This window comes from Eleutherodactylus coqui, chromosome 8 (genome assembly GCF_035609145.1).
Source record: "Eleutherodactylus coqui strain aEleCoq1 chromosome 8, aEleCoq1.hap1, whole genome shotgun sequence".
Taxonomy (NCBI): domain Eukaryota; kingdom Metazoa; phylum Chordata; class Amphibia; order Anura; family Eleutherodactylidae; genus Eleutherodactylus; species Eleutherodactylus coqui.
This window is the reverse complement of record NC_089844.1, coordinates 134,646,110-134,708,678: the sequence shown is the minus strand read 5'-3', so window position 1 is coordinate 134,708,678 and position 62,569 is coordinate 134,646,110. Positions and strand designations below refer to the sequence as shown.

Sequence of the window (62,569 nt, the reverse complement as noted above, 5' to 3'; positions counted from 1 at the left end):
TTGCCCAGCGACAGCCCAAAACATCACTGCTCTTGAGGAGATCTGCATGGAGGAATGGGCCAACATACCAGCAACAGTGTGTGCAAACCTTGTGAGGACTTACAGAAAACGTGTGACCTCTGTCATTGCCAATAAAGGATATGTAACAAAGTATTGAGATGAACTTTTGTTATTGACCAAATACTTATTTTCCACCATAATTTGCAAATAAATTCGTTAAAAATCAGACAATGTGATTTTCTGGATGTGTTTTCTCATGCTGCCTCTCATAGTTGAGGTCTACCTATGATGTCAATTACAGGCCTCTCATCTTTTTAAGTGGGAGAACTTGTACAATTGGTATCTGACTAAATACTTTTTTCCCCACTGCATGAGAAAGAAAGAAATAGCGCTAGAAAGAAATCAAGAGAAATAAAAGGCAGAGATTGAAAGAAAGGAATTGCCAAAGAGAGATATTGCCAATCTTAAAGTTCTAAAAACATCTTAACAGAAGACTTCTTTACAATGAACTGTGTGACAGTCATAATTCAGACACCGAGCTTCATATTTTCATGAAGAGAGCTGGTTCATATTTTTTATTCTCCTACCTATTTCCAGCCTGGTTCCTGAAAATATTAACCCTTTGCAATCCAATTTTGGATTCAGGGTTTCCTAGGGGGCTCTCTTTCTGCCAATATACAATGGCACCATCTGCTGGCTAGAGCCAGTACTGCGGTGTGGGACATGCTGGAGAGGCCCCCCCGACAGAGCGGCCAGTAATCTACAGTAAGAGTACCCTGCCGGACGTCTTCTGACATTGGAGCTGTACAGCCTTCAATCAGAAGGTCTTTAGACGTCAGACAGTAGATTAGAAAGGGTTACAGTTCTCAATAGAAAAATTACTGGAAACATTATAGAAAAGATTACTGTTAATTTACTATTTCTTACAATTTCCATTACAGGTCATTATATTAACTATTATAAGATTACTATTAAAAAAAGATAGTAACTGGACCACCTACTGGCAACAGTAAGACATTACAGGTGAGATGTTAAAAAGCTTATGAAACTTAGAAACAGAAAATTGACAGCAGAAAAAAACACAACACCTGGACCATTCAATCTGCCCTTATATTATTTGTCTTAGGGTAGATGCTTATGCCAGGCAGCTTGAATTCATGTATTGTTGATTTCCCAACCACATCTGCGGGAGGTTTGTTCCAAGCATCTACTACCATGTCAGTCAAATAATATTTTCTGATGTTGCTTCCAATCTTCCTCCCAAACTAATCTCAGATTATGCCCCCTTGTTCTAGTGTCTAGCTTTCTAATAAATACACTTCCTTCCTTAACCGCACTTATACCTGTTACATACAGTGCTGTGCAAAAGTTTTATGTAGGTGTGGAAAAAAAACTGCAAAAGTAAACATTTTCAAAAATAGAAGACATCGGACTTTAAATTTTACATGAAGTGACAGAAGGTTTTGAGCAATTCTACATCCACAGAAGATCTGTGCTTAGTTTTCCAAGCGGTTTGGAACAACCTCCCTGCCTAGCGCCTTCAAAAACTGTGTGCAAGTGTACCTAGAACTGATGCTGCTTTGAAGGCAAAAGGTGGTCACACCAAATACTGATGCGATTTAACTTTCTCTTATGTTCATTTGCTTTGCATTTTGTTAATTGACAAAAAAATACTTCTATTTTTGAAAGCGCTCTTACTTTGCAGCTCCCCCCCCACCTGCCTAAATCTTTTGCACAATATAAAAGGTTTCCATCATATCCCACCACTCCCTTCTTTCTTCCACGTTATACAAATTACGTTCTTTAAAGGGGTTGTCCCGAGAAAGCAAGTGGGGTTCAGCACTTCTGTATGGCCATATTAATGCACTTTGTAATATACATCGTGCATTAAATATGAGCCATACAGAAGTTATTCACTTACCTGTTCCGTTGCTAGCGTCCTCGTCTCCATGGTGCCGTCTAATTTCAGCGTCTAATCTCCCGATTAGACGCGCTTGCGCAGAAGGGTCTTCTCCCTTCTCTTGGGTCTAGGCATGAGCGGCGTTCTGGCTCCGCCCCCTTCTACGCATCGTCGCGTAGCTCCGCCCCGTCACGTGTGCCGATTTCAGCCAATCAGGAGGCTGGAATCGGCAATGGACCGCACAGAGCCCACGGTGCACCATGGGAGAAGACCCGCGGTGCATCGTGGGTGAAGATCCTGGCGGCCATCTTGGTAAGGCAAGTAAGAAGTCGCCGCAGAGCGGGGATTCGGGTAAGTACTAAACTTTTTTTTTAACCCATCCCTTGTGTTTGTCTCGCGCCGAACGGGGGGCCTATTGAGAAAAAAAAAGCCGTTTCGGCGCAGGACAACCCCTTTAAGGCTTTCCTCCCACCATTTTTGTAGCCCCTCTTCTATTTTATCAATGTCTTTCTGTAGGGGAGATCTCCTGAACACAGTGGAGCTTATTTACTATTCAAAATACAACATTTTTCTGGTGCAAATTACTATAATTGATGCATTAGAAAATATCTGAACACAAGCTGAAATATCTGAAATTTGTTCTCTGCAATGAAAAAAAAAATGCTAACAAGTAATTTGATTTTTCTAACTTTTTAATTAAAATATACAAATCAAATATTCGTATGTATTACAATCATATACAGATAAATAGTTACAATGAAAATAGATTTCTCTTTTACACCTCGGTGGGAAGAGTAAAAAAAACAAACAAACAAAAATGTATGAATAGCGTCAGCATTTGACAGGTCCGGTGTTTTCTTCTCGCCTGGCGTTAGTCAGCCATCGTCCTGCACCAGCACTGGGAAGGCGTCTCCCCCCTCGCACAGCTGGGTGTAGATGGCCCTAAGTAGTAGGCAGGAGGTTGGGGCGCTCTGACTCCAGGATTCGGCTTCGGCAAGCAGCTCTTCACTGAACACCTGGGAGAGATCACAGCTTTACACTGATGGCTAATTTACAAGGTGAAGGTAGCGCTACAGCAATTAAACGTCATTAACACGAACAAAGTAAGATACATCTAAGCTGGCGGCTTCAAAATAAAGTAATCAACGTGTAGGAAAAAAAATGAAGTAATGATGAAGAGGCAAGGGAATCGCAGGCAGATGTAGAAGAGGCTGAGAAGAGGGAGAAGGAAGCGAGAGATACGTAATAGAAGAGTAAGATGGGGGATGGCAGGAGACAGAAGAAAACAACTTGTAGATGAAGGGGGGGGGGGGGGGGAAGTGAGACTGTGACTACAGAAAGACCCAAGAGGAGGGGCCGGCACAAATATAATGACATTAAATGTAACAGACTCCGCAAATTACCTTTTGTAAATGAATCTTCTGCTGTAATTCCAAAATTCTCAGCCTGCTACGAGTCAGCTCACAAAGCTCACCTGGATGGTTATATACAAGTGTGGGAGGCGGTCTACTGTATGTAGGGGGGCAGCCTACGGGTTCCAGGCTAGAAGGATTCATAGAAAATTTTCCTACCCAATTCTTATGTTCTGCTGCCACTAAATAGGGAAGAAAAATATATTTATTTAAAAAAAGAAGGAATTGGCAGAGAAGCATCATGGGAGTAAATATTTTGCTCTTATTTCAGGTCTTTCGGTCCATACCATTCCTTTTTAGAATCTGCATATAGCACTTAGTCAGCGAAAAGAGGTAGCGCTGAGTTGAGTGCTTCTGCTTTTTCGTTTGAGCGGTCTGTGGGGGTCTTGACACCCTGAATTACACTGATCTAAACTTTTTACATGTCCCTATGATAGGTCAACATTTTTTTGACAATATGGTTACAATTCAACCAGTTTAGTGCTTCTTGTGTGCTTCATGCATCAGAAAGTCAAATATGCAAATATAGGAGATTGAACAATACCTCTGCAGCACCACCTACTGGAAGGCAGCATTCCTGCAAGTTAATGTTAGACTCTTTATACAAGCCTTGTAACAATGACTGGGAATTGAAAGCCAAGCCAATATCCATACACAGCTGTTTTGGAGTGTTTGCCCCTCATCAGTATGCATTAGGTTTCTGGCTTGGCTAGCGAGAGGCCTATACACCGGGAACATGAAAGTCAAATCTACAATACAGATAAGAGTTAAAGTTTACACCAGTTTCTAGAGTAAATTATACTAAATGTGTTGGGCCACAGAGGCCTTGCCTTACCCACTAGACCCAACTTGCTTTCCTTCGCCACTTTGGAAAAGTGGTGAGAGAAGCCTAACATGCAAATCATTGTGAAACTAAGAGTATACCATAAAGAAGTACAGCTTCGTCCGTTTGTTAGTGGTTGCACCAGGTATTGCAGCACGCTGTTGCTCGGGATGGAGCTGCAATAGCAGGCGCAGCCATTACCAAGAGTGTGTCTGAAAAACAATTCAGGGGACACAGTGATTGCTTGCCCCTTCAATCACTTAAGCAGTGGGGATTGGGGAAATCAGCCCCCCACTAATCTGAAGTGACAGTCCACTGAGATCAGGTATGATTAGGGACCTGACAGGTTCTCTTTAATGGTTTGAAAAATAGCTTGTGAAATACAGCAGCCGAACAGCAACTATCTTTTTTCCATTCACATTCGCCAGTGCCAGTGACACCCAGCGATGAAACAGGGTTATTTAGAGCCAATACAGACAAATGGTACAATTATTTTCTTTCTCGCTTTCCTGGAATGGCATTTCAACAATTGTGGCCGGTATGAAGAATATACTTTATGCTCTGTGCAGCCTTAATTATATCCCACCAGCTGTGGAGCTGTAAAAGCATCATTTACTGAAGGAGATGTAAAATTTGGGAAAGGGTAAGGAAAATTGTTATAATCTAACATCAATAAGAATGGATTCTGTAACTTATATGCCAGTAATGTATTCCAGAGCCGTATGAACCAAACTGATAAAGCAATCTTCCCCGCAATAAATTTTAGTGTGCAAGAAATAAAAGCCAGAGAGCTCAGCAAGGAGGCTCCATCTCCTTGAAGAGTATGCATGACCTGTTCTTAAAAGCAATTTTCCCACCATAGACCCAACACCATTTTCCCTGGTACGCCAGCCGCTGTACCCAGGGGGAGATTACATGAAGATATGGACTTGCATGTGAGCAGCTCTCCATTTAACCTCTACACGGATATGGCATTGCCTCACCTGGGAGGCAATGTCCCCGTTATCGTAATAGGAGGGGGTGTCAGAGATTGGGAACCCTATGTATCCAACATTTTTGCTATATCCTGTGATCTAGAAAAATGTTAATGGGGTCAAACCCTTAAAAGTGGGTGGGAAACAATATACCGTATCAAAGTCTTTGGAGTCCCATACCAGTTTGCCACTTTCACAAACCTTTCCGATGTGCAGGGTGTTACCAGTGGAGGACATTTTATTTTAAATAGGTAACACCCAATTGCTGTTCATTTTAAAAAAATAAATGGAAGTAAGGAGCAAAATTAAAAACAACCCTTTAATTCCACAAATAAAGGGAAACAAGTCCAAAGGCCCACTTAAGACCTCCCCAATCTAGAGCAGATTTTCCCGAGAGACTATTCAACAACCTTATGTCCTGTGCATATTGGCCTTCAGAGGGCCACTCCACTAAAAGACCATTTTATATTGCGATTTTGGATGATTGTCCCAGGAGTTTCACTCTATACGTGATGGCTAAATTGTTACCATTTACTTTACAAAATTGGAGATGCAATTTTTAATGACTGTCAATCAGATTCCATGAGGGTTTCTTTGTGGCCATTGAACAACTTAAATTTGACCAATACTGACTTTTTTATGTGGTTTCCTTTGTATGCCTCCTCCTATTTAATGGGGTTAAGCCAGGAATACAACCACTGTTCATATGCCATATTCGATAAGAGGTTGTGTTTCATGGCACAAACCCTTTAAATGGGTTGTCCAAGTTGGGACTAGTCATAATGAAAACAAAGGTTTCGTACGGTGTTAGCCAGTAGAGCAAAATGTGATTGTTCTCAGCAAGAGAAACCACATATCATATCTACAAAATTATGTGGTTTTTCTTGCTGGGGACTAGTCATAACCTATCCGGAGGATAGCTCATCAATAGTTGATCATCTGGGGTCCACTGCTGAGAACCCCTACCAACCAGAGGTTCATTGGGCAGCTGATGAGCGGACCTCTGACAATCACCCATTGATGAACCCATTAAAAAAAGAAAAAAAAACGATGCACAAAATACCAGTAATCACATACACTATGGGTGAAACAAATGCAGCATGCTCTACATGACCTGAATTTCATTATAAAGAATGATCATAATATTGGAAAGAAGCAAAGTGTAAACTAGGTATTACTGCGAGTACCACAAATTTGCACAGTAGGCTTTTATCAATTGTGTAAGATGTGCAGAGGCTGCAGTGATACCCAGAACTCAGCAGCGCTGAAGTACCTTTAGCAACTTAGCAAACAGCAGTCCCTTTGCCCAGGACCTTAACGTTACACCTCTGGCCTTCATGCTGACTTAGATAATTAAAGGCAACACATCTCAAGGGCAATCAAACAGGATTCCTGCTCAGCAACTTCAGGATATAATATGGTTCGCCCACCAAATTTAAATAAAAGCTACCTAGCTGACAAACATCCATAGAACATATTGCATCTGTGATTTATTGGTAAAGGTCCATTTAGATGGGACGTATGTCAGGCAAAAGATGCTCGACATTCGTTCCTGTATACACTCGCTCCCATGCTATTGCACGGGAGCTAGTATAGCTGGCTCACTCATAGAGCAGCCAGCAGAGGGGCGGAGCGGCTGCAGGAGATTTCTCTCATTACGCTCCCCTCGCCCTTTTCCATTAACTTAACATAGCGCCCGTTCAGTATTGAACGGCTGCTATTTACACCGAGCGATCAGACCATAGTCTATGCTGCATAAAGGATGGACGATGAGATGATTGCTGATCTTTCAGTGTAAATAGCAGCCGTGAGAGGCGGGGGAGCGTGAGGAGAGAAATCTCCTCCAGCCTCTCTGCTGTGAGCCATCGATACTAGCTCCCAGGCTGCTGCAGTATGTGCGGGGACGAGTGTCGGGCATCGTTTGCCCGACATTCGTCCACTCTACATGGGCCTTAAGGCTGCACCGGCCTGTCTCATTGTGACATTTCAATGGATATGGACAGATGTATTGTACTAGTTTTAATTAATGACAGTCATCTGGTTGTGTTTAATTAATCTTCCAGAAGTAACATGTTGGCTATGATGACATTATAATAGTCACCTTGAATTGAAGTTTTATGAAATATTCTTTTGTAATTCGGCGCACAGTTTGCTGTATGGACTGGGATTTATGAAGCAGATGGAGACCTCTTGTAATTCAGATGATGGATAGTGACTTCAAAGCCTCACGCCGAGGGCACAACACACTCCAGTGTCTGGTCTGATAATTCTGCAGTCACTTACCCAGCTGGAGATCGTGCAGCTCCGACTGGTATTTGGCCACCACTTCTTGTAGTGCTTCCAGAAGCAGCAGAGATGCGTAATTCTGCCAGCGTGAGGAACCTTTAGAGACCAGAGAAATGTCAGTCTTTCAGATATGAAATTACAAATGTCAATATAATTAGAGAGAGATAGAAGCCTCCATTCTTCTTTCATGACATGAAACTTCATCTGGAACGCTGTTTCTCTTGATATTAAAAGGGTAATTCTTACCTCATCAAGTCCATGGCACATCGCTAGGATATGTTACTACTTTATGATGGTGAAGGTTGGACCCCCACCAATCCTGTTATTGAAGGAGCCAAAGCCCTACTGCAGCAGAACCAGGTATTTTTCTTGCACGGAGGAGTTCTGGTCACCCGCTAAGTAGGAAACTAGAAGTAGGGCCCCATTCAAGTGAATAGAGTGACCTGCAGTTCCCTGGATATCCAAGTGCCGCTAGTATGCAGGAAAAATGGAAACCGGTGCTATAGTAGCTCGTTGATTCCCAAAACCACTATAGCAGCCCCTTGATTTCCAGGATCAGCTTATGATCCATGGCGGTCTGACCTCTGGGGAATAAAGTTATGGTATATCCTAGTTATATACTGTCACTTTATAAAATGGCAATACCCCTTTAAGCCAAATAGGGGTGGGGCATAGGTATAAAGACATATTTCCTGTCATACGAATGTTCTGATATCTTAAAGAAACTCTGCGAGTTGAGTTGATACAGTTATACCTACTGCAACATCTGATGCAGCTGTGCATGACACAAAGCTTCGGCTTTGAGGGTGCATTGACATGTAGTGGAATTGGTGTCGATTTTCCACATCAGAAAATTTGCACCAAACTTCACAGCTAATTCTGCAGCAAAATAACCCAAAACGTGTCAAAATCCACACCACAGGTAAGGATTTTGACGTGGAATTTGCAACTTATCCAGAGCAGATTTCACCCCTTCTAATCAAAGGCTCAAATGCGCTGCAGATCTGTGGAAAAATCCATAGCACAATATAGACTGTGGATTTTGGAGCAGATTTTCACCAAAATACGCTACGTGTGAGTGCACCCTTAATGTTTATATACCGGGGAACCAGAACAGCCTCCTTCATCTCTCTGCTTGCATTCAAATGGAAACCTAGGGACAAGGGTACAGAGTGATTTGGCCAATAAGCAGAGTAGGGAAATTCTTTAATGTAATTCGATAAGTTCAAGTCCCCTAGAGGGGCTAAAGTAAAAATGAGTTTAATACATTCTGAAGAGATTTTAAAAGATAAAATATAGTAAAAAAGTTTTAAAAGCCCTTTTCCTTTTTCAAAAGAAAAAAACTGACATAAAATGTTAAACATAATTGGTGTCAGTGCAATTGTAATAGTTGTATTATTAAAATATTGCAGTAATAGTAAAAAAACATTAAATTTAAAAGAAAACACATAATGCCAAATGGTGGCAAATAAAGAAAGCTCATCTCACAAGAAACAAGCACTCAATAGCTCCATTGACGGAAAACACAAAAGTTAGAAGTCCCAGAATATGGTGACAGAAAGCTCTTGAAGTAGTAAAACACGAAAAATTAATAAATCTATAAGAATTTGGAATGCCGTCAATTGTACTGATCTGCTGAACTACATTAACAAGTCATTTTTACTGCAACTTGAATGCTCTACAAATTTAGGCCAGGCTAAAATGACTGATAAAACGCTGCATTAAAAATCACAGTGTTTTACCGGCAAAGGAACCGCGTATCCCTGCGTATTATTGCGTTTTTTGCCTGTGCATGAACAGTGTATTTTATGCATGCTGTCATGCACTGGCCTTTTTTTTTTTTTTTAAACTTTCTTCTGATGTTTCTTAGCAACATACGTAAAAAACCACTGTACATACACAATATAATTGCGTATGCAGTGCATTCCGGACGCACCCATAGAAAACAACCGGCTATATGCGTGTAAAACATGGTAAAATACCACATGCTGTGTTCTTTTTTTTATGCACGTCATTTACACAAGAACTATACACAAGTGTGAGTGGATCAATGAAAATCAATATACTTTTATTGACTCTATTCACCACGTATTATGCACGTGTACATTGCGCGTGTGATATGCACTGAAATTACGCTTGTGTGAGTCTGGCCTAACCTAAAAAAAAAATACAACTTATTCTTCTAGGTTACCGGAAAAATAAATAAGTTAAAGCTCATGGAAGGCCAGGAAAAAAAAAAGATGACAATACAAAATGGATTGGGAGTGAAGGGGTTAAGTTACATAAATGAAGCTCCAAGCAAGACCATTCGCAAGAACCTCATAAGCCACAGTTTTACAAACTTGATGATCTCAGTATATAAACTATTCAGCTTGTCATGGGAAATCGGAATCTGCTCAAAAGAATTAAGCGCTAAACAACAGTATGACAAACCAATGATGCGCTACACGCAAGTGTCATATTGTACGAGATTAAATACTTACAAGGGTATTCCAGTTGTGAAGCAACTTTTCAAAAATTCCACATATAAAAAGGTGTTTGCATCAGGTTTACGCACAGCTGGTTACGGGAATAAATTGAACAGCTATTACCTTATCCTCCCCTCCATTTTCCAAGATGGCCGCCGCATCCCTGCTAATATGGAGCTTGAAACTGCATTTTGCACAATTCCCCGCTGTTGGTCAGCAATCTGGTCCCGAGAGCTGAAGGGAAAAAAAGTCATCCCTTCTCATTATGCTTCGCTCCATCGGACTAAAGGACACTGCTCTCTCCTGGTTCTCCTCCTAAGTATCTGACCGCTTGTTCAGTGTCTCCTTTGCTGGCTCTACCCCCCTCCTCTTCCCCTTGCTGTTGGGGTCCCCCAGGGCTCGGTCCTTGGCCCCCTCCTCTTCTCCATCTACACAGCCCCTTTTGGACAGACCATCAGGAGATTTGGCTTTCAGTACCATCTCTATGCTGACGACACCCAGTTATACACCTCTTCCCGTGACATCACAGCAACATTCCTCCAGAACACCACCGACTGTCTGTCTGCTGTCTCTAATGCTACGTTCTCTCTCTACCTAGAGCTGAACTTCTCAAAACTGACCTACTGGTGTTTCCGTCCTTGAGTATTGCAACTCGCTGCTGATCGGCCTCCCCCTGCCAGACTCTCCCCTCTCCAATCCACGGTGAATGTGGCAGCCAGGGTCATCTTTCTGTCCAGCCGCTACTTGGATGCCTCTGCCCTGTGCCGGTCACTGCACTGGCTGCCCATCAAATACAGAATTCAATTTGAACTCACCACTCATCCACAAAGCTCTCCACAGCATCGCACAGCCCTACATTGCTTCTCTCATCTCAATTCATCACCCAGCCAGCGCCACTCTGCTAACAAGATCAGACTAAGTGCCCCTTTAACTCGAACCTCTCATTCCTGCATCCAAGGCTTCTCCAGAGCAGCACCAGTTCTCTGGAACGCACTACCCAAAACTATCCGGGCAATCCCTGACCCACTAAACTTCAGGTATGCTCTAAAAACGCACTTCTTCAGGGAGGCATACTGTATCTCCTAAACCAAACCCCTCTTTACTCCGCCTGATAACATGCTCCCTGACCTACTGACTGCAATCCCTGCTAGTCACAACAACCCCTCCTTCAGTCATACCAATTTAGCCACTATATGGCTCAAGTCTGACCATTGTCTATGTGCATAGCACCCCTCACTCTCCACCTCGCCATACTGCGCACATCTCCAGCCCCTTTACCTTCTGTATCACCCCATTACTTGTAGTATGTAAGCTCGTTGGAGCAGGACCTTCACCCCTACTGTCTCCATCAACTGATTATTAGATGTAACCGTAGTTTTGTTCCCCCTGTCTTGTAAGCGCTGCGGAATATGTTAGCGCTATATAAATAAAGATTATTATTATTATTGAGCAAGCCTGATCTGTAGCGCTGGAACACCTACAGATTGTATCCAGGCCAACCTGTGAATAAACCCTTCTGAAGTACGAGGAGAAGGTGATGGTTTATAGAGTGACAGATACAGAATCCAAAGCAGAACCAAATTACAAACTTTAACAACTTTTGGTTATCATTCAAACCAAAACACCCCTTTAAGTATCATCCTAAGTGACTGGTTTGTTAAAAGCCATCTTTTCAATACCTTACCACAAAACTCCAGAACCTAAATCAATTTATTCCAATCAGATTACTAATATGGGTATTATATATAACACTACAAATCAATTTACAGAACATAAGCTTCACTATTACAGCATGTATACAGCCAGGAACAGATGTAATGTTAAATACATATGGAAACTAATGGGTCATGTTTGTGCTATATAATAAAAGAGGAACTAAGCATAGGTCAAGGCTTTGTTCATTCATATGTAGGAGTTTCCTTTCAGAGCCTCCATTGCAGATTCCCTTTTAACTCCAGGATGAGCTAGCGCTGCATTTAGCTCCATTTCATCCTGGAAAATGCAATAAGGCAAACCTGAAGTCGAAAAGATTCCATTAAAGCCAATGGAGTCGGTTTGGCGCCATTTGGTTCTGTCATAAGACAGATCCATTTGGGCCATGGATTCCCTTTTCCTGCTTCTATGAAGGAACAGGAAAACTGAATCCACAGCGCTGATGTGAATGAACGAGGATTCATTAAAAGCATTGCATAGCAATATATAATTAGCATACCAGTACACGAGCACCGGCGTCCACCGCTAATTGTCAGGTTGAACTTGCAAGTCCAGTTGCAGCTCAGCAAGTGGCTCTAAATCGTGAGCCATTATAGTCATCCAATAATAGCAGCTACCTTGTATTCTGTATCCCTTATTATAATGAGTCAGTTTCTATACAACAATCCAGCTGTCTGTAATATTCTTAGCAATTACATTAAGTGGTACATTATTCTTGTGTCTGCAGAACCCACTTTTTCACATCACGAATTAAGCAGGATGAGCTATGGTTTTACACTCCGCAACAACAAATATCTCCAGCATGTTTGCATGAATGGCCACTGATGAAGGAACCCTGCGTCCTCTACGACAACTGCTAAAAAAGGTTACATTCTGCCCTGCAATCAGTCTTTGTGACTAATGGAACCTCAGCAGGCTGCAACTGAGGTGGGGACAAGCAAAATGAGTCATGTAATGCCGCTGCATAAAATGGACCCGGTACGTGCTGCACAGAATAAAAGAACATTAGCGGCTCCTGATGTGAACCCATAAATGTAGGGGGTCACAGTGACATATGCTGAGAACAGAGAGATATTATGAAGCCAAAGAGAAACATTAATAGCAATTGAGATTATATCATATGTCTCTATTTATAGATATATATATATATATATATATATATATATATATATATATAATATATATATATATATATATGAGATATATCTACCCATCTATATATATTATAAAATATATTGCACACACTCCGTTTCCTTCATCCAGTCTGTCTCTGCACAGCCTCTAGTGAAGACATGTTTAACATACACGTTCAATTATTAAGGTGGAGGAGACAACTGTCCAAGGAACTGACTGCTCATTATGGTGTAATTGACCAAGACATCTTTTCGATAGATATGGATCTTTGTCTGCCTGTGAGGCATTTGTAGATTAGAGGTCGTGTTGTGGAAATCATCATAATCACTGTTCGGAAAGCCTCGCCACTCACACCCTCACCTGATTCTTGCCAGTTATTGGCAGATTCTACATTTTGCTGCCAGCTTCTGACCTCTCTCTGCAAGCGCTTGGTCTCTTCTTCAATCTCGAAAAGGCTTAACTTGGGAGTTTCAGGATCAAACTGATTGTTAATTAAAGAGCACAACATGAAATGTTAATATTGTAAAACTGAAGTAGCGAGATGTGTAAAGGCTTCAGAAGCAAAGTAATAGAGGCGATGAGCGCCCACATCTAAAAAACATATATACTGTGAAATTAGAAAATATAATTTAAAAGGGAGCTGGTCACAATTAAACAGTTAAAAGGAAGTCCGTCACTTATGTTTCATATATGAAGCTAGTCCCCTATATATAGGATATCCTAATAGATGACAGTAACTGTACCTTGTTTTTATTTTCCTGTGTACTTTCAATTACAAAAACATTGACTTTAGCATTTCTCACAGTTAGTAAAATCACTACAGAACAGTACGATGGGTGGTTGCACAACTGATCTCGTTAGGACTGTTCGTTCCATAATTGCAACACACCCCTCACCCTGATGACTGACGTTTCTGTACGCCAGTGCCGCACTTCCGGCTTCGGTGCGTGACGTCTTTGAGGCTATGGAGAGACGACCAGATGTCATTGCACATGTGCCAAAGCTGAAAGTAAAGCACAGATGCACGGCGTCTCCAGCCTAAGCTGAAGTGGTCAATAATCAGTGTGAAGGGCGGACATGCAAGTATAGATGGGGAGACAGTCCAGAAAAATTCAGATGTGAGATCACTCATCAGATGGCTCCATAGTAATTTGCATACTGCATGGGAGGTACTGAAAGCACACAAGAAAATTAAAAAGGATTAGCGTAATGTACTAAATATAGGCGACAGACTTCCTTTAATGAAAATAAAATAATAAAAAATCACTACTTGTAATTACGTACTGGTATGGATTTTGTTTTTCTTTTAAAACACAATTTTTAATCACTCTAGGTAATAAAGGCCACTTTGAAAGTATTATGCAGCTGTACAGTCAATGCGACCCGCTCAGTAGCTTCAGTGCAGTTTCTATGGAAGTACCTGGCAGAAGGATAATAAGGATTTATAAGTCTATCAAAAATATTGTAGACTGAATGTGTATTACATGGTGATCCGGTGACTAGGTGCCATGTAATACTAGATTTCTGCAGGGAAATGTGAACAGGACAGCAGCTGGACCCCTGGAATTAATTCACTGTTGGGATAGGCAGGCCATCCATTTAAATAAAACATAATTGATCCCTCTTTAAAAAGTATTTTAGGGATGAGAGCTTTCTACATGTACTGTAGTATGTGCAGTACTATTTGTTACCACACTATTAGCAAACACTTCCCACAGGAAGCTATAGAACAGCGCCCCCCCACAGCTCTATGCCAGCTAAGTCAAAACAATGAACCATATTATTGGAATTATAACCTCAGAGATTTGCCAGAATCTTTGCTAAAATGAGAAGGAAAAACTCTGTATTATTAGATTTGGTACATCCTACTTCATGAAAATATGTGCCAGTGATTGGCAGCCCTGGGCATTATGACAACCCACCAGGGGTGCCACCACACTCCAACACTCCAGATGGGTTGCACACAACAATTCTGTTTGTATCTAGCAGACGCTCTGCACATACAGTACACAATGTCCTGCTGCTACCTTAGCTTTCATTACAGCTGCTCCTGCACCTTGTTCTTGCACCCGTCCGTACTTCTCCTCCCTTATCTAAACTTCCTAAATTACCAGGAAACTGTCTCACCTGCATGGAATACAAATGTAAAAATAAAAAATATTTCCAAACATAGGAAAACATGGCCACTTTCCACCAAAAACAGTGCCACATCTGTCCACAGGTTACATGTGGTATTGCAACTCAGTTTTATTACCTTCCACAGAGTTGAGCTGCAATACCAGCAAAACCGATGGCCAGTTGTGGCACCAATTCTAAAAGAAAACTGCCATGCTTTTCTAATCCGGTCAAATCCCTTCAATGTATATTAAATGGGTTTTACCACTAAAGAGAATTATCCCTTATCATAAATGTCTAATTGCTGGAGGTTCAACCGCCAAGACCCCCAGTAATCCCAGACATTTTGCCTGTGAATGCCCCATGTAAATGGAGAGGTCGAGCGCATGCACCGCACTGTTCCATTCACTTTTATGGGACAAGCGGAGATTGATGCGCTCAGCATTCTCCCTCCATCCCATAAAAGTGAATGGAGTGGCCATGCATGCGCAGCACCAGCCTATTCACATGGGGCACCATCATTATAATCACTTGGGGTCCCAGCAGTCAGACCCTCAGCAATCAAGCATGTATCCTCTATCCAGTGGGTGGGAGAACTCCTTTAACTATACTTGTCAATATTACGCTCACTAATAATTATACCGTAAGGCCTCATGTCCGCGGGGAAAATCAGGCCCGCTACGGATTCTCCATGGATAATCTGCAGCGGGTCCCTCCTGCCCCGCGGATATGAGCGCTTAAAATCGGAATTTAAAAGAATTAACTCACCCGCAGCGGGCCGGGAAGGTGTTCTCTTCCTCACGGCCGGCGGATGAACTCGTCACGCCGGCGGCACGTCTCCAACGTGCCGCGCGCATGCGCCGGGCACATCCGCCGAGCCGAAGCAAGAAAGATCCGGCCATGAGGAAGAGAAGACCTTCCCGGCCCGCTGCGGGTGAGTTAATTCTTTTAATTTCCTATTTTAGGTCTCCCGCGGATCCGGACGGCTTCCATAGGCTTCAATAGAAGCCCGCGGGAGACCCGCACGAAAATGGAGCATGGTCCAGATTTTTTCATGCTCCATTTTTTTTTTAAATCCCTTTTATTGACCATCCGCGGGTATTTATCGGGTGGTCAATGCATCCCTATGGGATGCGGATCCGCGGGCAGGAGAAGAGTTAAAATCCGCTGCGGATTTTAATTCTTCTTTTGCCCGAGGACATGAGGCCTAATAGTATCAATATGTAAAAATAAACATAGCGCTCAAACATTGATTTCAGTCAACAAAGAGAGAATTCTCATGCACAGTCATACTGAGTAAGAACACAGCATTTAACCTGTGCCAAAGCTTGCAAATATTACCATAAATGAATGTAATGTGATGTAGATACAAACACAGTCACACAGTCGCCCCATTGCCTTAAAAAGCATCTATTTCTGCAGGGAACTTCACGCATTTCATTTAAAAGGCAAGTCTCACAGCTGGGACCACAGGATGGGGCTTGTGATATACATCTATTCCAGAACCTCAGTACATTTTACAATGGTCTATTCTCTAAGGACCATTGGACAGGGCCTTTACGTCACCCAGCAGGAACAGGATACGGTTGTTTGCAGCTTCTGTAAAAATGAAGGTCTGGAAGCAGGAAGATTGTCTTGAATGGCATAGAACTTCTCCCATAATCTATGAAAGACAGGAAAAAAAACCAGTATGGTTATCTCAGTATGGAACTGCCAAACCCAATTTCCTCAGAGCCTCTTATTACACGCAACATAAAGGACTTTAATACTGTAAGAAGTGTAATTTACACTATATATGTTGGCATGTAAAAAAAAAAAAAACACATAAAAGGGCAGGGCCGATACAGAAACTACACTAAACCTGCAGCCGTGTCAGAAGATTAAAGAACGAATCTAAGTAAAATAAAAAAGCCACAGCTTCTTGACTGTTAAAAAAAAAGTCATTTCTAAGCAATGCATCTGTTCCATGTCTTAATGGGGTTGTTTCAGGACAGACATGGATGACATAATGCTAGGATATCTTATCAATGTCCAAGCGGCGGGGGCAGTTGCTAGAACAAGTGGCAGTGCCGCTAGCAAAGTGACCTATTATAGTCAAAGCCAGATGCCCGCCGATCAGATACTGATGGGTTAGCGCAGAGATACACCATCAATACCTGTCTTGAGACAACCCCTTCAAGTTTGTACTCCTCTTGTTTGTGTGCCGATATGTAAAATCTGGTCATCTGTCTGTTTATGTACTCTCCAATTTATAAAGTGTTGTGAAATATGTTGGTTCTATATAAATAAAGATTATTATGCAACAAGACAATGACCCAAAGCACGATAGTACATCAGCTAAGGAGCGGTCGATAAAGATTTGTGTGTTGGAATAGCTAATGTCTCATTTAGATGGGACGAAAAGTCGTCTAAACCAGGGGTCCCCAACTCCAGTCCTCAGGGACCACCAACAGGTCATGTTTTCAGGATATCCTATAGCAAGAACACCTGTGGCAATGTCTGAGGCACTGATGATACTTACATCACCTGTGCAACACTGAGGAAATCCTGAAAACATGACCTGTTGGCGGTCCCTGAGGAATGGAGTTGGGGAACACTGGTCTAAACGACTGCACAAGCGCTGACGTCACCGCTAAGGTCATTAGCACTCGTTCAGAGCATTTAGACAGGCAGATCACAGCTGGCTTCTAGCGCAGCGCTTCACATTTTATGTGAAGTGCTGAAGGTTTACACTCATGAGAAGTCAGCGACCATTTTCATGCTGGTGAAAAGTGAGTGAGCAATAAACTGTAAACGAATAGTGCATGATGGCTGTGCATTTAGATGTGTCGATTATTGCGCAAATTTGTTAGTTGGATGAATTTTGTGCGATAATCGTCCAGTGTAAATGGCCCTTAAGTCACCGAGCCCTGACCATAATCCTATGAAGAGGCTGTGACATGACCAGAAGACTGCTGTACACATATGACAGCCAGAAGTACTAATTAAACAGAAACACATTTGCAGGGAAGAATGATCCCAAATTCCTCCATAACATCGAGTAAATCTTATTTGCAGCTACATGAAATGCTTAGTGCAGAGGATTGCTGCGAATAGGAGATCTACAGGTTATTAAACTTAAAGGTTCACTTATTTTTTTTCCCAGCGCTTAGCACGATTACTTAATGTGCTCCAGAAATTACATTAACGGTGCCAACTGCTTGTGTGTTATTACTTTAGTTAGATTGTGTTTGTCTATAATTGTGACTACGGTCCAATGCCCACTGACAGATTATCGCTGTGGAATTCGTGGCCAGACACCCGCCGCAAATTCCAAAGCAATGTCCGTCTATAGCATGCCATGTTCAAAGATTCTTCCATGCCACCAGTGGAAACCAACTGCAATTTTCCGCTTGCAGGGAAGAATCGCAGCATGCTCTATTTTGTGCAGAAAATCGCACAGACGGCTTCCATTGCAGTCAATCGAAGCAGTCCGATCTGCGGCGATTCCAAAATGTTAATTAAAGTTGCCGAGAATCCGCGTCATCGCCGGCAGCGTCATGCCATGCACTGCGCATGCGTTCCAGCCAAGACACTCACGGACAGGTGACTAAAGGTTTTCTGGCTGGCACCAGGTCTGTTTCCGCTGCGAGATTTCGTAGTCGGAATCTGACCCGGCAGTGGACATGAGGCCTTACAGTAGGTAAGATTCAGACCACATTTTATTAGTAATCAATGCAGAGATATGTGCAATTACAAAGGGTTCACTTGCTGTTTCTTACAAGTGTATTCATAGTGTGGCAAATACACACAAGATTTTGGCTCACCTGTTGCTCTTCATATATACCTGCTGATATTCTACTGGCAGTTTCAGGGTTGCTCTGTGGGAAGTGGAAAAAAAAATAGCCCACCATTACAAAAGGTGTCTCTCAAAACAGCAACGTCTAAATGTGAGTGACACATTCATGATCATTAAAAGGAAAAAAAAGCAGAAGAGGGAGTTATCCACATTGCCCGTGTGGATAACTCTTTCCTTAAGAAGCCTTATGAGACTCCTACCTCATAAACAGTACAGAATAAGTAAAAATAACCTCACCCATTTTCTTTCAAAGTAGAAGGTTTCTGTGGTGGCACACTCTCTGAATATGACATTTTGGACAGTGGAGATACCGGTCCTGCCAATATACTGCATGGTTGGGTGGTGCTCGTCTTCGTCTCCAGCTGCTTGCCTTCACCACCGTTACCCTTTTTATGAGCTGGAGGCTCCAACAAAGGCGTTGATCGTGTAGACTTACTACTAGAGGTTCCTTGCCTAGGCCTCTGAATCCTTCTGTCTGGAGCAGTTTTGTACGGAGGGTTCAACTGGTAGGTCACAGGCTTTGTTCCTTTCTGTGCAAGTGTAGTTAAAGCTTTAATTGGCTTTTCTTTTGCCACTGGACAAGAAGAGGATGTCTGTTCACAAGTTGGAGTTTTATTTACAGGTGAGTCTGTCTTGCTGGTTTGCCTAACTCTTAAGGCTTTCTCCAAAGCTTTGTTCAGGAGTTCCACCTCCTGTAGATCCTTCTGTGAGGGTTGGATGTCTACCAAGAAGAGAAATAAGCCTATGCTATAATAATCATCTACGACAAGAATCATGGCACGTGCAGCACTACATACCAGTAGGTCATAGACTCACTTAAACTGGCACTGGGTGAGAACCATATCACAAGGTACAAAGCAATATTCTTCCCTACATGAACAAGCAATCACAAATGTTAGGCTACAGCTGTATCCTCTATTGGTAAAGACAGTGTGGTTCCGATATTGTAATGGAATGAGTGATGGGTTGCACATGGAACACAAGTAAAGTGGGATAAACAAGTCATGCTGACGGCAAACTTTTTATGGTAGATAAAGGTTAAAAACAGAAGTCTCACTGCATTTCGGGACCACACTGGTGTCTTCATCCGCTGACAGATCATGATGAAAGGACCGTTTTGGTCCCACGTAGCTATCATAAGGTGGTTTTAATTGCATTATGAACAGCTTCCTCTCCCATACACCTTTAACAACTGTTGGGCGAACGATCATTTGTTCAACAGCTGCCTTCCCTGGCTACACCATACACATGAATGTTCGGCTCAGTCAAGTGTTCGCATGATTAGGGAGGTAAGCCACAGCCAGACAGCTCTGGCGACTTATCTACTGGGGGATGAAAAGATCAGGCACTGAAATTCATAGTCCTCAATCCTTCTTTACCCCAACATCATCTGTCGGGGGGAAAGTTGAGCCGCCTCCATATACATCAGAGAATTGGTTTCAGCCAACAAAACTCTAAGGGCTCCCACTCACTTGCGTTTTTTTTAACGCGAATGTCAATGGGACTTTCTAATGTTAAAAACGCATCGCACAAAAATCGCAAAGCGCGAACTTGCGATGCGCTTTTAACATTAGAAAGTCCCATTTACATTCGCGTTAAAAAAACCGCAAGTGAGTGGGAGCCCTAATGGGTATGAGAGTGTCTCAACTTTCACTTTTAAATAATCTACTGTATAGGGGTTCCTTGTAAACGGTCACTTCTTGTACTTCAGCAATAAAATAACTGACAAATAAGATGTCCGAGGCACGTAAGTTTTAGAAATGTACAACACAGGAAACGTCGTCTCAATTCCATCAGGCTTCCTGGGGTAAAGTTTCAGTTGCACATTGTGTATCTATTACCAAAAGAGCTTTTAAGAAAAGGTAATTCAAGGGTAAGATGTAAAAGATACTAGACCGTAATAACCCACATCAATCAACACATCCTCCTTCACATACTACTTCCAGCAACCGAAAAAATGAACATTGTCGATTCCAACCCACAGCTTTCACAATGTAGTAAAGCTATTAAAAGCTCAAATGAGTTCCTGTATGCATAGATTCTTTACCACCAACTCCTAAGAAAAGGAACAGTAGTCATGTAGGCTATAGAACAATTACAATCCCACAGGGAAATACTCGAACATCACAGAATTCTTGTCTACAACTTATTTTTGGCAATATTTGCTATAATGTGCTGGTTCTGTACTAAGCGACAGATGTTTTTCTCCATTCACAGTCAGTTAAATTTATATTTAAATTGCATAATTTGATACTTAATTTCCCCTCTCAGCCAACAACATGCTTATTTAAGTGATGGACGCGCATAAAAATGTCGCAGTGGTCTTGCATCCCCCTGTGAAGCCTTTCCCTTCAAAAGCACAGCAGATTGTGCTACAAAACTGTTCTAAACAGGAAAAATGTTTTCATTGCCTGCCATGTTGCAGATACACTACAGCAGCAGCCGAGTCGCTCTGACTATAAGATTGCTAGCTTACATTGCGCTTGTCACTCCTGCTCTTTCCCACAGAGAAAGATTGCTTGTTTGAATAGGTGCCAATGCTGCTGTGATCACAGGACTTTCTTAGCCAACAAGTTCTTTCTACAGACACACAGAACAGCTTGTAATTCCCTGCCTGGATAAGACATTCATATTAATTTTAGCCATTTTCATATCTCTAATCAGCAGGGAGGAAGTAAAGGGCTGCAGTAATTTAGGTCTCCTCCTATTCTATCCATATTAAAATAAATGAAGCGTGCAGGCTGCAAATGAATTACGTTAATAAACAGCTTTTAACTGGATCACTAGAGGTATGCTATAGGCTGTATTCACACAAGGCCGTTTGGGTGCAGTTTGCATGTGTGAATACAGCCTTAAGAAAGGGAGAATAGTGCTGATGAAGACACGCAGCTAGTGAACACCTACATATTCATGATATAAATGACTGCACCCTCCATTTACCGCACTGAGGCATTCTAGTACCAGGCAGATGTATTCGAGAGAATTCTAATACCACTTGAAAAGATAATTAGAGCTTTCAGAGGGCAACTCTGGCTGCTAGTATGTAAACAGAGCGAAAACAATACTAGCTGGAATAAACTGAATTACAAAATGAATTATGCTCAGCCGTAAAATTAGAACATTCATTTTGATTAAAGCTAATCATTTTCCAGACAAATGACTATAAATAGAAAGCAGAATATCACTTCTTCTGCTCACAAAGCGGGTGAAGAGAACTCATCACCGAGCAGGGAATTAGCATACATTAGCTTGCTCTAATCTAAACACGTATTATAGAGCCTGTCCGTGAGATGGTTCCCATTGTGAGGGATTCCAATCTTCTCAATGCAATATTGTGAAGTTCTCCTGAAATTAAATGGATTTAAATAGCCTTTCAGGAAGGGGAAGGATACCCTGCTGCTTTACTTTAAGTCAAATGTCAATCTCGGTATTATAGTAATAAACCTGAGATGTTTAACCCTATTGTCTCCACAGTCAGAAGGATGAAGCTTTCAGACTGAGTTCCAATTAAAAGGGTTTGTCCAAAATCCACATCATTTCAGTGTTAAAATTTACACCGTTGACGCGGATCCATGACTTCTAATAAAAGAGTGAAATCAGCTATGGATCCGCACCAAACCCTGCATCAAAATCCGCACCGATGATGTTGATTTGAAATTGAAGATAAGGCTGATTTTGGTGCGGATTTTCAGCTATGGAAAATTTGCACCATTTCTGGTATGTGTGAACATACCCTAAAAGGATTCTATCACCAGTAGCATGCTGCCCAAACCCTAGGTAGAGTGAACCAAGGACAGGTATGCACATTACCCCCTTGCTTTATTCTTAAATGCTGCGGCATTTCAGACTAAATATATATCACTCAATTAAAAAAAAAAAAAGAAAGAAAGAAACCCCCAGCATTTAAGCACCTTGTAGTTGCAATGATCTGGGCGATAAGGGAGCGTTTATGAGAACATATTAGGTGAACGTCACCTAATGTGATTAGTTTGAATAGAAGGTCGGAGCTCAATACCATAATCAGTCCTAAAGTACATTCTTCCATAAGATCTAAAAGTGGTTTCTAGAACGCTGCCAATAGTCATCATGGCAGTTGAAGCCATAAACCTCAGGCTATCATTTCCTTCTAGTGACAATATAAGGGAAGCGTTAAACTGTATCATCACTAGCGAAAACCACTAACTCCCCATTAACATTAACGCCCTTCGAAACCTTTCACCTAAATTGCCCTCATGCTAGAGGTCTTATCTCCCACCAAGTCTACGCCAGATTAGTCCACTCTTCTTATCGCACTCAATTATCATATATTTCCCACTGGGAAACAGATATTGGAGACACACACAACAAAGATGATTGATTTCCAGATTTGAGACCAAATACAAAGAGCAACCGCAATATACTTATGTTAGAAAGCTCCTTTAAAGTGATACTCCGCTGGTAACTAGTTCCTACCACAATAGCCCATGCTGTACCGAGATACACCTGGAAATGCTTTCGGGCCTGTCAACCTCCGACACACATTTGGTGGTCTTGTCCCCGAGTCAAACGACTGGATAAGAGTACACTCATTAGTACTCAGTTAAAATCGGCAATATATTTGAAAAAAATCCATGGGAGGCCTAATTTAATAAAAAAAATTGCAAATATTCCTCCAGAATCAAGAAGATTGATCTCTTTCTTCTTCCTAGCAACTAACAGACAATTGCCCAGTCTTGAAAGAAGGTCTCCTTGGAATTTTCAGAAATAAATAGGCCATTAAACTGGTACTTAATAAAACGAAAAACTGACAATAATAATCCTTGACCACCACAAGGCATTTCTTAGGGACTATAATATGTAATATTGTATCACTCAAGAAAGGCGTCCAGGCCCCTATTGAACTGTTTTAGTGAATTCACCATCACCACGTCCTCAGGCAGAGAGGCCTATAGTCTCACTGCTCTTACAGTAAAGAACCCCCTTCTATTTTGGTGCAGAAACCTTCTTTCCTCTAGACATTCAGGGCGCCCCTTGTTACAATCCTAGGTAAAGATGATGGTCTCTGTATTGTCCCCTGATATATTTATACATAGTTATTAGGTCGGCCCTCAGTCATCTTTTTTCTAAACTAAACACCAAATTTGATAACCTCTCTGGGTATTGTAGCCCGCCCATTCCATTTATTACTTTAGTTGCCCGTCTTTGTACCTGCTCAAGCTCTGGTATGTCCTTCTTGGGTTTAGGTGCCCAAAACTGTCCACAATATTCCACGTGTGGTCTGACCAGTGACTTGTTAAGAGGAAGAACAATGTTCTTGTCATGTACCCTAGACCTCTTTTGATGACCCCCATGATCCTATTTGCCTTGGCAGCAGCTGCCCAACACTAGTTGCTCCAGTTGAGTTTAGGGTAAATTAAAATGGTGGCCTATAGAAAACCCCTATGAGGATTTTATTATTTTTTCCTTCCATTTATCTCTACCCATAGAGACTCCACTTGTTAATTTCCCTCACATATATCTTCACGTAGTGTGGGCTTTAAACAGGACTTTACATAAAGACAAATCCCTCCTCCTCCCCATTTTTTGGATCCCTTCAAAACAAACCCTGCAAGTTAACCACCAAGACACAGCTTTCATCCAACCAGGTCTCAGTTATCCCCACTATGTGATAGTTTTCCTCAGACATTACTACTTCCAGTTCATCAACCTTATAGGTCAGACTACTAGCATTAGTCAACAGACAGTTTAAAAAGTTTGGGCTATTTTTTATTTTAAAGGGGTGGTCTCGCGAAACAAAGTGGGGTTATACACTTCTGTATGGCCATATTAATGCACTTTGTAATGTACATCGTGCATTAAATATGAGCCATACAAAAGTTATTCCACTTACCTGCTCCGTTGCTAGCGTCCTCGTCTCCATGGTTCCGTCTAAATTCGCCGGCAGCTTGCTTTTTTAGACGCGCTTGCGCAGTCCGGTCTTCTCCATTCAGCACGAGCCGCTTCAGTATCTGTTAGAGGAAGGTGCAGAGCTGCCGAGCTGTCCGGAGAAGCCGCCCAGCTGTCCCGCCGTCCAGCTGTCCTGGTAAGTGATGGGTCGGGGGGGCTGTCGCTGCGCCGGGGGAACTAGCGCTGGGCCGGGGGTGGCTGTCGCTAGGCCGGGGGGGCTGTCGCTGCGCCAGGGGAACTAGCGCTGGGCCGGGGGGGGGCTGTCGCTAGGCCGGGGGGGCTGTCGCTGCGCCGGGGGAACTAGCGCTGGGCCGGGGGGGGGGGGCTGTCGCTAGGCCGGGGGGGGCTGTCGCTAGGCCGGGGGGGGGGCTGTCGCTAGGCCGGGGGGGGGGGGGGGCTGTCGCTAGGCCGGGGGGGGGGGGGGGGGGCTGTCGCTAGGCCGGGGGGGGGGGGGGGCTGTCGCTAGGCCGGGGGGGGGGGGGGGCTGTCGCTAGGCCGGGGGGGGGGGGGGGGGGCTGTCGCTAGGCCGGGGGGGGGGCTGTCGCTAGGCCGGGGGGAGGGGGCTGTCGCTAGGCCGGGGGGGGGGGCTGTCGCTAGGCCGGGGGGGGCTGTCGCTGTGATGGGGGGGGGGGGGGGCTGCGCCGGTTACCTTCTGCTTGGCGGTGGGTGACAGGTCGGCCATGTTCATTCCTGGGGTCCGGTCGGCGGCGGGGCGTCTGATTGCCATGGAGACAGAGCTGGTAGCGTCTCGGGAGCGCGCACGTCAGGCTACAGCAAGCGAAGGGAAAAGAGCTGGCGGCCATCTTGGGGAAAAGTTTTATAAGTTGCTGAAATGCTGGAACGGTAAGTAGAAACCAGCTAGGAAAGTAATTTACAGGGGTAATTAGTAATGTATGTTTAATTAGGGGGACTGGGCAAAAAAAAAAAATTCACTGCTTCCTCGAGACATCTCCTTTAAGTGTATTCCTATTAAATGTTCTGCCAGTTTTAACTGTACCAACCCCTCCTACCGCTCCATCCCCATTTTCATTACTTAGTCCTACATCTCACTCTCTTCCCATCTGTGTCTCCAGTGTCCCCCTACTTAGTCCCTACTTTAAACACTCTTCCAACCTTCTAGCCATCTTCTCCCCCCAGCACAGCTGCACTATCCCTGAGATGCAGCCCATCCCTAAGGTAGAACCAGTAGCCAACAGCTTAATCATGTGGTGATGAGATCTCATCCTTGCTTTCAGTTTCTGTCCTGTTTCTCCAACATAAAGGCCCCCAACAGGACATTTACTGCACATGATCAGGTACACAACATTGGACGTGGAACATGTGAATGGCCCTGGGATCTTATAGTCCTGCTGTGTGTTGGGGATTTGTATCCTGTCCGCAGTCAGTATATGTGAGCAGGTCTTGCAGCTTCTTACATTACAGGGATAAGTTCCTTTTTGTGTGTCTGCTGTTGCAGAATTCCTTTTAAGTGCGAACCAATCACATCCATATCTGTGCCTTGTCATAAGTATGTGTTATAAGTGTATATAAAAAGCCATGCCTCTTCAGATCTAATCCATTTAAGCCTGAAGAAGAGCCCTGCGTTGGTTCAGAAGCTCGCTATTACATCATGTATTTTTGTTACCCATTAAAAGGTATCATATCTACAAGATTACTTGGTTTCTCTTGCTGGGAACAATCACATTTTACTCTACTGGCTAAAACGGTACCAAACCTTTGTTTTCATTATATTAAATGTAACAATATATGCGCTTTTAAATATAACTAAGTAATCCCCCAATTTACCCTCCCCAGCACAATGTATTAAACTGTAGGAAAGACAAATATACATCTGTAATTAGACATCATCACAGTGTAATGAATGGAGCAGGTGGGCACAGCTGGCGACATCACTCACCAACATCTGGCTGCTTACCAACTCTGAAGCGGTGAGCCAGAAAAGAAGCCCAGAGCCATTGAGAAGAAAGGTTATCCAAGTGTTATTTTTGCAAGTTATTTTTGTTTGTTTTTAACTCTATCACAGTTTAAACTACATCAGGGCAGAGGAAGCAAGATCATTGCCCAGTTAAGGATCTTGAGATCTGTATTAATGAGATAACCCCAGTCTAAGAGTGTGTGCACATGGCAGAGTGCAACTCACATTTTTCCACATGCATTCTGTATGTAAAAGTGCAGCAGAAAACCACATTTAAGCCATGTATTTCTGCTGCAATCACGTGTGGATTTAGCCCGGTCAAAGGGCAACATCCGTATGCGGAATTTGTAACACAATTCCGTGTTAAGAAATGACATGTCACTTCTTTAAGGCGGCTGCGCACCGGAAACTGAATATATTGATTTTGCCTATTCACAGGATTAAATCCGTGTGTTGATCCACAGCAAAATATGCAGTTCAACAGCGGATTTTAGCAGCAGTTTTAGAAGAACCTGCACAAAAAAATAAATAAATCAACATTGAATTCCACTATCTGCACATACCCTAAAGTCCTACTGCAGCATAAGCAGCTTATGGAGAGAGATCCCCCTTTGAGCCAGAACAGAGTGCCACTTTGTATAATGGCTTCCTCTCTGGTTCTGGTCCATCCATGTATGATGCTGAATGGCACCCATGTAAAGCTACTGCTGATCAGTAAAAGTTTGAGAAAGACGAATCTGTGCTGATCAGCTAATCCCCATGCTGGGATCGTGTTCATGAACTTCATCCAAAACTGTATACTTTCACCTAAGTGTTTTGATATGCAGATAGAATCATAAATCAAATACTATAGTAGAAGCTGTAGTTGTGTAACTTTATTTCTCTTTTTTAGGGCTCATGCCCACGACAGTCGCGGAGATACGACTGCAGATTTACGCCGCGGGAGTACCACAGTGGTAAACATAACGTGCCCGCTGGTGATCACAGAAAAACGAGTGTTTTTCCACGGTCTCCATTAATACTATATTAATGGAGACCTCCTGTGGCATAAATCCACGGAAAATAAAACATGTGCATTTTTTTTTACCACTCGCGTAAATCCGTAGTAAAATTCCGCATGTCGGCATTGGCTGGCAGAAAAGCTGTTAGGTTCAACAGAACCTAAGAGCTGTGGAATTCCACCGCGGAACCTGCAGTACAAATCCGTTCGTGGCCATTTGGCCTTACACAAAACGTTTAGATTCGTTTGTGCAGTCCAGTTTTAAAAGAAAAACTACATCAGAAAGTGCAGCCATACTGGTTGTCACCTTGGAACTAAGGATCTTAGCAAGCCAGTGTTAAATTGTCATTTTCTAACTGATAGATCATGCGAGAAAACAACAACAGGTGGTTGTCAGCAAAATCTGATTCCTTGACGTTTAGCAAGTGGCAGCTGCAGACGAAAACCTTGCAAATATATGTGAGGCTATGTTCACAGTGTTTTTTAATCCGTTGAAGGTTTCTTCTTGCGTTTTGGTCTTTTATGTTGAGAAGGGCATGCAGATGGACACCTGGACGAAGGTTTCTAATTAACTACGTTTCCGTCCTTGTCAGTCTTTTTTTTTTAGCTAGGCAGAAACCTTGTGAAATGAAGACCCAAGAGTTCTTCAATGCACACATTAAATCCTTTGTTTCCATCTTCATGCTGTTCCAGGCATAAGAGATGGAAACCCAAGACTGAATCGTGCTGGCTGAAAAAAATGCTATGTGAAAGTAGAACAAAGTGTAAACCGGACTTTAGGAATCTATTTTATAACAATGCATTCACCTACTGACTGGTTCAGAATAGCAGGAGCATGTCGGGCATCGGTGCATTGTGAATGACATGGAGGTTAGCCAAGCCATATCACTTGTAGTACAGTTTTACGCAGAATACATTTATGGTGGTACTTTTACAATTACAGAGTAGATGTGCTGAAACAGAATTGAGAGAATGAGTTAATAGGCTATAATTTCTAACATAATAACAAATAATGTACCTTGAGACTCGCTTGCTACATCATCCGGCTTCCCGGGCTCACAGCTGTCAGCATGCCTATTGAAAGAAAAAAAATAAAAAATTGTAAGCGCCATTGCCTGAATATTTTTAAGGATGTATTCAGATGGGGCAGAGGTGCCATTCATCCACATAAAAACCACACCAGAAAAACACATGCAACCACATTAAAGTGCCGGTAGATCATGGTAAAACCGCATGCGCTATATCTCAACATGACAAGCACTTTTCACAAGAAAGTTCCCGAGACAATCAGCTGATCACTGAAGGCCTAGGTCTTAAGAACCCCAGAAATCCACATTTATAGCTGGGAAAAGTGGTGGCCATAACATATTCTCTCTGCAGCCACCAGTACAGGGAAAATGTAGTAATAAGGCTGGGTTCACACTGCATTTGAGACGTTGGCTGTTTTCGTTGTGGGGTTCCATATGAAAACCCAGAATCAGTATTCAGAATGAAACAATCATGAACCATGGACTTTAATAATGCAAACTCACCAAAGAAGCAAACTTGACTGGTTTCCATTTGTGTCCTCCTAGTTTGGAGAACAGAATAGCATAGTCTATTAGGAAACCATATAAAATTAAACCAAAGTTTGCATCTATGGTCTGTGTTGGCATCATCAGTGGCATTCATTGTTTCTGTTTGAATACAGTTTGGGGGTATTTAAACTAAACCCCCATGACAGTCCTGAATGCAATGTGTACCCGGTCTTATATATTGTCCATACAGAGTATTCTCAGCCTCTCCTCTACTGACTTTCCACACTGGCTAGTAGAGTAGGGGACTTTATACATGTATTCCTTTAAGAAAGTCACAGTTTTTAATTACTGATACATATTTCCATTTTATTACCTGTCCAAAAATGCTGCTATATCCAGTAGAAAACAGCTAAATCATTTAGGGGCAAGTCACACTGCAAGAGTCTGCCATATGTATCTGCACTATAGATGTAACATATGATTGATGAGGCATCTCTAACGTGCAGACACCCAGTAGATCCTTCTTAAAGGGAACTCATCAGATATGAGGGCAGCATAAAGTAGTGACAGACATACTGATTCCAGCAGTGTCATTTATGGAGCAAAGTTTAGAAGTTTTCATGCATATACATCAACTATCAGCTTCCTGCTTAAGATAGGTCCGGCTCCTGCGTCTCCCTCGAAGACATTGGACTGGCACATTTTTAAGCCGCCGGTAACCTCGCCCACATGCCTTGATGGACGTTTTTCTGGCTATTAGGCTACATGCACACAAGCACGAATATCAACTCTATTCTTTTGAGTGGAGTTATTCAAATAAACAATGTTTTCCTTCACAATATTGCTGCTAGGTTAAAAATCATTGCCTGTTCTATTTTTTGGCGTTTTTTTTGGAACGCCTCGCCCATTGTTTTTAATGGGACCTCTAAAGACATCACATGGTACTTGCATACCGTGCAATGTGATGTTTCCTATTGAAAACAATGAGAAACACTTGAGATCCTCTGACGAGTGTGAAACATGTGCCTAAGGATCGCAATTTCACAGAAGTGATGTGAGGCGTTTTTGAATGAAAAGCGTGATATCGGGGCAAGTTTTTTGTGCATGTTGCCTTACACTGCATACTGAAGAAAATGTCCCAGACTAAACCCTGGATCACCAACCCTTCTCAAGTAATCAGTGACTATAACATGTCCAGGCACCTCTTAAACTCTTATCAAATTAGTCATCACCACGTCAGGGAGAGAGTGCCATGGTTGCACTGCTCTTACAGTAAAGAACCGCCTTTTACATCGGTCTAGAAACAGTCTTTCATTTAGATATAGAGAATGCCTCCTTGTTACAGTCACAGTCCTGGGTATAACAGATGATGGGAGAGATCCCTGTATTGTGCCCTGATATATTTACACATAGCTATTAGGTCTCCCCTCAGCCGTCATTTTTCTAAATTAAATTACCCAAATGTTGATGACCTCTCTGCGTATTGTAGTCCGCCCATTCCATTTATTACTTTAGATGCCTTTATACCCTCTCAAGCTCTGATATGTCCTTCTTGAATACCGGTGCCCAAAACTGTACACAATATTCCATATCTGGTCTGACCGGTGACTTGTAAAGAGGAAGAACAATGTTCTCCTCATGTGCCCCTAGACCATTTGATGAACCCCATGATCCTATTTGCCTTGGCAGCTGCTGCCTGACACTGGTTGCTCCAGTTAAGTTTACATTTAACTAAAATCTCGATTTCTTTTCCATGTTAGCGTTACCCAGTGGTTTCCCATTTAGTATATAACTTGATAGCTTATGTGATAACTAACAAAATTGCAAATTGCTTTATTTACCTAAAATGTTTTGGTGCTGAAAAATTACTTAAGTGTTGGCCACTAGGAGGCCCCCATCTTTCTAATCTGCTATCCACTCATGTTGTTAAATGATGCCCATCTTTAATTAAAAAAATAACAAGGCAGAGAACAGAAAGAGAAGAAGGACAATGACTCCTGCTGCCCATAGAAGTCTATGGAGGAAGATAAGCACAGAACTTAACTGGTGAATGATTAACAACTAATGAAATCATATTTACACTGCTCGGTACTGCTGAAGTGCCTGTCCTACAAGCTATAATGATTTACATGAGTTGTAGAGAGGTAGGGAGTGCACAGTATATGGAAAACATTACAGATCCTCCCACCAGCTCAGAGACAACTGAAAATCACACAACAGCATGCAGAAGGAAAAAATGAGGTAATGACATTTCTCAGGTACAAATGGCAGTTTATTCTGAAAGTCCAGGTATGCTTTAAAGGGGGGTAGTTTGGATAGGTCATCAGTAGTTGATGGATGGGCGTCAACCGTTCGAGACCCCATCCTTCAGCTGATCATCCAGCCTGCAGCTAGACATTGCCATCAATGGTCAAAGGGGGCAGGGGGAGTGTGGTTTCACTCCCATTTAAATCAATGGAAGCACTGCGCTGCTTCCTACTCCTCTCATGGTCGGGACGTCACGTTGTGTCCTGAGAAGTGTAGGAGAAGTGCGGCGCTCCCCCCTGCTTCCTCTAATCATTGATGACAAAGTGAGCGGGCCAGACGATCAGTTGATGGACAGGGGTCCAGAGTGCGCGGACCCTCGTCCATCAAATACTGAAGACCTATCCAGGGTCATCGGTTAAAAAAACAAAAAACTGGATTACTCCTTTAAAGAAAACAACACCACTCTAAGATGTACCAGTTGTCTAGAAGTGCCCGCCAATGCCTAAGCTGTTCTTCAAGTTCCTTCTCTTCTTCTTTGCACCTAAGAAGAGCCGCATTCAGCAGGGGCAGCAGCCTGTGAGAGGAGAGATAATAGGACAAGAATGAAGATTGCAGATAGACATACTGTATGAGAAACAGATGTATGTGCGTAAGGAAAATGAAAAAATAAATAAATAAAAAAAACAACAGATATATTCTTTTTGACATTTTAGCGGCCTAAATACAATTCAAGACTGACGGTAAGTGTTACAGTGACAGTACCTGTGAAAGCAGGAGGAAGACAACATCATTACATCATATGATCCAGTGACGAATTTCCGGCTTGTGTCACCTGCTGAAAGAAATATAGATGAACACAAAGCTGAATATGCAAAGTAAATTTAAAGGGAACCTGTCATCACCTATGAGCACCATAAACTAAGTTACGGTGTTCATGGAGTAGGTCCTGAGTAGTCCAGGGATGTCCTGTTTATACTTACCCCAACTCTTCAAACCTGTCCTGTCACCCGTGGAAATTGGTGTGTGGACAGTACAGCGGACTCATCTCGCGCTCCTATTGTTCTCTATGGGAGTTTGCATGCACAGCCTACGGAGAGGAGTCCCCTGCACTGTCTGCGCGCCAACTTTCAGGTGTGACAGCATTGGAACGGGGAGTACATCCTCTGGCTCCTCGAGACCTGCCCTATGAGCATCATAACTTAGTTTATCTCCATCCATCCCATAGAAGTGAAGTGGTGCACACAGACAGGAGCATTCGGGGGCGCTGTTCTCAGGATTACAGATGGGACCATCACCTATTCTGTGGATAGGGTGTGTTAGATCATATTTTCTCCAGCAGGCTTCGGGGTATTTCTGTAGCTTCCAAATTGTATAGTGTGCACACATCATCGACCAGATCAGACACAAATGCTGGTCTAAACCGGGAGAGTCTCTACCTAAATGTATAGAGTCTCAGGCTTTTATTATAACACATGATAACCGCCCTTTAATGGGCGTGCAACAGATTACATCAGTAACATATAAGATTCTCATTTGTCGGATGATATAGAACCCCCGCCTCCCTCTCCCCACACCTCTCTCAAGTCCAATGTAGCTTGGACTTTGTCCTAGCTGAAGGAATTTCTGTGTTCGTGACAAGTCATTGTTTGAGAGGTCTCTGTGTTATTTAAGAAGTTTCTGTGTGGGGGCAGGGCTGGGGAAACATCCAAGATGAACACAAGCAATAACATATAACACTGTGATTTAACTCTTTCCTTATGCAGCAGAGTTCCACATTAGGCTGAAGTCATTACAATAGCATAATACATTTGGTTTATACAAATCAATAGACATTTTACACTGACTAATCATCGTGTCTATCACAAGGGGATAAAGGTCTTTTATGGTAAAACCCCTTTAATACCTTAAGGACGCAGTTCCTTTATTCATTTTCATTTCTTCCAACCCACTTTTAGAAAATCATAACTCCAAGGGCTCATTCAAACGACTATATATGCAAAATGCTGCATTTTACTAGTCTGGGTGAGCCGGATATAGCCACATATGGCAGCAAATGCACTGCGTATGACAGCGTATCTCACGCACGTGGTCACGCGCAGTATGACTTTTGTCATTTTTTTTTTATTTTATTGCCCGTTCTGTCTCATTGCAGGCTTGAATATGTATCATCGGATACATATGCTAGCCATAGAAAAGAAAAGGGCTTACATGTGTGATAAGTGGTGAAATAGAGCATGCTGCAATCTTTTCCGTATCTAAACGTAGTATTTACAGGCTAATGTGAACGGATAAATGCAAGTCCATGTACTTTCACTGACTCCATTTACCGCGTGTCACATGGTGGTGCATCACGTGTGCAATACATGCTGAAATCACGGTCGTGTGAATGAACCCTTATTTATCCATCGACGTGGGTATCCAAGTACTTGTTTATTGCTGAGCAACTTGTATTTTTCAATGGTACTATTTAATGTACATATACTGTACTGGGGAGGGGGATGTCTTGTTTTTGTAGCGTATACGCCGCAGGAAAACCGATATGATAACTTGATTCTCTGTGTGAGACCGATTATGACGATACCAAATTTATATAGGTTTTCCGGATCCATGGCGTCCGAGTCAGACACAATAGCAATCGAGAGGGGAACAAGGCCGGGCTGCCCTTTATCGCCTCTTCTATTAGTGATTAGTGATTGAACCATTGGCATCTTTGCTAAAAGCAAACAAAAATGTGAAGGGTATCCACATTGGGGGGCAGGAACACAAATTTGCAGACAATGTCTTATTATTCATTTCCTCCCCTCTCTCCACAACATATCAAATCCTGGAGAAATTTCAGGCCTCAGAGTTAATGAAACTAAATAGTTAGCGTTAAACCTAAAATTTACCCTCCCCCATGCTTAAACTCTTGAAACTTAAAGGGTTTTTTCAGGAAGAATACTTTTGATGAGCTATCTTCAGGCTCCGCCCATTGGACTGTTTAGCCCGGAACGTGCAGAGGTATAAATGAATATAATACAAGGTCTACTGAATCTTTCCCCATAAAACTATATATCAGTCGGCTCTATAACACCATGCCTGCAGTTTGGACTACAAGTTCCAGCTGACAGACTCGCTTTCATATAACAAACAGAACAATACTTACCTGTCCTCTGCCTCGGGATCCAGCCATATTGCCCCACAGTCCTCCCGGTGATGTCATGAAACATGAAGCCACGAGGCCACTACAGCGTCTCCATTCTGAACTCTCATCATCATGGCGCCCAGAATGGGAGTGCTGATTGCAGAACAGGAAGGGATGCCATAATTTGGGCAAGTATATGCGCTTGAATCGAGCTCATATGAAACCATCCTCTGATAGGCTATGCCTCGCTCCAGTAACATACCGTGTTCCCCCGAAAATAAGACAGTGTCTTATATTAATTTTTGTTCAAAAAGGTTTAACTTTTTTACATGTATAGCTGCCTGGACACTATTAAAATTGACTTTTTTAATTAACTGTTAGCAGGGCTTGATTTTGGAGTAGGGCTTATATTTCAAGCATCCTCAGAAAGCCTGAAAAATCATTTTGCATGCTCAAAAATTCTGGAAAATCATGCTATGTCTTATTTTCAGGGAAACAGGGTAGTAATAAGTTTCTTGCAAGTCAAAAGTTGTGCAAAACTATTACACTCCTTCTAACTGCCATTCCGTGAAAATTTGCCTTACTCCTGAAAGTTTTCAAGTCTATGAACGTGGCTAATTAGGCGCCGTTTACGTTGACATTGCCACTCTATTAGGATTACCGGTAGTTTTCATGGCAAACTTAGTACGACAATTATTAGAGTGCACAAAAATACCGGAAAGCTGGCGGGCCCCACTATAAGGCCCCCTTCACACGAGCGTACGTGTATTTGCGTGTCTTAGTGCTGCGTATTTGTAGGTTGAACAATGCTGTTTTGCGGAGATATCTGCATATATTACTGCACTTTTTGCCCCTGCAAGGCATGCTCCTTTCATGTGGCAAACAAAGACGCTCTGATTGAAATAGCTAATTAGTCGTAGGCAGGGTTTCCCAAAGTGTGCTCTGCGTGAGGGATTACCAGAAGCTCGGATGGAAGGTCTAGGTCCCCGCTCTACTCAGCCCTGTAGCGGTGTCCAGACAGCCTGTAAATGTAAGTCCAGGACCTGCGGTTGGCATAGCAACTCAGATTACATGAGCCGGCTCTGGTCATGTGATCCGCCTCACTATACCGACCGCAGGTCCTGGACTTTCATTTACAGCCTATCCGGACACCGCTACTGGGCTGAGTAGAGAGAAGATCAATGGTGGATTACAACGGGGATGATTGGGGCGACCACCCCCGGCTCGAGACCCTATTGTAATCCATACTGCTAAACTCCAGCTTCAGTGAGGGACCGTAATACTACTGGGGTGGCAATGGGGGGACCCTATCACTACTGAGGCCAATATAGGGGGTCACTATTACTACATGGGGCCAATAATATAGGGGGTCACTATTACTACTGAGGCCACCAATATAGGGGGTCACTATTACTACATGGGGCCAATGATATGGGGGGTCACTTACTACTGGGGCCACCAATATAAGGGGTCCATGGCTGAAAGAATTTGGGAACCACTGGTCTAAGGCATTCCAGATATGTTCTTTTTCCTGCGCAAATACGCAATCCCATTGACTTCTATGGGGACTTTAGGTGTGCAAATACGCAGGAAAATAGAGCATGCTGCATTTCTTTTGGCGTAACCAAAATGCACGAGAAAATACACGCTTGTGAATGAACCCATTGAAATCCATAGGTCCTATTTTCTGCATATTGCACGCACAAATACGCCCAGGCGAAGGAGTTATAAGTCAGGGTGATCCGTCGCTATCTGTTCGCGATTCCAATCTGGCGTAGCTGCTGAGTTACAACCTTGCACCAATCTATGTGACTTCGATGAGACGCAGATTGTGGAAGAGTTCCGTAAAGTCATGCGTCCGCAGCAAATTGTCAGCAATGAGGCGAATGTCACAAATTGCGCCATTATTTGCGAATTTACACTGTCTATAAACTTTGTAGAACTCCCTCCTAGGACATTTCTAAGACAGTAATCCATCTCACATTATGTCCTCCTGCGTCCAGTCACCTGATCCACTACACACAACATGGAGGTCCACGGGATACAATTATCAGGTAAGAGACATAAATGTCATAAAAGTCCCCCCAAAACTGTCCGGAGAACTGCAAGTCTAGCCATTCCTCCGCCCATTACCTGCACTACAACCGCCTTTACTTGGACGACGCTTCACCGAACACCCGGGAAAGAACACGTCCACAAGCTCAGAGGAAGCAGAAGAACTAGAACTACCGGCCTTAGCAACTGTTACTATGCAGGGCAAACGGTACAGTTCCACCAATCAAAGCAGGTGATACATAGTAGAGCGGGGACAAGTAACCTATGAGCGGGCACCTTCTACTTCGAGCGCTGCAGGCGGGAGATTTTTTTTTTATTCAACCAAACTTTATTTACACTGTTGTTAACATACATCTGTTGATATACGTAAAAATGTTAGTTTCCCTTCCTGTATTCTATAGATAAAGTTGCATTTCCAATCAGGCAGCACAGCTATACAGTTGTCTGCAGGACGAGCCGGCTGTTGTGGCAAAGTGACCTGTGCTCCTCATACAAGAGGGAAGCAGGGAGGTTTAGGCTTATTTACTGTAAACATTCAATGGCCACGCAGTCCTGTAGGGCTGTGACAGAGGGTACATTAAGGCCGGCCTCACGGGCGAGAAAATCATGCGAAATTTGTGTGTTGCGAGACGCTCAAATCTCGCACAAATTCTTTTGAATGGGGTCATACCCATGCGCAATGGTTTCCTGCATGGCACCGCAATGTCGGAAACAAATGGCGGCATGCCCTAACTTCTGGCGCTTTTTACCGCGATTAGCATGGTGTTTAAAACGCTGTACTAATCACGGTACAACGCCTCCATTGATTTCTATGGGGCTTCGCAGACTAGCGCTTGAATGCGGCGTTAGAAACGCTACGATTTTAGACCGCTGTCTGCTCTATTTTCAGGCGTTTTAGTGCTTTTTAACGCACCTCATCATCTATCACAACGCAATAAAACGCCGTGATTTTGAAGGTGGCACTTTGTGAATGCGTGTGAGCGCGGCCTGTGAGCAGTTTAGATGGCCATAGGAGCAACTACGCTCTCCGGTACGGAGTGAAGTTGTGCCTGAACGAGGAAAATTTCTTCCCCCTCGCTGGCCGTTCAAACTCCGCGCCATTGCACAGGATTAAAAAAAAAAAACGGTGGGAAGAGAAATGCTACCTGATCGTCTCCGCACGTAGTTAACACTGCGTGTGGGAAGCATAGGGAGCGCCTGTGTATCCTTGCCAGTATAATTAATGGGTGAGAATCCTGCTAGTGAAAACAAAACCACTGAAGTCCGTTGAGATGAGTGATTTGGTTTTATCCCAGAAGCATAAGGGGAGAAAAACACGCCGGCGAATACGCTGCCGTGGACAGGGGGCCTAATTCTCACGGACGCATTACTGCCGTGTTTCACATGGCAGAAATCCACTGCGTTATCCCGCAGCTATTAGGTTCTATTGGACCTAATAGCTTTTTGCCTTGCAATGTTCACGCTGCGGAATTCTGCAGCGTGAAAGAAATCGCAGCATGTTCTAATTGCTGCGAAAAAACGCGCAGCCGGCTTCCATTGTAGTCAATGGAAGCAGTCTGTCACGTGATACTTCCGCTGTGATCACAATGGAAGTACCGCGTGATTACGTGTCACCGCTAGAGCGTCATACACCGCACATGCGCGCCGGCTCACTGGACGGGTCTCTCACAGCCGATTTGGAAAGGTGAGTATGGGGTCTTTGTGGGGCGCCGTGTTGGACTCTGCTGCGATATTCCGCTGGCGGAGTCCGCCATGGCCATGGGCAAGACACCTTAAGCCTGGGTTCACACAGGGCGGATTTGCCGCGTGGAATTTCGCCGCGGCAAATCCGCCCACGGCCGCTAATCTCGGGATTAGCCAGCCATGTGGACGAGATTTCTGAGAAATCTCGTCCACACGGGATGGCCAATCCGCTGCAGTAAGTCCGGCTGAAACCGCGGCCGCGGTTTCAAAAGATGCAGCATGTCTATTTACTGTTTACTTTCGTCGCGGCCGCGCTCTCCTCTATGGGAGCGCCGGCCACAACGGAAAAGCGAGCGGCTGGGCTGCTTCAAGCCGCAGGTTTTTTCCACGGCGGTTCTCGCGGCGGAAATATCGCGGTTTTTGCTGCGGCCAAACCACGTGATTTCCGGCGGGAATACGCCCTGTGTGAACCCAGCCTAATAGTTTGGATGTTTACGTACATAATAATATCAAATATGTGCTGAATCCTGGCTGGTTGAGAAGCACTGGTGTTGCCTTAGGCTGGTTTGACAGAGTAATAAAATGGCGCAATGTGAGAGTGTGTGAAAACGCAGAACTGTGAAACCCATGCTTTTCAATTGTTTCCTTCATATTTGCGATGTTTTCACTAGCGGCATGCCTTATCTTTCTAATTTTTGCTTATTTGTATCGCTCATGTTTCTCTATGGAGCCTTCGTTTTATCGCATCAAAACGCACAAACTTGTGATTTTCGTGCAATGTGTTTTTAACATGTTTGTCCTATTGTCTTTCTCGCGAAAAAATCGCAAGCGGCCGCGAGAAAAATCACTGTTGACTCTCAGATATCTCGTGAGCGAAATTGCGATATTGCGGAGATATCGCGATGGCCCGTGTGAAGCTACCATAACACTGGTTACACACGGGTGATCGTAATATCGCCGTGAGAAAAATCGCAGCAAAATCACGTCTTAGTTCACACGATTTTTGAGTGTCAGCACTGCTTTTTCTCACATCACTGCCGCTTTGTTTTTGCATGATTTTGCCGCAATTTTCTTCACGAGAAAAACACATCGCACGAAAAAGCTTGTGTGTTGTGATGCGATAAAAGGGAGGCTCCATAGGGAAACATGGACGGAAAAAAAAAACCGAAAATCGTAGAAAGATAGGGTATGCCTTGATTTTTTTTTCTCCTCACATCACATGAGTGAAAACATCGCAAATGTGAAGGAAACCATTGAAAGGCATGGGTTTCATAATTCTGCGTTTTCACGCGCTTTTGCATCACCAAAAAAATTGGTCAATTTTCTTGCCCGTGTGAAACCAGCCATAGCCTGTCAAAAAGTGTGATGAACATGGCTAGGATCCAATCAAGGAGCTATTAGGGACGCCATGTTTTTCCTTAGCTAGCTCCTGTTCAAAACTGTAAGGTGTATTCAGATGGTGTGGGTAAAACCATATAAAAACGGATTAACTGATTTACCAACTTTCATTGCGCTAAAAATTATTTTAACAGAACTGAATACATCATAAAATGCCGGCAATGACCTGGTTGGCTGCACCAGAAAGTCTGAGAAGGTGCGGATGGAGAGCCCCCCTGGGTAGTTAGCCAGGTAAGTGATTTGGTATGTGCTATTTTGCTGTGGTGAAGGGAGATTAAATGCATGTGTGCTCCTTAGGACAAATGCACACGGGCAGATTTGAATTACGGAACCCGAAGCGGGCGACCGCCTTGGATTCTGCAGCAAATACCACCGATAGCATACTATGCAAATGTGATTTTTCATGCACATGAGCAGAAACCAGTTGCGGTTTCCGCTTGCGGATGAAAAATCGCAGTATGCTCCATTTTCCTGCGGATTCCGCACAGACAGCTTCCATTGAAGTCAATCGAAGCACCTGACCCGCAGCTTCCGAATTCCGCGGGAAAAGCAGGAGTTTAAAAAAAAAAAAATCTGTACTGCGCAAGTCTGTGCAGACCATCCACCGTACAGAAAAGAATACGAAAATACAGGTACGCGCGGATGGCAGCTGGGCACAGGGCTGGATTCCACTGCGGGCTCCCGCATGAGGAATGCAACCTACCCATGTGCATGCGGCCTTAGGGACCTTTCACATGGGCTGGAGCACAATCCACAGGTGTGGAATTACGCCGCCAAAATCCACAGGTCTATCTGCCAATTTTGATGCAGAATTGCAAGCAGGTTCTAAGCCATTTTCAATTCCGCATAAAAATCTGAAGGTAGTCTGCAGATTTCGGTGCAAAATTTACCAGGCTTGTGACGTGTCCCGTATGAAAGGTCCCTTCGGGTGCTTTCACACACTACAAAATATTCTGCTGGACGCTGTGGACTATTCTGTCAATATCCACAGATCTAAATGCAAATTTTGATGCAAACTTGCTAGCAGAATTCCTCTTCTTTTCAATGCTGCATCAAAATTGCAGCCTTTTGAGTAATATGGTATGCTTGGAAGAACTATAAAGTTTAACCAGAGAATTTTAAAGCCTTTCAACAAAAAGACGTTGGAAAAATGTAGCAGGTAAACCTACTGGGAAGTCCTGTTTGCTTTGCCAAACAGTGTTGCTCATGACAGTGGCACAATGACTTCATAAATATGGCGTTCCGGCCAAACACCATGGGGCACAATGATGTAGGAGTCAGATAAGTGATGATGGAGTAAGATGTGCACATGTAATAAGAGACACAACCCTCATTAGATTTGGCACATCTTGCCAAAATCTATGGCAGGGATTTGCGCTATAATTTACGCCAGTTTCTAGTGTAATTTATAGTGAATTTTATGGCCCGCCCACTTCTTACAGAATTGGTAAGCACAGCGTAAAAAGCAGGAAAATTGTAAATTTTTGATGTCAGACTTCTGGCAAACATAAGCAATTTCCCCCATGTGTTCCAATGATACTATGTAATATGCTTCTTTGTGTTACGTCTGATCCAGTCAATACATAAGTGTATGTTTCGAAACATGATGCACTCTTCCAGAGCTGACCTTTGGCACCCAGCAGATGCCAGCGTCCATTATGCTTGCTGGTTGGGTGGTCACCTTGGCATTTGGCAGCTCCATACAAAACAGAGGGTCTACCAAACAAGTCCATAAGGACTTGACTTTACCTTGGTATGCCTTTGATTTCATCCAGAGGCTCCTGGAGGTTTTTGCTATAGGATTCAATAGGAAGAAGACAGAAAAAACTCTGGCGCCTTCCAACGGACTCCGTAAGGAGGTATTTTACCTAAGAAACATTGCTTTAACAGAAGAGTATCTCTGCACATATAAGCCTGATGGGCTGTATGGCAGCGTATGCAGGTCAGTATGAAGAAGCCGTCCAGCCTAATGCCGTATGGCTCTGGTGGGGGTATGCATGGGTCTTTATACATTTTAGATGCAGTTTCCTATTATATATGTACATCATTGGAACGCCTGTGCCAGTTTCTATTCCGAATTTCATCCTTGGGTGTTGTTTTCCTTCTGTGTGACTTTCCGCCACAGCTCCATAGATTAGGATTACCTATTTTTACAGATCAGCTGTGTACACAATGAGCTCTTTGAATACATCTTGATTTCTTTCTATGAAAACCGCAGCTTTTTGTGCAAACGATTCGCCTAATCAGCGCCTCTAAGCATTTCCAGAGCTGCAGACAATATTTAGCATTTACGCACTGGGAAAAGTTACACGTACGAGCGCTTACTAAACTTGAGCAATTACTGATAAGAAAGTGTGAAACGGAAAAGTAACAATTTTCCATTATTTTTCGCCGCTGTGCTGGATTAGCTGTTTCAGTGGGACGTCTGGAATATCATAAGTGTCAATATGTGGTTGTGGTGGTTATGAAAACTGCCTTCTGTGTGAGATAACTGACTAATAGTTCTGCCTCACTGCCAACACTCGGGTAGTTAATTACTTTTATAATTACATTGTAATAGGATTAAGTGCTCTCCTTTATTCAATTTGTATCCTTTCTGTGATAAATTGTACATTTTAAGTGTTTAAAGATTGAACTCCCCAGATAGATTACTGGTAATCCATTATGTACTGAGCTGGGAGTTCCTTTTTTATTTTTGATATTATGTGTTTTTGGTATAAATTAAAAGGGTATTTTTCAAGTTTTCACTCGTCCGACTGCTGGGACCCATACCAATCCCGAGAACGTGTGTGTGTCTCGTATCCCCATTCCTTCTCACTGTGCATTCACAGGGTGGATGAGATTGAATGGAGTGGTGGTCCCACCTGCACAGTGCTGCTACATTCATTTTCAATGGGACTGCCAGAGATAGCTGAATACAAAGTGCTCAGCTGTTACCGTCACCCCATTGAGATGAATGGAGCAATGGCTATGCATGCACGACCAATGCTCCATTGAGTAAAGTCACTGCAGGTGGGAGAAGCCACCCTAAAGTGAGGAGGAATGGGAAAACAGGACCCCATGTTCTTGGGATTGTAGGAGTCCCGGAGATTGGACCCCCACTGATTTATCAGTTTTCACCCAACTACTGGATGGGTGAAAACTTGAAAAAAAAAAAGGTTCTATCTCTGAAATACCAATTTAAAGGAGACCACTAATTTGGTAATGGACAGACCCTTCTTTAAAAACACTTAGGCTGGACTCCCATGGCCACATGTGAGTTGTGCCCGAGAAACTGGGTAGCAGCTTACATTGGACAGCATATGGCCACCTGTGCTCTCGGATCTCCACAGACCTTGCACACTGCATCACATCTGTGAAAATAGACAAGACTAGGACAGGCAGCCATTTTTTTATTTTCTCCTTTCTTTTTTTTTAGTGTACGTTTCTACATTTTATTTTCATTTTTTTAGAAAGATATAAGTATTGATGATTTGGTTAACCAGTTTATAAGCTGTTTAAACATTTAGTCTTATATTAGACCCTAATGGTACATTTAACCCCTTGAGTGGCGGGTTTCCTACCACCCTGTCGTGCCCACCAGGGCAGGTTTTTTAAAATGGTCTAATCATTGAATTTCAACTAATTTTGCAGTTGCGTCTCAAGAGCCATAACTTTTTCATTTTTCCATTGACATGGCCATATGAGGGCTTGTTTTTTGCGGGACAAGTTGTGATTTTTTAAACAGGGGGGAGGAAAAAAAGAAATGGGGAAAAAAGAAAAAAAGGGGCCATGTCATAAGGGGTAAATAATGTATTAACTTCCTTCTCTGGGTCATTACGATGCATGGATACCACATGTGTGATTGTATTTTTGATTTTTTACAAAGTAAAGGGAGACAAGTGTTTTTTTTATTTTTGTAATAATTTTTTTACTTTTTTATTTTTTTTTAAATTTTAATTTTTTTTTTGTCCCTTTAGGGGACTTCCACAGGGACCCATCAGGACCCCTGATCACATTCCGGGGGTCCGATGGGGACAGCCCTTTACATGCTGCAGTGACAGCCCTTTACATGCTGCAGTCACATAGACTGCCGCATGTAAAGGGTTAACACAGCAGAGATCGGAGGTTTTCTCTGATCTCTGCGGTAAGAGCTAGTACCTAGCTGTCCTCTGACAGCTAACAACCAGCTCTCCTTGCCACAGAGACCATCGGCTTGCTTCTGACAAGCCGATGGTCTCTATGGCAACCTGTAAACAAAGCAGGACATTGCCGACATGTCGGCAATATCTTCTGCTGGTTTTTCAAAGCCCTTGCTTTGTTCTGTGTGGGTCTGTGCAGGCAGAGCACACTGCCACAGCTTGTGGCATTGTGCTCTGCAGCTCCCATAGTGATACATAGCCCGGAAATCTTCCGGGCTATGTCGCTATGAGCAGTGGAGCTCGTCCCGGAAAATTTCCGGGCGTGCCACTCAAGGGGTTAAACACACAGATGATCGCTCAAAATTCATCAGAAACTGACAGTTTTGAGCGATCCTTTTGCATAGGTACTAATGGGCTAATCAGCCTTTTAGTACTTCATTTGCATGTATTTAGAGAACAGCGGGTGGTCTGTTCTCTAAATATATCACTATTGTTCTCCAGTGGGACAGCAGCTGTTAGCAGCTGTTAAAGAATGTTTTCCAGTGGGACAGCGGCCGTTAACAGCTGTTAAAGAACAGCCTCTGGGAGAACTCAGCGTGCGGTCCGTCTAATCAGCAATGATGGATTTCATGCTGACCTGAACTCAGCGATGGATGAAAAGTGCACGATGGGCACACATTTACACACAAAATATGGCTTTTGAGTGGATTTTGAGTGATAATCGTTGTGTGTAGAAGGGCCTTAAGTGCAGGGCCTAAATCAATTTTAAATATCACGCTCCACTTTTGAGACTGTTGATTTTAATTTTTTAACATGTTAGAAAAATATATGATTATATCCAGATTATATTCTATTTTATTAACAAAAAACCTCTAAACGAAGAAAAAAAAAATCACAAATTTACTCCGTTTAAAGTTAGAACCGTCATTTACAAGACTGGGGTCTTTCTTGACCCTATGAAGTGAGTTGTTATTGCGTGCATCTAGCACGTGCTGCGATGCTGCCGCTGGCCCCATTGAACACAATGGGCGGTACGATGCGTGAGCACGCAGGCAGATACGACATGCTGCAGTTTGTTTCCTGCTTGGCATCGCATTGCGGTGCCACGCAGGAAAACATCACTCATGGGGTTGACCCCGTGCAAAAGAATGGGGTTGATATTTGTGAGTCTCGCAACGCACAAATCTTTTTTCTCGCTCGCGTGAAGGCGGCCTCAGGCTCCCTTCACATCACTATGGGAGGCTCTGTTAGACGTCTTCATTGCAGATTCTATCTAAAGAGCTGGAAAAAATAGCAATTTTTCTCTTAGAGGAAACCTGTTAGCACTTTTTACCACACTAATCCAAACCCAGGGCTGCAATTATCACCAACAGCTGCTTAAAAAAACTTATTTTCCCACGTCTCTTTATAACTCCATACTTATATAGTTCCTGCGCGGCATGTAAATCAGGCAGATGGGTCTGGTGGGCAGGCTGGACCGCCGCACTTCTCTGCAGGTTTTCCCTATAAGCCTCCTCTTCTCATGCAGTACTGCAGACTCTCACGCCGCTGCTGACCGCTGCATGCGCAGATCATCTGTCCCATTTGTGGGCAGAATCGCCATACTCCTCTGCGCATGTGCGGGTCAGTGATCTCACAGCGGAAAGAGATTTTCCAGAGTTGCATGAGAGGAGAGGACTTACGGGGAAAGCTCGTAGAGAAGACAGATGGTCTGGCCCGCCCACCGGACCTCTCTGCCTAATTTACATGCTGTGCAGGAACTTTTTAAATAGCGATTCCTCAAGTATAGATTTATAAAGAGCCACAGGAAAATATGTTTTCTAAACAGATGTAAGTAAGTGATAATTCCGGACCTGGGCTTGGTTTAAGATGGTAAAAAATGCTGACAGGTTCCCTTTAAAATGACAGAAACTGATGAATCCCATTATAGTCAGTGGGGTCCGTTAGATACTGTTTGTGGCCGTCATTTAACTGATGTGTCCCCATTTGCATCCCACCTTTCTGTTCCTATGATAGAACAGAAAAGTGGAATTCCCAACATAAGTGTATCCAAAGCCTTAAGGCCATTTACACGGGCGTATTTCCTCTACGTATTAAGTCCGTATTTTTTACGGGCTGAATATGGCAAGCACGCGGACCTATTGAATTAAATATATGTATTCAGATGTGCGTTTTTTAAGCAGACTGAGGGCTTATTCAGACGTGCGTATAATGGTCGGGTTTTCACGCCCGGACAATATATGCTGCCCCTCTCTGCAAGGGGGGAGGCGGAATGGAATGGGAGTTAGTGCACTGAGCTCCCGCCCCCTCCGCCCCTCACAACTGTTTGCAATGGGCGAGGCGCAGGCGGAACTTAGCTCCGCCCCTCCCATTGCTAACAGTGGAGAGGGGGCGGGAGCTCAGTGCACTGCACCTGTCCTGTCCCGCCTCCTCCCCTTGCAGTGAGGAGCAGCGTATATCGGCCAGGGGTGAAAACCCGACCGATATATGCCCGTCTGAATAAGCCCTGATGTTGCGCATGAGAGAGAAAATTGCAGCATGTCCTTTTTTTGGACCATATTCATGGACCAAAATCGCTCATTAAAGTAAGAAAAAAAATACGCAATGAACATGTGTTAGTATCCGTGTTCACTGCGTTTTTCACTGCACCCTGTTTTCTGTGGATTGTGACAAAACCAACATCACTTGGTCCTTCTAACTTTTTTTCTTTTTGGGCGCGTGAAAAATACAACAAGGACGCAAAAATCAATGCACATTCGCAGCAGAGATACATGTAACATGCACATACAGACATAATGAAAATAGTGCGTATTTTACTGACCAAAACCGCCCGTGTGAACGAGCCCGTACGCTGTTATACACGGGGAATAGTTTTTATTCTCTGCCTCCTGAAAGGTTTTCTGCTTTCTTGCAAGCCAATGAACATAATCTTCTCCTGATCTTGTAAAGCCCTGGGATTTAGTGAGCTGCAGTAAGTGATTCAGACAGCCAGCCATAGCCCAGCAGTGATTACCTACTGGAACCGGAAATGTCCATTGCTGTTTCTAATTATACCACTGACTGGTATGGCACCTGATGGAGACTGCTACCAAGAAGCACGACTACGTAATAGGATCTGAGTCACAAACCACTGCGCAGCGTAAAATTAGCCTGATTCCTTATAGACTTTCTGTTTAATTATTGTGACAGTCTGAACGAAGAGAACATTCTAGTCGCATGGATCGTTAAGCAGATGATATTATACATTCTGTCTATTATTGTATCATCAAACCTGCAGTCAGCTCAAAATACTTCCGTTCCCCATTAAATATTAAAGGGGCTATCCAGGCTGAATTTTTATTTTGAATCAGCTGAGAATGGGGACAAAATCTAAAAAAAAAAAAGCCATTCTCACCTCAATCGATTCCCCGCCGCTCCCATTCCACTGCTGCCTGCTCCCCCACTACTCTTCTCTTCCCGCTGCAACAATGACATCACCAACACCAGGGACATGTGATCACTGCAGCCAACCACAGGTTGACTTTAGCCGTTGATTACTGCAGTGGTCACTTGTCGTTTTGTCGAGATGTCATTGCATCTGTAGCAGGAAGGGAAGACCGGGCGCTGGTGGAATGGGCGCGGGATCAGGTGAGGGGAGTTGACTTCAAAACTTTTGTCTTTCTGCCTGGATAACCCCTTTAAGGCCGGAGCAGTTTTGTATTTTGAATTCTACATTATACTGTTCTTCTGTTATCCTTCCTGGAACTGTATGAGTAAATTGACAACTGGGTGTTACCATTTCCTTTGTTAATGGATCGTTTCCCTACACAGTCTCAGAATGGCCATGTGGTCTGCCTAAAATGGTTCGTATGAGCATACTCTCACACATTATTGGCAAAGGGAGTTGTCCATTTCTTCATACGTTTCCAGGAGGAATAAGGGTGCTTTCACATGGGATGGAATACTCTACGCTAACGCTGCCTTCCTGCGGAATAGTCGGCACCAAAACCTGCACTGCTAACGTGTGGATTTTGATGCAGAATTGAAAATGGCATATGAACATCATAGAGATGGATCCGGTGCCTGGGATCCCAGAACAGAGAGCAACTCCAGAACTCTTCAGTCCTGGCCGACCTTTTGCCGTTCTCTTATATTAAATCTCCCCTCCAGCAGCCACTGATTGCCCAATCCCCACATTCTCAAAGGGATTGGGCATCTTGGCACAAATCATTTACCCCATTAAGGACCAGGTTGTTTTGGTCCTAAGGGATTTTACCCATGTGGTGATTTTACTGCCATATTTCTTTTTCCTTCAGCTACCAACATTATTTGTGCTGCATTTTGCTTTCCATGACATAGGACTATTTTTAATATCTTTTTTCACAGACTTTTTTTTTTGCCATTTTTTAGTTTTATTGCGGGTAAAAAGCTAAGTAAATAATTTTTTTTAGTGTATAGTTGTTTATTTTTAAAATTAGTATATTTACATTAAAATTAAGTACAGGAATGGGTTACTCATAGAGTTGAGCGAATAAACTCTGCCGAGCTTGATGCTCGTTCAAACATTAGCGTACTCGATAGTGCTCGTTACTCAAACGAGTATCAAGCCGTGTTCGACCCCGCCCCAGTTTTTGGCTCCTCCCTGTTGTCACGTGCCTGTTTTGGCCCCTCCCCGCCGCGACGCAGCACGCGTCCTTGGCAAATTTTTTGAGAGAGAGAGAAACCTAGGGAAAGAAAAAGCTCGGCACCCGGCGTCCCACATACAAAAATGCTCAAGTCGCCCATTGTAGTCAATGGGGTTCATTACTCGAGTAGAGCTCTCGAATTTTACGAAAAACTCGACTCGAATAACGCGGACCCGAGCATTTGGGTGCTCGCTCATCTCTAGTTCCTCATTTTGTTTTGCTCATTTTGAGACATTATTTGTATAGTCTCGGATTACAGGTGACGGTTTAGGTTTGAGTCGGCGGTGGGTCATTTTCGTTTTTATTTACATATTTGTATTTTATTCTGTAATTGTCTTTTTACTTATTTTTGTAACTATTTTTTAACATCCATGTCCCCATGATATCATAAAAGACCTTTGGGGGTCATTCACATTGTCTTTTTTTTTTTTATTTCATACTTTACACTTCACTGGGGCATCCATAGGAGCCCCAATTACAGGAGAAAACATTCCCCTAGTGTGACTACGGTCACTAATAGGGCTGATCAGGGTCTGCTAGGATCTTTCTTGGTTCTGCTGTGACAGGGAGCACCTGAAGGTCATATGATCGCTGGGTTAAATAGTGTTAGTAACATTTCCACTTTCTTTCTTTAGTACATAGCGCTCATTGAGCACTACGTAGCCTGGATAGGAGAAGGCAAAAGCAGTCTTCTCCTCTGGTTCCTCAGCTGTGTCTGACAGCGGAGCACCCGACCTGCTACTCCTGGTTGATTGCAGAAGCTTTAATCCTGCGCCGTACTTTTGCTACCGGCCTGAATTAAAGCCCAAGACCAAGCACCGTATACTTACCGAGCTGATCCTTGAAGGGTTAACAAAAGCACGAGCACCTACATCAATAGTTCCCTCATTCGTATCAGCAGAGTGACAACATTTAGAGTGTAGAAGGGGTGCCTATATATACCGTGGCTTCATAAACAGTGGCAAGCAAAGAATACCTACATATACAGATAGTGGCAGCTATTTTTTTGGGGTTATGAGCATAAGAAAGGTGAGATGCGGTGGATTAATACATTTTCATGATGAAAAAGCACATCTACAACAGTAAATCCTCACGCATTCGTAGCCTTGCACATCAATTTATTTTTCTCAGTCAGGCAGTAAGCATAAACTTCCACTGGGTGGAGCTGTTTAGCAAGGATTAAGAGAAAGAATTGGGAATCTGAGAATATATTGAGAAAAAGGTCTCCTACAGATACGAATGAGCTAATAATGTTTTAGCTGCTCTTTTTCCATCATAAACTAATCTGTTGCTTAAAAAATGTACCTGTTATTTGGAAAGAGAGAGTATTTTTTTTTCCTGATAGGTACCGTAGTTTTCTGTCTATCCAGCTGCTTTTGAGACCTGTGTATATTGTGATCTAATATATCATACAGTGATAACCATGTGCCCTTATATACAGTGATAGCCATAGGACTTCCACATACAGTGCCATCACATGCCACAGCTTACAAAATACTAGACTCATTCCATAACCATAGGCATAAATTGAAGCTGTTGGACCCTAATACAAAATCTGTAATAAATCTCCATAGACTACAGTATAATGCTTGATTTATAATACCAGTCTCCTACTATGGGGAAGAGAACCCATATGGGGCCCTAAGGCTCCAGGACTGCTGGGTCTGCCTTATACTATACCCAAGTAAGTGCTAGACACATACTCCCTATTTACAATGCAGCCACATATCACTTCTAAGGGCTTATTTACACTAACGCATTTGCACAGCGTATTGCACGCATAAACTTTGCAATACGCAATGAGGAGAGCCCATTGATTTTATTGGGTTCGTTCACATGAGCGGATTTTGCGTGCACATTTCCTTCGCGCAAGTAAATATGCAGCATGCTTTATTTTTATACAAAAATGGCACATATTGAGCTAATTTAACTAATTGTCCGTTGAAATCAATGGGAGCATGCTTCCGGGTTTTTTTGCACACGCAAATACGCACATCATGCACGCACAGGAAATACAGTAAAACATGCACAAGCGTGAGCAAAAACGCAACACCCATTACGCAGATACGCATTGCAAATGTGCTTATGTTCGTGTAAAGCTGACCTTGGGCTCTGATGAGATTTTGCCATCAATTCTGCATTAAATCCATGGCAAATCTGCGTTAATTAAGTGCACCATGTATTTGCATCGGAATCTGAGGCCGTAGTGTATGCAGCATAGATATTTTCCACTCCTAATTTCAAATCCTAGTTCAGAAAACAAAGCAGTACCATCCCGCTTATTGACATGGAATCCGCATCAGGTGTTTCTCACACACCCCTGTTAAAATGCCAGGTATTATCATGATGAATCATTTTAGATGTATTTCCACCTTCAATGTGCCCCGTTATCTGCACAGGAGTAAGCACAATGGCACACACCTTAATGCAAGTCTTTTTGGGTAGGGGTCTATCAGCATGGTGCATCTTGACTTGGCAATCTTTGCCCGCTCTTCCTTGCAAAAGTGCTCCAACTCTGTCAGATTGCTAGGACCTCTTGTGCCCTCTTCAGGTCAACCCACAGATCTTCATGGGGATTCAGGTCTGGGCTCTGGCTGGGCCATTCAAAAACTTTGACCTTCTTCCGGGGAAGCCATTCTTTTGGTGATTTGGAGGTCTGTTTTGGGTCGTTGTCGTGCTGAAAGGTTAAATTCATCTTCATCTTCGGCTTTTTAGCCGAGGCCTGAAGGTTTTGTGCCAGAATGAACTGATATTTGGAACTGTTCATAATTCCCTCCACCTTAACTAAAGCCCGAGTTCCAGCAGCAGAAAACCAGCCCAAAAGCACAATACTGCCTCCACCATCTTCACTGCGGGTATCGTAATCTTTTGGTGATGTATAATGTTGGCTTCGTGCCAAACATACTGTTTGGAATTATGGTCAAAAAGTTCCCCCTTGGTCTCATCAGACCAGAACACCTTTTCCCACATAGTTTTGGCAAACTTGATGTAGGTTTTGGTAAGACATAGCTGGACATGGATGTTCTTCTTTGTTAGAAGAGGCTTCTGTCTGGCCACCCTATCCCCACAGCCCAGACATATGAAGGAGAGATGGTTTTCACATGCACTACACAAACAGTACTTCTTGCAGCTCCTGCAGCTCCTTTAATGTTGCTGTGGGCCAGTTGGCAGCTTCCAGGACCAATTTTCTTCTGGTCTTTTCATCAATTTTTGAAGGACGTCCAGTTCTTGGTAATGTCACTAGCTTCTCTAGCTCTGCCCCTGCTCTCGGGAAAGCCCTCTAGCCCCGTCCCCTACCCAAATATGGGGAGATATGTAAGAGATCCACTGTAGCTCCGCCACCCTCTCTCTACTCACTATGGGGGATTCCAAAGCTCTTTCGCAATCTTCTCCCATTGATGTCAATGGGGCCTGCACTGCTGCTGCCGTACCAATTAAAAACAATGGGCGATATCGCAGATTTTTTTTTTATGCAACTTGGAGTGAGTGAAATTATCGCAAATGAGAATGAAATCATTGAACATCATTGATTTCAAAACCATGCGTTTTCACTCCAAGTTGCATGTCAATGGGGCCTGCACTGCTGCTGCCGGACCAATTAAAAACAATGGGCGATATCGCAGATTTTTTTTTAATGCAACTTGGAGTGAAATTATCGCAAATGAGAATGAAATGATTGAACATCATTGATTTCAAAATCATGCGTTTTCACTCATTCTAGCATTGCAGGAAAATCTATCCCCAGTGTGGAAGAGCCCTTAGGTCTGGTGACTAGTAAGATTGTGCTAATCAACTTTGGGACTTGATGAATGTGAAGCTCTAAAAGTGGAGCTAGTTCTGGGCAGAGACTTTCCCTATTTCTGGCAGCTGTGGGAAGGAGAGGATCAGGTGCAGCCTCCTACACAATGTGCTGTTCATCAGTCCAAGCAATCCTCTAGGCAGTTGCTGGCTGTAGTCTCACTGACTGATCGTGTGAACTGTGTCCAAAGTCCGGAGAAGCTGCAGTGCCGCATGTCAAGTCTGAGGAATGTGGAGATCGTTCCAGGGACTAGTGAGAGGGTGCAGTATGGACCTAAAAAGACTGATAAGCGTTTTGCAGCAGATGTCTGGTGCAAAAGTGTATGCTGAAAATTACACAAAAAGAAAACTTGATAATGTCAATGCAAGGTCGTGTTGTGCATAATATGTTTGCTTCGCAGGATGGTGCAGTGAAAGCCGCATCATGTGCATTAGCATTTTTATGGATACCAAACCACAATCCAGCTGACAGCAGCACACCTAAGTTCCTTAATACAAGGATGGGGTAAATTTGGGCAGTCATGCACGGTCACCAAGATGTGGACGATTCATCCATAATCACGTACTCCAACTCCAATCCGAGCAGCATCTAGGGTGTAATAGATCACTAGAAAGTGTTCTTAAAAATAATGCTTCTTTATTCAATCCATAATACAGCAACGTTTCGACTGCTATGCTGCAGTGTTTCTCAAGCCGATATACAAAGGAGACGAACACCATAAATAAATATTTAACATACATGATTATTGCACCAATCAGAAACACACATATATATCAATGTAAATTACCCAATAGTAAAATACACCCCACTTGGGTGTAGCACGGTTTCCTCCAGCTGCGAGCACTGATCACCAGGGGACTGGCCAAACCTATAGAAGAATTAGCTCAAGTATGCCCCTGGTGGTAGAGCCTAAAAATAATGAAAAGATTGCAAGTTTTCCTAGATAGAGGTGTTGCCAGTGTAGTTTCTTGTAAAACTAAAGTAGTTGCCAGTAGCAACCAAATGTCCGCTGGAGCTACAGATAATAAAAATGTAAAGAAGAAGAAAAAGAGAAAGGAGACTGCACTTCTCTTAAGACAGAAGATGTAGACCGTGAAGCCCATGAGGTCCAAAATAGAAAAAGGTGAAAAGCTCTGCAGAGTTCAGGAGGAACTTGTCCATATGTGTTCGAACATGGATATTCTTTTGAATGGCAGAAGAAACATGTCGAGCTCCAAATGAAAAATATCAGGAGCAGTTGGAAAAGGAAGCTGCCCGTTAAAGACAAAAAATACTGGCAGAAGAAAAAAAAGGGGGAAGGGTCCTGAATAATACCGTGGCTGCTCTCAATGAAGTCACTCAGTTGAAAACAGAAGCTGCGAATATATTTTTTAATAACTCTTTTTATTAGGTTTTATAAATTGTACAAAATACAAATTACAGTAATCAAAAACATTTCACAGCATATTGAAGAAAGGCATGTGACAATCAGTATCACTTTCTTGTATAGTCATACAATTCTCCAGCATTGTATTAATCCAACCAGGACTGGTACATTACATTATACTATAGAGAGACTTGTAGGTGGAAGTAGGTTAAATCATATCACTCCCGTTATCATCTCATGTTGCTATGAAATATTCATAAACTTGATACAACTAACTAACTTACTAGGCACCAAGGTCACTCTACTACTCTTTGCACTCACCAATATACAGTAGTACCTCGGCTTATGAGTGCCTCAGCTTGCTAGCTTCTTGAATTGCGAGTAGGCTCTCTCACGAATTTTTGTTTTGATTTAAGAGCAAAAACTCTGGTTATGAGCCTGCTCGCAAGCTGAGGCTCGGGGGAATTCTAATACTCACCTACTGCCGGCGTTCCAGTACTCGCGATGGTCTGTGGTGCTGCTGCAGGCTGCCGCGTCTTCTTCCACGCCGACAGAGCATTTCTTCATGGAAGCTTGAATACCCCGTCTCCAGCAAGCTAATGCTCTGATTCGTTAATCCAGTGCCGCATCAGCCAAGGAAAGCCAGCGCTGGATTAACCAATCACAGCCATTCAATTACATCATTCACAGCCATTCACCTACGCCAGCGGTAGATAGGTTTTTTACATGTACTGTACTGTAGAGTAGTTAGGGCTTTTTTGGGGGGAGGTCCAGAACGCATTAATGGCGTTCCAATTCATTTTAATGGGTTACATTGATTTGAGATACAAGTGTTTTAGCTTAAGAGCTCCATCACGGAACGGATTAAACTCGTAAGCCAAGGCACCACTGTACATAAATCTTGGTGTTCTAAATCGAAAATTTGCCTTTTTATTTGTATGAAGTTTGTATCACAACCTCCAGTAAGCTATCTATCGCTATTCATTGATCAGTTGCTTGGTGAGGAGAAAACAATTTCTGCTAAATATGCAGACAAACGTGACCTCCTTGAAAAGAAACCAAAGTGCTCTCCATAAGTGCTCTTTCACATGGACTTGGTTTTAGCGCAGAATAGGCGCATTAAAAAAACGCGGCTAAACTGCACTAAAAATTGTGTGAAGGGGCAATTTTATTTGCCCAGAAGACCTGAGCTTCATGCGCGTATAAATCGTGCTGCGTGTTGCTTAACAAAAAGTGCAGCTACTTCGGGAGGAGAGAGAGATGAAGCCCCGTGGGGCTTCAGGATTTCCCCATAGCAGGGAGAGAGAGAGGGGATATGGGATACCTGTAGAATATCCCCATAGCACAGAGAGGGGGCTGGGCTAGAGAGAGGGTGGGGCTAAAGGGCTTTTGTCAGGGATTCCCCCATAGCAAGGAGAGAGGGTGTGGGTCTAGAGGGGTGGGGCTAGAGGGCTAATTCCCTCTAGCCACGCCCTATCCCCATGCACCCCTGGGGAAGATCTCTAACCCTGTCCCCCTCTCTCTGTGCTATGGAGGAAATCCCTTGAGGAACATGCTGCTGGAGGGAGAGGTGGAGGGACCCCCTGCTGCTGGGGAATTGCTTACAGCAGGATATTTAAAACCTGCTGCCCAGAAGCACATTTTAAATGTCCCGCTGTAAACTCTGGATTAAGGGAATTTCTGCGGGGACTAACGGGAGTTTACAGTGGGACATTTAAAATGTGCTTCTGGGTTTAGCGGCGCCGCTGCTGTTTGGAATTCTCTTGGTCGGCAGAAATCCCCCTAATGACTTGTAATCTTCTTCTCAGAGTGTCAGACTCAGCTAAATTCCAGCTCCGATAGGAGTTTATGGAGACTTTTGAGCATCAAGCACTAAACATAGGTCAGGTCCTATCTTTTCACTCAGCACGGACCTTAGGTGCGTGCATTGCAGTCACACATGTCCAATCTTTTTAAGGTGTGAGTTTTTGGCACGTCTAAAAGTTTTTCATCTGAATGTTTCTATAGGAAACCATTGGTTCTAATACACGTTTTTTTTACGCACCTATTCTACGTAAAAACGACGCCTGTGTCAAAGAGCCCTGAAATGAAGGCTGAAGTAGAACGGCTTAACAAGCAGGTGTACATGGAGATACAAAACTTTGTTAACATCAAGAAAGTATGCTGAAAAGAGAACTCTGCTACGAGTATAGTCCAAGAGTGTGTTCCAGCAGCCAGTAGAAGAAATTAAGACCCTGTTTGGGGATTTTAAAGGCCCAATGTCCACGGCCCGATCTGATTTGTGCACGCAAGATCCGCAAATCAAGTTGCCCATTGGGATACATGGGCGTACGCAAGTGAAATAAAGCCTGCGTATTTGATTTGCGGACCTTTTAGTCCGGAAAAAAAATCGCAGTATGCTTCATTTCACTGCAGATCCCGCACGGATAGCTCCCATTGAAGTCAATGGAAGCCGTCCAATCTGCGGCGCTTCCCCAATTGAATTGCGGACAGGCCGCGGATTCCACGGAAAAGCAGGAGTTTAAAAAAAAACCCCACTGCGCATGTGTGGCAGCGCACCAGCCGGCACTTCTGCACACATCCGCAGTGAAGAAAAGAGGAGACCTGCAGAAGACCCGGACGGGTAAGTAGAAGTCCTGCAGTGTCCTCGGCCGCGGGCAAGATTCCGCTGCGTATGCTATGTCGTATTGAGGTTCCCCGTAGCAGTCCAATTTTGTGGTTCACAACACCACTCCAAACGGAGGCGATGGTGGCTGTCAAAGGCAGGACTTAATGGGCGCTGTGAGACCAAATATCCTTCGGCCAAGTGCCTGAAAATGGTTCTCACAGAAATGGGGGCCTATAATAATACTTTCACCTGTCTCTGGATAGTGGACAACTAAACAGAGCTGCTCGTGCTTGTCGGACGATCCTCTCTATTGGTAGTCTGTCGGGGGCATCCTGAGCCCAGTCACCTTGTGTGCTCTCATGCATCTACTGATCCCAACACCTCCTAACAGTCTGGCCAGAACGGCCCGGTGGGGGACAATTCATAGATAGGACCGTCTAGCTTCTTGCATTCCAATAATGCGCCCCTTCTGGTAACTGGTTGAAATCTCTTGGATTGTGTCGTAGAGGCGTCTAGTGGTCAACAAGCTCTACAGAAGCGGGATGAGAGGTCACTACAAACAAGGAGCCTCCGAGAGCCTTTTATAGGCCAAGGGTGGGACCACTTTTAGGGCCTCAGGTAGCAACACCATTCATCTAATCACCACAACTGTAATAATTTGTATATCTGCCTGAGATGGAACTGCAGGCCGAGCTTTGCAGCAAAACGACAACTTCTAGGGAGGGGTTGTTTTTTTGACAAAGAGTGTAATAAAGAATATTATAGTGAGCCCAAGATTAGAGTTATTCAATGCTTCAACAGCAACCAATCAATTCTCCTGCATTACATATAGATTTGCACTGTGAAATCAATCGTCCTACTTCTTGAGGATGAAGAGTAAAAGCAACAGAGCTGTCAGTGAATAGATCTACAGTCAGTGGTGTATGAAGAGTTTCCTTGCCTAAAGAATGATTGTATTGACCGTTCATGGATTGTTTCCACCCCTGTCGCCGAGGATGATGATTTTCTATCCAGCTAAAAAGACTGACAGGGATGGAAACCTAGTCAAACAGGGGCGAAAGAGTTCTCTGTTTCAGTAAACTCTATGGTGCAGTCTAGGTTTCTGTTCCTAAGCAGTTTTCGTTATGGAAGACGGAAACCCCAAATAGAGAGTTGGTGGAGACAAAGATGCAACATGAAAGAAACCTTACATGACTGTCAGCAGTACATGATCAGGACAGGTATTCAGCCTTGGGATGCAAATAATGATGATTCTATTTACTGACCGCAAGTCCTTGCATTTGGTGAGGAACTAATACACAAAGGGGAACTTTTACTGTGAGGGGTTTTAGGTCAATTTTGCTGAAGACCACGTTACCATTATTTGTGAAAAATGTATCAATGTTGCACGCTGATGATGGACTAGTCGCATCTTTAAATATGTATGTGTAGTCCCATTTTACGTCCCTCTCACTGGAGTGAGGTCGTGCCCAATTTTGTAATGTTTTAAAAAGTTGCAAAGCTTAAATCAATCTCACACCACATAAACCACACCCTCTTTGGAAAAGTGGCAAAAGAGGTATAAAAATGCTAAATCTTGCATATTTTTTTGCAAAATCCATTGTGTTAAATTTGTGACTTTTTGACACCAAAATCCTAGCGCAATTAAGTTTCCTTCCCATAGTATATAAGGCTTTGTTCACATTGACGGCAGAGGTTCTGTTCAAGCTTCTATTGCTAAGTTCCTCGAAAATCACGGAGGAAAATCCACTACATGCAGCACTATTTTGTCTATGAAAATTCTGGAGTCATAACGGCGCTGCACGGGACCCGCTATAGTCCTGTCTAACTTCGTTTGGGTTCAGCATGAGCCAGATCTGGGACTTCCGGTTTGGCATTGTTTGGTCCCGAGAACGGGGCTGAACAATGAAACTATGATTAGACACAATGAATAAACCTTTTTACATAAATGCCGAAAACTCTATTTAACAAGGGGGTTGGGGGAAGCAACACATGAACGTGTGTATATAATATATATCATTCTAGCCAACGCAATCTAAGGTTGTATTCACACCAGTGTTCCATTGTTCAGCTCTGACCCAGGAGCCCACCAGCAGAGAAACTGGAAGTGCCAGATCCGTTATATGCCAGACCTGGACAGCACCGCATGGACCCCTTTGACTATGATGGAGGTCTTCTGGCATCATTTTCCTAGACGACAGGATGTGGGTACCTGAAATTCGCAGTCTGCCTGGAAAGTAAAGATGTTATTGAGAAAGAAGCAGCTGACTGGTGTATGAAAGGAGCGGCATTATAAGAGATGACTGTACACACAACGGAATACAGATGTCTATTAGAGAATGAAGAATGAAGTACTGAATCGCACTGACAACCTCAAGACTGAGAATGTCATGCTGCAAGAAGAGCTGTACAAAACTGATCCAAGTGATGTGTGTGAAAGGCCAGCAACTCATATCATTCCTCGGGAACAAGAAACTAAAAAGTCTATTACATTTCCATTTGCTCTGCAGTTGAATTCAATCTATGCTTCTCTGTTATCAGCCACTTCAGACTGACAGTAGTGTTCTTTGATGGCATAGTGGACAAAAAACTATTACCCATTCAGTCGATGCTTTATCTCATATATTTCAAGTACTCAGACCCTTGCCCCCTATTTGTCAGCAGCCTGTAGCTCTCCTTTCCCTGACTGCACATCTCTGTAAGGGGGGTCTCACACCAACATATTTTAATTTCGAAATCTGCGATCGCCGTCTGCTGGGACCTTCTGCGGCAAAGAGCAGGCATTAAAAGGCATGTAGTTTAGATTTTTCTTTCACACTCGCAGATGCGAATTGCATATTCCGCGAGCTAGAGAAGAAAAATCACCACAGACGGAAATCAATGGAGGCGTACGACCCGTAGCCCACACTAGGCGGCCATACGCAATACAGGTTAGTGCCATACGCAGGGTCACCGACCGGACTCACAGCCCTTAAAAATGTTGCATGGTGTGCGAGGGGCACGCAATGCAAGTTTTTACATTGAAAACGATGGGAAATACTTACCGATCCTCTGGTGCGGCAGAAAATCCTATCACAATCACTGCTGATGATTAAAGGCTCCTGTCACACAGTTATAATGAAGGAGATGATAGCTCTACCTTCTGACTGTATATTAATGGTCTGTAGCTTATTTAGGTGAATATACAGAGTAGTGATAATCACATTGTCATCTCAGCAGGCAGAGAAGGTACAGTTTCTAGCTGCTTATGTTATGCTGTGCTAATGCATCATGGGATTGATAGCGCAGACTAGTGACAGAGAAAGCAGGGAGAAATCTCAGGATCAAAGGGGTGCCTGATAAGTATCAAACAGGCACTGCATGGAAGTGACCTCAATTTACATAGGAGATATCCAGAGTGTTACAAGCATTCAGTTGAGGGGTGCAGGAATGGAAAAATGTGTTTACATAGTGCCTTTTCAAAACAATTGATTGTCTGTGTTATGCGGGACAGAACAGGTCCCTCTAAACGATAACCACTCTCTACGCTGGCCAAGAGATGACAATCCTGGATAGAGGACTTATCTCCATTACAGGAGTTTTCCAGGAACAAAATAATGGTTCCTTTCCTCAGAATAGGCCACCAGTAGCAGATTGGTGGGTGGCTGCTGATCCGGACCTCCGCCATTGAGCTGATTAAAATGAGGCGTGGACCACCAAAACACCGCCTGTAGCGCAGTGGCCCAGTTTGGCAGTGCAGTTCTCTCCCATTGAATCACTGTCATTGGTTGCCCTGACTTGTTGTATCCCTGCATTTCAGTAAGTCCGGGCTCACACAACAGGTAGATTCCACATGATGGAGCTCCGCGGCGGATTCCAGCTGTGAGTTCGGTCGGTCACACTGCGTACCTGACTTCTCTTTATTGCTGATGACCGCGGTGGCTTGCCGCGGTCATGCGCAGTACAATTTGTTTTTGTTCCATTGTTTGTATTTCCTGAGCCATCGCTAAGCAATGACATGGGCTACCTACTACATTTACATTGTGTATGACCTCAATAAAGGCCGTCCGTGGCAAAATAGAGCATGCTGCCATTTTTCTACCAGTTGGGGAATAGGCAATTCGCAGCTGCGAGTGTGAAGGAAAAATCGAATCCTCCGTGCGGACGGCAATCGCGGATTCCGCAATTAGAATATGTTTGTGTGAGACCTCCACCCCCCCCCCCCCTACAGCTCACAATGAATTTTAGAACATTTTAATAAGTGCAACACATTGGTGAATATGTCTTTAGTGATATCCAATGTCTTACAGAGAGCTAGGTGTGGGTAGGCAGGGCTAGTGCCATGGTGTTGGATGCCAGAGTCCATCTACAAGCCTCTGTCGCAAATGGAATCTTTGCCCCAGGTGGAGAAAAACTACAGTGCTGATCTGTGATCAGATGATATAAAACACAGATAGTATGTTTGTGAACAGGGTTAAACCATCACGAGGAGAACTCCACCCTGTTCTCTCCCCTCCGATGCTGTGTTAGTTTGATGCAGATGAGTTATGGATCCTCGCTGCGTGAACACACAATTTCTGGACATTGGAAGCAGGTAAGTGCCACCCAGGATTCGCATAGAGTGCTTGATTGTTCGTTAGTGCTGTGGTCATTGTGATGCATGATACAATGAAACTTTAGATCACTGCAGTATAATACATTCATTGTGAGAAACGGCTTGTGGATAGACTAATGGAACAAGTCTAGATGTTGCAGAAGACAGGATTGATATACTTGATAATCATGTCCATAGGAACAGAGTTATACCGGGTGTGAATTGCCTAGAGGGCATTAAAAAACACTGGCCAGGGTATTTAGTTCAGGGCTGGAGCAGTGCAATAAGCATTTGCCTTAAAGTAAAGGGAAATCTAGCTATGGTTTCCCTATCAAAACCTCCAATTAATTTCTCCAGGATTCCTCCTGTGCTGCACCTGTACTCTAGAGTGCTCTTTCTAAGTAACTCAGGTTACTGAATAACATTTCCATTTTTAGCGCACTTTAACTGTGATTATCACTCATCATAAAACATTGTGCCATCGCACTTCCTGATTTTCACGCTTCTACAGTGTGTCAGGTATTTTACAATGCTCTGTAAGTGTTCTAAATGAGAGCAGTAAAATATATTCCCCGCAAGTCATATTGGCAGGGGTCAACGAAGATGAGATCTTTGTATGCTGTCTGCAGTGCTGGATCAAACCCTGTGGAGGCCGCTAGGCAGTTGAAATCTCTGGGCCTCCCTCTTAACCCCTTAGTGACGGCGCTATCGTAAAACTACGTCCTGCTGTTGCAGGACGTCTATGGAGGGAGGTAGCGCCGCTATCTCCCTCCATACAGCGCGGGCGTCAGCTGTTTATTACAGCTGACACCCGTGGGCAATAGCCGCGCTCGGCCGTTCGCGGCTATTAACCCTTTAAATGCCGCCGTCAATTCTGACAGTGGCATTCAAATCCCCCGAACGCTGTTTGGGGGTCCCGCACGGCCCCCCCGCGGTGAGATCGGCGGAGACGTGCAGGTGTTATGGCAGCCGGGGGCCTAATGAATGGCCCCATGGCTGCCTTACCAGACTGCCTATCAAGCCATCCACACAGGGTGGCTTGATAAACTGCCTGTAAAAAAGCAGTATGACGTAATGCTATAGCATTACGTCATACTGCAGGAGCGATCAAAGCATCGCATGTTAAAGTCCCCCAGGGGGACTTCAAAGTAAAGTAAGAAAAAAGATCAATAAAGTTTTTTAAATTGTAAAAAAAAAAAAAGTTATAAAAGTTTAAATCACCCCCCTTTTGCCATATCAATGACTAAAAAATCTAAATCATAAAATAAAAATATGTATTTGGTATCGCCGCGTCCGTAAAAGTCCGATCTATCAAAGTAGTGCATTATTTTTCCTGCACGGTGAACGTCGTCCGAAAAAAAAAAATAAAGAACGCCAGAAATGCACTTTTTTAGTTATCCTGTCTTCCAGAAAAAATGCAATAAAAAGCGATCAAAAAGTTGTATGTATTCCAAATTGATACTATCAACTACAGAACATCCCGCAAAAAACGAGCCCTCGCTCAACTACGTCGACAGAAAAATAAAAAGGTTATTGCGCGCACAAAATGACCGCAGAAAATAATTGAAAAAAATTAAATATCTTTAAAAAAAATACAAGTACTACAGCAAAAAAAAAAAACTATGTAAGTTTGGTATCGTAGTAATCGTACTGACCCATAAAATAAAAATGTCAGGTCGTTTTTGTTGCAGTTTGTGCGCCGTAGAAACAGGACGCACCGAAAAATGGTGGAATTTCGTTTTTTTTTCCATTTCTCTCCGCTAAGAATTTTTAAAAAGTTTTTCAGTACATTATAAGGTACAATAAATAGTGCCATTGAAAAATACAATTCATCCCGCAAAAAACAAGCCCTCATACAGCGACTTCGATGGATAAATAAAGGAGCTACGATTTTTTAAAAGGGAGTAGGAA

General features: G+C 43.3%; 1 protein-coding gene across 1 annotated transcript; it reads right to left on the bottom strand.

Moving 5' to 3' along the window:
• Positions 1-2,574: 2,574 nt before the first annotated feature.
• On the bottom strand, positions 2,575-36,605 carry TEDC2 (tubulin epsilon and delta complex 2). Its single transcript, XM_066576446.1, has 11 exons — positions 36,525-36,605; positions 32,030-32,099; positions 31,743-31,841; positions 28,522-28,577; positions 18,901-19,384; positions 18,632-18,685; positions 16,410-16,488; positions 13,071-13,191; positions 7,393-7,491; positions 3,304-3,494; positions 2,575-2,916 (listed from the first exon to the last, which is right to left on the bottom strand). Exons 2-11 carry the CDS (start codon positions 32,056-32,058, stop codon positions 2,776-2,778), a joined length of 1,353 nt encoding a protein of 450 aa, XP_066432543.1. The 5' UTR covers positions 32,059-32,099; positions 36,525-36,605; the 3' UTR covers positions 2,575-2,775.
• Between the last annotated feature and the right edge of the window lie 25,964 nt (positions 36,606-62,569).

Excerpts from the sequence above, each read along its gene's own strand:
- TEDC2 (XM_066576446.1), bottom strand. The coding sequence starts at position 32,058 with ATGATGTTGTCTTCCTCCTGCTTTCACAG. Across the intron at positions 31,842-32,029 it reads TCTTCCTCCTGCTTTCACAG|GCTGCTGCCCCTGCTGAATG; the intron begins GTACTGTCACTG and ends CTCCTCTCACAG. Across the intron at positions 18,686-18,900 it reads TCTACTTTGAAAGAAAATGG|AGCAACCCTGAAACTGCCAG; the intron begins GTGAGGTTATTT and ends CACTTCCCACAG.